This window comes from Acomys russatus, chromosome 25 (genome assembly GCF_903995435.1).
Source record: "Acomys russatus chromosome 25, mAcoRus1.1, whole genome shotgun sequence".
NCBI classification, from domain to species: Eukaryota; Metazoa; Chordata; class Mammalia; order Rodentia; family Muridae; genus Acomys; species Acomys russatus.
In genome coordinates, this window is record NC_067161.1 from 43,502,571 (window position 1) to 43,569,812 (window position 67,242).

Below are 67,242 nucleotides of genomic sequence, written 5' to 3' on the forward strand. Positions count from 1 at the left end.
TTGGGAGGCAGAGGCAGGCGGATCGCTGTGAGTTCGAGTCCAGCCTGGTCTACAAAGTGAGTCCAGGATGGCCAAGGCTACACAGAGAAACCCTGTCTCGAAAAACAAACAAACAAACAAACAAAAAAGAGAAGAAAAAAAAAAAAAAAGAGCTGCATGCAGAACGAAGTAAAGAAGCCTGGCCATGAGCCAGAAGCCACGGCTCATCAAGCTCAGGCCCCACGCAGCAGTTTTATGGCCCTCATCAAAGATACCTCGGTGCACCAAGGATCAAGCCACATCCACCCACACATGCCATTGAATTGCAGCCCAGCCATGTATTTCTGTTGCGAAGTCACAACTTACAAAGTTGGTCTACTTGTGTGCTCCCTGAGTGACAAAGCTTCCTCTGCCTGACCTTGCTTTCTCTTCTGTTTTGTCGATAGCAGGAGGGTGATCGCAGTGTGACACCAACATGATGCGGAGCTCTTTTCCTCCTTCCCTTCAGCAGCGTGGCCCAGACCGTGCCTATTTATGTACCTTCTTAGACTCATGACTGACACATCATCTCAACAGCAGCTGGCTGGCCCCACTTTACGTTGACGCCTGATCCCTTTGGGTTGCACTACTTCGTGGGAGCCTCCATGGCTTCCTTGCACTTTTGTTCAGTGTGCACACATTTCCTTTGAGCTTTTAGCTCAGGGTGGGACCCGTGGGTTTGGGAGGGGGCCTTTTATTTTGTTTTTTTGTGTGTGTGTCATTGTTGTTTTCCCAAGTTGGAACGAATACAAGATACCAAAAAGCAGAAGTCCCAGTGTGTTGAGGGGCAACAGGGCTACTGGCCATTTCAGTAGACACAGAGACAAGAAGTATGTCTGATGTTTGGTTGTAGGGTGGGAGATATTTGCTTGGTGGGCTCTGGTTGGTTGCTTTAGGAATTGGAGTTTTTGAGACAGGATTTCATTTTAGCACAGGCTGGCTTCAAACTGGCTATGTAAGCAAGGATGACTTTGATCTCCTGACCAGACTACTCTGACTCCCAACTCCTGTGGATACAGGTGCAAGCCACCACACCCACAGAAGGTATGCATTTTTGAACCTACTGTTTTGTCTCTTAAAAGTTTGAGTTTGTATTGATATTTCCAGTTCTAGCAATCTGTGTCCCTACTCAAATTCTTGATTCTCCAATTGGAGTTCCTTTTCTCTTACAACAATTAAGTTAGACTCCTAAAAAGTAAGCATAGTTCCCCTACGTCACCATCTGGAGGGGAGGTCATTCCAAAGGAAAGCTGAAGTCCTGTCTAACAAACCATCCAGTTACCGAGAAAAGCTCAGTCTTCCTAATACTGTTGTCATCGCTCTTGTTGCTGGGCCACATTCTACTATGGATCTGGGCCAGTGTCACTGCTGTAGAGTCACCTCATCGCTAATTCCCTGGCCCCAAGAATCTGCCCAGTATGGAAAGTTGGCTCAAGTTGGCTCATCTATTTTACTTACTTTCAGTGTGAAGGCCCTGGTATCAGAACAGCTGGCCAAGCAAAGGTCTTGGAAAGTCGAAGTTCTGCCACAAGTGTACTTTCACATACACGTGCGCGTACACACGCACACACACAGAGAAGGGTGTCAGTTACTAGGGAAGAGAGAGCATTTTCCCTCTGTAGGATAGTGGAGAATCCTTCACCAGACAGTGATCAAAACTTACCCTGTGATGGGGCAGTGACTAGACATTACATGCTAGCTAATAAAAACCCCAGTATGGGAATGCATATCTCTTCCTGAGTTGTTGATCAATGGAGTCCCAAACATTACAGACTGTTGCCATTTGCCCCTGGTCACCTTCCAGAACTTTGCATTAAGACCCTATTGCTGAAGACACACATACCCACAGAACATGACAAATCAAGCTGGCACTGACCTGGAAGCTTCATTCATACCTTCTGATTGGCTCTCGTAATGCTGGACAGTTGGTAATCGTCACTCTCACCCAACTATGAATCCTGTGAGCTACAATAATGACTGGTGTGACAAGATACGCCCACTGGTGTGATAGTGGCATGAATGTTATGGGGTGACCAACCACTTTCAGATTGGCTCTAACACTTGCCCCATGACATGGAACCGATACATGCTAACAGGGCCAAGAGCCTACGGATTATAGGTCATAGGCCTTAGGCAGGAGCCTGATTCTATTACTCTGCTAAATGTATTAAAGTGACTCCTGGTGACTTATTGCTACACTCATAGATCAGCCCATCTCTCGTTCCTCTTCAGATAACCTTCTTCCTGCCATAGATGGAAATTAACAGAAATCACAACTGCTCTCTATGCAGAAACTAAGAAACTGGAGAGTACTCAGCCCTAAATGTAGTATAGGTGTCATACTCCTTCTCCCAAGGCTCAGGGATCTGTGAGGAAGAGGAAGGAGTAAGAGCTAGAGAGAGTAGATGATTTCAAGGAAACTGTTTCCTACACACGGCAGGGCAGCTGCACATATAAACATTAAGGCATTAAAACATAGAAACATGTAATAGCCAGAACATGGAAACAGCCTAAGTGTCCCTCAGTAGAAGAATGGATAAAGAAACTGTGGTACCTTTACACTATGGAATACTACTCAGCTATTAAAAACAAGGAATTCCCGAAATTTGTGGATAAATGGATTGAACTAGAAATGATCATAATGAGTGAGTTAACCCAGAAGCAGAAAGAGTCAAATGGTATATACTCACTTATATCTGCATACTAACCCAAGGGGCATGTCCCATGAAAGTCTTCACTAACCAGGAAACCGGGAAAGAGGGGAGGACATCCTATTGGGACTCTAGATGAGAGAAGCATGGGAGAATGACAAAGTTGAAGGATCCAGAGGATCCTAGAAACCTACAAGTAGAACATTATGATAGGCAGATTTGGGCCCAGGGGTCCTACTCAAACTATGGCACCAGCTAAGGACAATACAGGCCGTAAACTTCAAACTCCTACCCAGATCTAGCCAATGGACAGGACATTCTCCACAGTTGAGTGGAGAGTGGGGTCTGACCTTCACACGTACTCTGGTGCCTCATATTTGACCACGTCCCCTGAATGGGGAGACCTGGTGGCACTCAGAGGAAGGATAGCAGGCTACCAAGAAGAGACTTGATACCCTATGAGCATATACAGGGGGAGGAGGTCCCCCTCAGTCACAGTCATAGGGGAGGGGAGTAAGGGTAAAATGGGAGGGAGGGAGGAATGGGAGGATACAAGGGATGGGATAACCATTGAGATGTAATAAGAATAAATTAATAAAATAAAATTTAAAAAAGGAGACATGAGTTGTGCATTAGTACCCAGATCTTGTTTCTAAAAAGCTACTTATAAAAAGGAGACACGAGTTTCCTTAGAGCTGTTTCCACCCAAGTTTGGGGCAATGGAAGTATGGGATGAAGTTGAGATATCCCATAATAGAAGGCAATAAAGCACTGAAGAGGCAACGCCAGAGGGTTCACAGGAACAGTGACTGGAAAGGACTAACAGACTCATCTGTCCTCAGTGTCAACAACAGAAAACTCCAAAACTACCTCGTTAGTGGGAAAGAGCTAAGCATAACCTTGCTTCTAATGCATTTTCAGCTAATGAAGGAAAATTCATCGTTGCAGAATATTGCTCAATAAATGTGGGAAGAGCAATAGAAAGTGACTTGTTTTGTAGACCGCAATGAAGAGACTGACTCAGGCAAGGACTACTGCTAGGTAACAGTATGATTAGGTACAGAACTGTTGGTGGAGAGGACAGCCACACTGCCCAAGCGTCAGTCCACAGACAGTTAACCACAACAGGAAGAATTACACTGGGACAATTTCGTGGTTATCACCTCAATAGTCAACTGTCACATCATCAACAGTGTGTTGACCTGACAGTGTTTTGGTGATGTGGGAGAAAATGCAACTATGAAATGCTATGGTTAAAGATGTTTGACCTGAGCTCACTTAAGCCTTTGGCCTCAACTTCTATTTATAGAAGTTTTGGGACATGTACTGTATCACGCACAACGTATCTATAAACTATCAGCTAAATCCTGAGTGTGACAACCAACACCCCCTGAAAACGAGAGAAAACCAGACGGGCTGTTGTAGGTAGAGAACACCGATACAATTAAGGGTGTGCTGGAACAGCCTGGCTCAACAGCAGAAATCAGAAAACAGCCTGGGTGTTAGGTGTTAGAAAGGACTGCCCATTTTCTCTGAGGTACTACAGTTATGGGAATGACCTAGTTTTATGAGATGTACTTAGAGGTGAAATGTCTTTACTTTTCAATATGGAAAATATTAACTTTAAAGTGGTGGGTATGGTTAATTTTATGATTTCTAAACTCTTAAATCTTTAGCAATGTTCCTAATAAAAAGTTGTAGGAAATACTTGCTAAAAACCTCTTGAATTACTTATGGGCAAGACAACTTTAATATGGGGAAAACACATCAAGACAGGATTTTGCACTAGTATTCTATTTTTTCTTACAAGAGCCTTACTTGCCTCTGTGTACCAGTGGAAGACTTCATAAATGCATTATTTACATAAAACACACAAAGGCAGGAAGCACCAAGTACTGCCCTGCGGCCTGGACCACGCCACACTCACACCAGTGGGTTATGCCAGGCAGGAAGCAACATCAAAGTTGTCTAGTAAACACACTTGTTATTCTTAACATAACTGTGGAGTAAGCATCATCTGAGAATTTTTTTAACCAGTATCTTGTGACTACTATGAAGTCAAGGGTAACTAACGTCAGGAAAAGAGGAAGTGGGAAGTGACAGTTTCATTAAGAAAACACTTCCACAAAGACCGCCTTAGGATGCCAGCACTCAGCCTTCCTTCAACTCCTGTTGTGGTGTCTAGTAATGCTCTATTGTCCATGTAAGCTTAGGGACTGCTGGTCCAGAATTTTGTTTCCTGTCATTTAGTTCAGGGAACTTCCACTAGGCAGTGATGCCCCTCAACTGCTGGCTCTCCATTGTCAAGCCGTCAGTGCACAGGGAACAGCATTTGTTAAGCGAGTGATACATGGACACAAAACTTATCTTCAGTCCCCAACTTTCTCCCCATGCTGGCGATTCTACCTCACTATTCAACTCTGATTTATATAATTCACTCATCAATTCAACCAACATACATTGATCATATGCAAGGCACTGGAGAACTAAGAGCGAGCAAGATGAAGCTCAGCTGTCTATTCTGAGAACAGGACACCATGAGTAGGAAATACAACAGGAAACTTAGCAAACAGTTGGTTCCTGCCAGTCTTCCTTTTATGCTGTTTAAGACCCATGAACTCAGTTATTGTTTATTGATCACTGATGGCTTTTCCAATGAAACGTTTTTCTAACACAGCAGGTGTCATTTCTATTTCACGTCTTAGTTGGTTTTTCAAGACAGGCTTTCTCTGTGTAGCCCTGGTTGTCCTGGACTTGCTTTGTAGACCAGGCTGGCTGAGAACTCACAGAGGTCTGCCTGCCTTTGCTTCCTGAGTGCTGGGATTAAAGGCTGGGCTTACATCTTATTTGCATCCCTCCCTCCTGACTCCTTTTCACCCTGGCTTCTCCTGCCGCCTCTGCACTGGCCTCAGACCAATTTTCCCATTACTTGTTCCACATTAGCTACATAGCCGTGCTCACTGCTCACGCGACTTGGCTTTTAGGGTAGCATCTGGCAGCCCATTTAGGTAGGACTGTGCTTGTTCCATGGCAAAACAGTTAAGAGCATGTCCTTGACCTTTCTTTGTTAATGGAAAGGGTTCAATCAAGAAGTCTGTGTCCTGAGCACAGTAGGCTCTCAAGAAATGTTTCAATGGGAAAAAACAAAAAAACAAAAAAACCGGCTTTGCTACAGTAAGAGCCACGGGTAAAGTTGTGAATTTAAAAGCCAGACGGGGGAAAAAAAATGGGAACACAGTGCCTGTCTTTCCTCCTTCAGAGTGATACTGGATGTCAAAAGCAAGCGAAACTAAAAATATTATCGTACTAAAGATGACTTTAGGCTTGGGGTGTCCAATCTGTGTCTGTCAGAGTTGTACATGGCCAGGGTTTGAACACACTGACCCTCTATCCTGTCAGACTGCCTTCTCTTCCTGGAGGAAGTGGCTAATAGTGGTCATGCAGATCTTTTAGCATTCTCTTAGGTCTTTCTTCTCCTCAAGCTTACTGGCCTCACATGGGAATTGCAGTGGGGAAAGAGGGAGCAAAAAAATGGGGTGGGAGACCTTTTACTTGTTTTAAGGCTTCAAAGCTAGGATGAAGCAAAGGCCCCAAGCATCTGTCTTCTTTCCTATGATATCAGGGCTGCTCTCTAGTGTGAGATCTACTTGATGAACGCTTTCCCAAGTTATAGTCATAAGGCCTCAATAAAACATACTTGAAATATACGAGTTGATGAGTCACAGGTTTTAAAATACCCTCTCATAGTATTTCTTTCTGGAGTGAGTTCAAGTGATATCAGATAAAAGCTAAACAGTTGATGGAGTTTTAAGTTCCACACTAACTCTAAATAGATGAGAGCCATTTTACTAATTCTGGTGCTTCCGATGATACTGCGAGATCCAGCACACTGCACTGCTTCAGATTTCTTTTGGGTGTTTCGGCACAGCACACAATGAAATTTAAGCAATCAAGTTTTAAAGCGTAAACCAAGTCTCCCGTGTGCGCTAATTGCGATGTCTGGCACCTGTGTGAACGCGCTGATGTTGGATGAGGTTTGTACTCTGTGTGAAGCTTTTGCCACATATGCGGCACGCGTAGGGCTTCTCCCCGGTGTGAATCCTCTGGTGCTGAATAAGGCATGTTCTCTGGCTAAAGTCTTTGTTACAATGGCTGCATTTATAGGGCCTCTCTCCGGTGTGAGTTCTTCGATGTTGATTAAGTGACGAAGAATAAATAAAAGCTTTCCCACACTGGTTACACTTATAGGGTTTCTCCCCAGTGTGAATCCTTTGATGCTGAGTGAGGTTTGCACCTTGTCTGTAGGCTTTCCCACAGACGCTGCATTTAAAGGGCTTCTCTCCGTTGTGAATCCTCTGGTGCTGTGTAAGGTGCACACTCTGGCTGAAGGCTTTCCCACACACACTACATTTATATGGTTTCTCTCCAGTGTGTGTTCTGTGGTGCTGAGTGAGGTTAGCGCTCTGGCTGAAGGCTTTGCCGCACACCTTACAGACATAGGATTTCTCTCCGGTGTGAGTGGTCTGATGCTGCACAAGAGTTGAAGAGTGGGCAAAGGCCTTCCCGCACTCGCTGCATTTATAGCACTTCTCCCCAGAGTGGATTCTCTGATGTCGGATAAGGTAAGTGCTTTGACTAAACACTTTCCAACACTCGTTGCACTTATATGGTTTTTTCCCAGTATGAATTTTCTGGTGTTGGAGGAGGTGTGTACTCTGACTGAAAGTTTTCCCACACTCATTGCATATGTACGGCTTCTCTCCAGTATGAACTCTTTGATGATTAATCAGTGATGAGCTATGGCTAAAGGTTTTACTGCATTCCAAGCATTTGTATGGTTTCTCTCCCGTATGTGTCCTTTGATGTATGGTAAGATGGGCACGCTGACTGAAGTCTTTTCCACAATCATCACACTTGTAGGGTTTTTCTCCAGTATGAATCCTCTGATGTATAGTGAGGTGTGCGCGCTGGCTGAAGGCTTTACCACACTGGTGGCATTCGTATGGTTTTTCTCCAGTGTGCATTCTCTGATGTGCGATGAGGGATGAGACATGCTTAAATTCTTTGCCACACTCTTCACATTCATACGGCTTCTCTTTGGCATGGTTATTTCGGTGTGCCAGGAGTGATGGGTATTTCCTAAATTTTTTTCCACAGCGATTACATGAATAAGGCTTATCTCCAGGAAGTATTTTCCCGTGTACAACACCACCAGATGAGACATGACTGAACGTTGGCTTGCTTTCATTATACAGAGAAGTTTTATTATCTGATTGGGTGTCAAACGGTAAAATTAGGTTTGTGTGCTTTTCAAAGTTATTTCTATATATATCGTATTTACTAAGATATTCTTCTGTAGGGTCTTCTTGTGAAAGCTCTGACTTCAAACTGAAGTCTCTGTGATCCACATGAATCTTCCTGAAGTCATACACTGGCTGACTCTCAAAGCTGTCATCATAGTCATCAAATTCTTCCATTTTGACGGTCTGGGTTCCACTCTGTTTGAGTTTAGGAAGTTCATTTAATGGATTATGTGCTTGAACTTTAGTTTCCCATTCTGAAATAAAAACAAAGATTAAAACTTTCACTCTGTTTTTATAAAAGGAAACAAAATAATATACATGAATAAAATAATATATCAAGATTATGGTCCTGGTAATTTCACTTTATGGTCTTTACAGTTTAGGAAAGGGAAAATGAATGCTTAAAAAAGGAGGAGAAAAATCACTAAAAACAGGCTACTTTCTAGTCAACATAGTATAAAGGACACAGAGGAGGCAGGGGACAGTGGTATGAGAAACTTGGGATTCATGGAGTAATTTATACATACAATGGTCTCATAAAGTCAGTATGCTGCTTTCTTATTTTCTCTTCCAATCTATCTATATGCACAATACCTAATAATAATAACAACAATAATAACAATAATAATAATAAATAAAATAAGTTTTTTTTTTAGTCAGGGTCTATGTAGCTTTGGTTGTCCTGGAACTTACTCTGTAGACCAGGCTGTCCTCGGATTCACACAGATCCACCTGCATAAGCCTACTGACTCCTGGGATTATTATAGGCATTTGCTACTATGCCAGGCTATTACATAATATATTTTTTAAATTTTTGGTTGAGATGGGGTTTCTCTGTGTAGCATTGGCTGTCCTGGACTTGCTTGTAGACCAGGCTGGGCTTGGAACTCACAGAGATCCAGCTGCCTCTGCCTCCCGACTGCTAGGATTAAAGGCGTGCGCCACCATGCCTGGCTTCACATATTCCTAAAGCAACCCCATGGAGTGCCTCTACTCTCAATTATTCAGCAGCCTTAGACAACAGTCCTTGACTCCAGTATCTCCAGACTAGCCGTGTAAGTTTCACTGTCACCTTGGACATGAGTTGAAATAATTGGGTCCCCCCAGACATACTTGAGAGCCTTTGGCAGTGAGGCTGAATGCTGGGTTGTTAGAAAGCACTGAAGCTGTTTTGTTCCACTGCAGAATGGGAGGACAAGCAGCCTAAAGACTAAGAAGGCCCCTCCCCACTTTACACCTCATATTAAAGTTCAAAGCTACGCCCACAGTCTAGATGCCATGCTAACCCCAGCCTGTCTGCTCCTAAGACGCTTTCTACCTATTGAAAGAGATGCTTGTACTTCACTCTGTTTTCTTCACAGTGTTCCTTCCTGCAGTCTAAACCCAGAGGAGATGAATGAAAGCTTAAATCATCTTCAAGGCCAAATGGCTGAATATCAGCAATTTCAGTATAGTGCAACTTATTTAATGCTAGAACTTGGTCTTATATAATTATTTCACAACTTTGTGTATTTTCTATATTTTCAACTTGGATGTAAACTCTGAAAATAGTTTATGTCTTTTTTTTTTAACCTTTCCTTCAGAGAACGGTCCAAGACTTTAGATTTGGTGGCCAGCCAACTGAACTCGGAAGAGTGATAACGACTTGTAATGGTAATAATTTGTTTACACAAAATACAAACAAAAATAATCTCTACCCAAAACCTGGCTGCAAGGCACCAAAGTGTGCATTTATTGATACCTGCTGCTGTATTTCCAATATGATGATTTAAAACAAGTTTTATATTACACCCTGCTGCAGATATGAGGATAAGTGGTAGAGGCTTTGCTTGACAAAGTTCCAGAGACCTCTGACTGTCTAGCATGATCTCCAGATCATCCAGAGCAGCTGTCGAGGCTTTGCTTGGCAAAGTTCCAAATATCTCTGGCTGATCACCACTGCACTTAAATATTATGTATGGTCCAGGTGTAATGTTGTTTAGAAATCTGCTATTTCTCCTAAATCTGTTTTTTCTCTTTATTTCTCAGCCCTAAGGAAAATCATACAGGGAAAACTTTTTCCCACACAGAATGTTGAAAGAGGGCATCTGACCAAAGGCTTGAGACAAGGAGAGAGTTTTTCACTCTGACTGTGAGCACCCAAGCAGAATCTGCAAGAAAGAAAGTTAAGACCTGGACATAAGGGTGCCGGGCTAGATACTGTTACCTGTAGAAACATTTCTTTAGAATCTGCTTTGAGATCACTAGAAGGTGGGCTTGGAACATCACGCTTTACAGATATTTTACAATAGGGGACCCCTTGGCAGTTAGCCTAGGCTTGGCTAGCACACCTGTTGGTCTAGGAAGTAGGTCAAGTTTTTTCTTTAGAGAATATTTAGCTCAAGCTATATTGCTATGATCCATCTTGTAAACATATTGGCTTTAGCCCGGGGAAATTTGTGGTTAATTTTTCCTGTGTATTGCTTAAAAAATAATGGTGAGGTTATGCTGACCATTGCTTGAAAATGGATTGATCTTTGTTGTGTGCTTTGTTGTGGGTTACAGAACTTTTTGTATTTCCTTCTACTCTGTTGATTTTTGATTGCCCTAGTGACTGTAAAAGATGGAAAAAAAATCATGATGTCATCTGTAATGAAAAAATTGAACGTCATTTCAATAAAATACTGGGTTGGCTCAAGGAGAGGGCAAGCAAGTAACAGACATGAGAGTGTAAGCCAGAGTGAGATGGGGAACAGCAAGTAAGAGAGACAGAAAGATGGGGGCCAACGAGCAAGCAGGGGTGCAAGCAAGCAGACAGACAGCAAGCAAGGCAGAGATGGAGACAGATGGAGAACCAGAAAATAAATTCTCCTGGGCTTTAAGACCTTTAGCTGGCACCGCATATGCCTGAGTCTCCGAGTATTTCCTTTTCCTCCATTCCTCAACCTTTCCTCAATAATACTCCTACGATACCAAGTGGGAAATATGTAACTTAAGTCTTGGGTATATAATATGATGAATAATTTATAATATAGAAAAAGATACTGGATGGCTCAGAAACTAAATGAAACTCAAGGATAATAACTTTACAAATCTGTCAATTTAATAGGACAGTATTTGCCCACTGGAAATGAAAATGCTGCATCTATGAGCAAGGGGCTGGGTGGAGCAGGGCGTGCGTGGAATAGTGGTGACTGGTAAAATCAGGGAGGCCTAGGAACATGGAGGAAAGACTGTGCAGAGCAAGCAAGTGTAAAACTGCACATGGCGGGATGGAGAGCCATGCCACATGTATCACACACACAAATGTTGAGGTCCTGGCAATCACTGAGGGGAGAAACCACATATTTAATTTGCTTCCCTATACTGCTTGAATGTACAAACCATCTTCATTACTTTTATTCAAATATAAAAACCACAGTTGAGAGCAGACCATGTCTAGAGATAATGTGGAACAAGGAGTGCTGGCATGACTGGCTAGAAGAGGAGGTGGGAAAACAGTTTCCTTTTTCTAATTTTTAATAAACTGGCTGTTACTTTTACTGCTATTTAGTGCTAGAAGTGTAGTTACACTGATTTTTTATAGGTGAAAAAATTTAAAAGATAACTCTCAAATCAGGACGTTGTCCTGCCCCAAAAGAACGAAACAAGAATGGATTTAACAAGTAGGTAAACAAAGAGAACCAGCTGGTCCTAGAAGCTCAGTTAACGTCTGTGTAATCAGGCTGCAGTATCTAGCCACTGAGAAAGGAAGTACTCAGAATATACAGACACACACACATGCCCATGCACACAGACACACAGACATAGAGACACACACACAGACACACACACACAGAGACACACACACACAGAGACACACACAGACACACAGACATAGAGACACACACACACACAGACACACACACACACACACACACACACACACACACACTCTGAATCCAGGCCCACATGCATTCTAGATAAGTGCTCTACCTCTGAATTACACCACAAATTATAACAAGCTAAAAGCAAAAGCTCACAGGTACTATTTTAATACAAATACACTTAAGCAAGTCAGTCTATTATGAACTGAGACCATGAATCAAGGCTGAACTATGTGTACATAACTAGCCAGAATGGTTGCTTAGAAGGGCTGTCTTATTGGCTAATAAGGTCCAACAGTAGTCTAGCATTTCCAATAAGGGAATCAATGTTGATTCAGTAGGTAACAGAAACCACAGTGGAGTTGGTGGATCCGAATAGAGCGTCACAGCGTGGCTAGGTCCTGTACAAACATAACTACAGGAGTTCTGACCAGGGGCTGGAGAGCTGGCTCGGCAGTTAAGGGCCCTTCCCCTTGCAGAGGTTCTCAGCACCCACATGATGGCTAACAACCATCCTTAACTCCCATTCCAGGGGATCTGGCCCCCTCTTCTGACCTCCACAGATACCACAGACACATAGTACACATACATACATGTAGCCAAAAAAATCTTACGCATTAAAAAAAAGTGGTTTTGAGCAGGACAGGACAGCACACACCTTTAATCCCAGCGCTTAGGAGGTGGAGACAGGTGAATCTATGTGAGTTTGAGGCCAGCCTTGTGTATCGATTGAGTCCAGGACAGCCAAGGCTACAGAGAGAAACTCTGTCTCAAAAAACAAAACAAAACAGTTATGACACAGTAACGGCCACTAAAGGCCTAAACTATTATTTACAAAATATCCATGTTTCAAGTTCCCTTATCCACTCTTTTAGACGGGTCTCTCTGTAGCCCTGGCTGCCTAAACTGGCTACATGGACCAGGCTGGCGATGAACTTACGTAGCTCTGCCTGCCTCTGCCTCCCAAGTGCTGCCATGAAAGAGGCGTGACATCACACCTGGCTCTTTTCTTGAGTAGAACAGATGAGATATCCTAATCAAAGGTTCAACAAACTGCTCATATGTGAGCTGGCAAGACAGCAAAATCCTCAGCATTCGCAGATGAGAGTGCAAGCAGCCCAGGGGCATAGGACAAAGCTAGACTCAACTGGAAGGGAGTGACGGGAGCCATTTGCAGAGGACATTAGGCACTGGGTAAGGGCTGGCTAGACACAGAAAACTTAAAAGAACTTGGCCTTTCCCAGTTTCTGTGCTTATCAAAATCTCTCACACATAACTGCAAACAGCCCCCCTTCACTTTGTAGCCTAACCTGAGCCCCTAGATGGTGTAACGCCTATGTTATGAGGTTCACTCAAATGGCTCTACTAGCAGTACCTCCCAGAGAGCATCCTGCCCAGCTGAGGTCATCTCACTACTCCACATGACTGCTCCTGTGTGCCAATGAAATTGCCAAAAATTCTGCCAGTTAAACGCCATGATTATGGAAAAGAATTAGCTTTTCCAGTAGTAATCCTTAGAATATGTAATAAACAAGTGAACTTTTTTTTTTTTTTAAAATATGGAACGCTTCACGAATTTGCGTGTCATCCTTGCACAGGAGCCATGCTAATCTTCTCTGTATCGTTCCAATTTTAGTATCTGTGCTGCCGAAGCGAGCACACAAGTGAACTTTTAAAAAAAGAGAAACCACACAGAACTTTGTCATTATTGTTTAAGTCATTGTTAATTCTGTATTAGTGGATATTCAAGTTGGTGTCTTAAGTAGTAATAATAGCAAAATGCAAGAGTAGCACAAAATGTTCTTTGTATTTAAAATGTTAATTTTCTTTTTTTTTTACAAAAGGAAACACAAGAAAGAGAACTCAGAAACAAATTAATAGAGAGATTATCTACAGGGAGCAGAAAGCATCAGAGTTTATATCTTTTTATATAGTTCTAATTTCTGAACTATGTTAGTGTTTTGATATAATCAAATATGTAAAACAGAAAAGCAAGACTATATCCCTAATCAGATATGGTATAAAGACAAAATAAAAAAGGCTCCAATGAAATTGTAAGATTTCTAATAGTTTGTTACTGGTAGCAACACTGATGTATAATAATTCTTTTTTTTTTCCGAGACAAGGTTTCTCTGTGTAGCCTTGACCGTGCTAGACTTGCTTTGCAGACCAGGCTACAGAGATCTACCTGCCTCTGCCTCCCAAGTGCTGGCATCAAAGGCATACGCCACCACTGCCTCCCAAGTGCTGGCATCAAAGGCGAACGCCACCACTGCCCGGCTAATAATTCTAAAAGTATCTGTGGAATATATAACAGAGCAAAGAAGTAAACATACTGAGGTGTGAACCAGATTAGGTATTATATAGGATTAAAAAATACAAAATGGGATGAGAACACTTATGGTACCTGATTTTAATGAGATCTATCAGTATGAACTCATGACTTTAAAAAGCAGAAAGCTGCCAGGCATGGTGGTGCACACCTTTTACCTCAGGAGAGAGAGGCAGGCAGATCGCTGAGTTTGAGGCAGAGTGAGAGCCTATCTCAGACAAACAGTTAAATAAACAACAAACAGATGAGATGGAATCTATTCATGAGGAAGCAGAGAAATTAGGATCGCTCCGTAAACAAGACTATCTTGGACTCTTAAAAAATATTATCATGAAAGACTTAAAAAAAAAAAAAAGGAAAAAGAAAAAAGTCTATGCATAAGGAAATCAGTATGGAGATTTCTCAAAAAACTAACAGATCTGTCATATGACCCAGCTTAGCAGTCCTGAGCACATACCCAAAGGACTCTACATCCTGCCAGAGTGACACCTGCTCATCCACAGTCACTGCTCCTCTTTTTACACAAGTAAGGACATGGATTCAGCCTAGATGCCGACAGATGAACTCATAACGATGACGTGATATGATAGAATTCTATCAATTTGTAGGAAAGTGGATGGATCTGGAAAACATACTAAGTGAGGTAAGCCAGGCTCAGAAAGACACGTTTCTGAAATAGTTTTCTCTCATACTTGGCTCCTAGCTTCTAATTCTTTTCATTTGTTAGAAAATAATCTATGTGTACATGCATGCATGATGGCATGTATGGGTATGTGTGCCAAAGCCACGGGTCAGAGAACAATTTTGTGGTGTCTGTTATCTTCTTCTACCTTTGTATGGGTTGCAAGGATCAACTCGGGTCGCCAGGCTTGTGTGGGAAGCATCTAAATTACCCATGGAGCCACTTCCCTGGCCCATTAGCCTCCAGTTGTTAAACAGGCACCGCGTATAAATGGGAGTGATGGCCACGAGATTAGAAAGGGGCCCACGAGGTGGGGAGAGTCATAGACACAAGAGCTACGGAAGGGAAACAAGGCGCACTGAGGGCGGAAGGGCACGGCGGAGAGACCCCCCCACAACCAAGTCAACAAGGCGCACTGAGGGCGGAAGGGCACTGCGGAGAGACCCCTCCACAACCAAGTCAACAAGGCGCACTGAGGGCGGAAGGGCACGGCGGAGAGACCCCCCCACAACCAAGTCAACAAGGCGCACTGAGGGCGGAAGGGCACGGCGGAGAGACCCCCCACAACCAAGTCAACAAGGGGCACTGAGGGCGGAAGAGCACGGCGGAGAGACCCCCCACAAGCAAGTCAACAAGGCGCACTGAGGGCGGAAGGGCACGGCGGAGAGACCCCCCACAACCAAGTCAACAAGGGGCACTGAGGGCGGAAGAGCACGGCGGAGAGACCCCCCACAACCAAGTCAACAAGGCGCACTGAGGGCGGAAGGGCACGGCGGAGAGACCCCCCCACAACCAAGTCAACAAGGCGCACTGAGGGCGGAAGGGCACGGCGGAGACCCCCCCCACAACCAAGTCAACAAGGCGCACTGAGGGCGGAAGGGCACGGCGGAGAGACCCCCCCCACAACCAAGTCAACAAGGGGCACTGAGGGCGGAAGGGCACGGCGGAGAGATCCCCCACAACCAAGCGTGTGTGGAAGCACAATAAGGGAACCTGATCCTTCGAAAGCTAAACAGACAGAAAGAAAAAAGTGACAGCACAGATCAGTCAATAGGAGAAATGAGCTGGGCACAGTGGCTCAAGCCTGTAATCCCAGCACTCCAGGAGGCAGAGGCAGGCAGATCTCTGAATTTGAGGGTAGCCTGGTCTACAAAGGGAGTCTAGGATAGCCAGGGCTACACAGAGAAACCCTGCCTTGAAAAACCAAAAGCCAACTTCCAGAGAGAGAGAGAGAGAGAGAGAGAGAGAGAGAGAGAGAGAGAGAGAGAGAGAGAGAGAGAGAGAGAGAGAGAGAGAGAAGGGGGGGGGAAGTGAGCAAGCGCAGGGGACAACTTTACATTAAAAGGGACTAATGACAAGAGCCAGCAGGTGGCAGGACAGAAGCTCTGGATGGGAGCAGAACTGGGAAGAAAACATCTTGAGCAGTTCAAATGAGCAATAGCAATTCACGACTCCAGGTTAACTGATGTTCCATGCATTACGGTTCCAACTTTTCTACAGGTTTGCAGTCTTTCAAAATCAAGTTACTGCAAAGGAGATAAGAATGGGAGGAAAGAAAAAAAAGAATGAAACAGCTTTTTATGCACTTGTTTTTTTTGTTTGGTATTTCAAGACAGGGCTTCTCTGTGTATCCTTGGCTGTCCTGCAAACTGTAGACCAGGCTGGCCTTGAACCCGGAGATCCACCAGCCTCTGCCTCCCAAGTGCTGAGGAACACTTAAAAAACATTTTTGATGGGCTGGAGAGATGGCTCAGTGGTTAACAGTGCTGCCTGCTCTTCCAAAGGTCCTGAGTTCAATTCCCAGCAACCACATGGTGGTTCACAACCATCTGTAATGTAATCTGATGCCTCTTCTGGCCTGCAGGTGTACATGTAGGCAGAACACTGTATACATATAATAAATAAGTAAATCTTTAAAAAACCATTTTTGAAGGTGGGGTGTGGTGGCGTACACCTTTGATCCCAGTGGCAGGGTGTCACTGTTCACCTGGGCTGGCTATGAGCAATTCGATACTCGCTGGGATTATGGGTGTGTGCCACCACGCCCAGCTTAGATGTTTTCTGAAAAAAGCCACAATCCTTTTTATTCTTTTTCACTGCTGGGATCAAGCTCCGGCCCCTGTGCATGCTGGGAGGTACTCCTCAGTGAGTCACATGCCCAGTTCTTGAAAAGATTTTTATCCTGACTTTATATGAAAAACCCTCCCCCCCTGTGAGCAAACACAACGCCAGGGACAAGGGTCTCCAGGGTCAAACCAGAATCTTATTTTGAAAATACAAACAATTACTTAAAAAATCCAGGTTTTGTCCTGGAGACCAGCAAGTTGCTCAAGGTTTAGACCAACTTCTGCTTATCTTACAGATTTGTACACAACAGTGGACCATGGGCAGAATCAACAGTCAGTGCTTCTGGGGACTCAGAGGGACTGAGTGTTTCGTGCAGGCGAGATACTATGCCTGCACACAAAGCGGTTTGTTAGTGAACAGAGGAAAATAAACTAAAATGCCAAGGGAGTCTGAGATGTAGGTTTTTGTGGCTGTCTACACTTGTCTACCACGACGCTCATCTTGGTTGTCAGCTTACTACGTCACCAGTCAAGGACACTAAGGCAGCCAGGGTGGCGGGTGGGGGAAGACTCACCCTAAATCTGAGCCACACCCTCTGGCAGCAACCCACAGAAAAAGATTCTGAGGAGGGATGCCTGCTTTCCCGCTCTCACTGTCAAGTTCACCTGTCCAGGTGCTGAGGCACTCCTTGGCTGGTGTCAGAGGCAAACTCTTCAGGATCCAATACAGACTGGAGGCAGCAGCTCTCCAGTAACTCTCTGGAATTCCAATACCACATTGGGGTGCAGAGACATCTAGTGACAGGGGCTGAACAACTGACTACTGGATTCTTTGGCCTTTCTGTCAGGAGACAGCCATTGTTGGACTACTTGGGCCATAGCCTGTAAGCCACTCTAATAAATCATTCATATATATATATATATCCCATGTTTATTATATACAGGATTTATTATATACTATAGATACATATATAGATATATAATTCAGTCAGCTCTGTTCCTTTAGAGAACCCTGACTCATCCTTACATATGGGGTAGGGGTGAGGAACGGCACAATGAGACCCCAGCGATGGAGTCTAGGGATCCTTGAGGCTAAACTGTGCAGACCCTGAAGAAGCCACAAAAGTGCTCAGCACCTTTTCCTGAAGAGTTCCTGTGAGGCAGCAGTGCCGACAGCTCCGAGATCTGGGCCAGCGGGGCGCCTCTGCAGAGTCACCTTGCCATGCTATAAACCGACCATCAACAAACTGAGGACACCGATTCGTAAGTGTCAAGTCACGTGCTGGCTTTTCTGCTTACCTGGACTAGGGCCTTCTACAATTTCTTTTATCACCATCCACGGCTCTTCCAAAATGGGAATGACAGTCGGCCTGTACACAGTCAGCCCTGTTCAGGAGGAACAGAGGCAGTTTATCCTGAGATAAGGAGCTGTGCGATTGCATTACCTAATCTCTACCTGGGTGTCTGTGGAGAGACAATGGCTCACGGATGTGACCTAATAGGAGAACAGCCAGTGGCAGTGCAGCACTGCTATGCATCGTGACGCACACTGACCCACCCAGCAAGCCTTTCTTTTGGGGGAACAGTAGCACATGACCATTTTTGTGCCTGAAAGAGACTTCTCACCTTTAAGTTGTGTTTTCAGCTCCTCCTGGGCTCTAAACTTAATGTTTAGTAAGGAGGGGCAGGACCATCCTGTGCCCAGCCCTTGGGGACAAGAGTGTGGGCCTTACCTAGAGAGACCATGTTCCAATAGTTTTGTAAAGTCACGGTCTTATACAGTTCCTTCTGAACAGGGTGCATAAGTTCCCAGTCCTCCTGAGTGATGTCCACAGCCACGTCTTGGAATGTCATCGATTCCTAAAATATGAAACAGAACTTAGCTTGACGGAAGAACTAGTGAGAAAGGAGACAGTGGTGACTCTGGGTGTGTCTCATCCTGCTGGCCGTGGTGGCTGACACTTGTAATCCCAGCATTCAACAAGTTGGGATAGGAGAGCCTAAGTTCCAGCCTGAGCTAGCTACACTGTGAGACGTTGCCTTAACCTTAACCAATCTATCAACCAACTGACCAAAGTCCAAAAACGCTCATCCAATGTATGGCTGACTCCATAGTGTCCTTCAAAGGTCCTTAAAGGAACATTTGAAAATAAGGTAGAATGTATTGTTTTCAGCTGGTACTAGCACATGCATTTGGTGGCTCCATCTTAAAGAAGAAAAGGGCTCAGTGGAAGGACTAGTAGAGTTTAGACTTAGATCTTACCCCTAGCACTGAAAAAAAGAAAAGAAAACGATGTTACTTATATGTGTGTGCCTGTGCATAAGAAAGTGTGTGTGTGTGTGTGTGTGTATTTGAATCATGCCTATATCATGGTGTGTGTGTAGATTGTGTGCAGATTGTTGGAAGACACTCTCGGGTGTCAGTCAGCCATTACTTCACTTCTAGCTTACTTGAGACACGGTCTCCTGTTTGCTAGCTGACCTGTGAACTTCCAAGAATCCTCCTGTGCCTGCCTCCTGCCTTGCTTAGGCGCTCTGACGGAATGGGCATGCATCGCCACATCTAGCTTTGTGTGGCTTCTGCAGATCCAGACTAAGGCCGTGTCTCTGTGGTGTGCGTTTTGCCTACTGAGCCACCTCCCAAGAACAGAAGGCTGAAAACAGGATGAGAGGGCTGATTCTGCCTCAAGAGTAAATTCAGCATGCTATAATTAAAACGTTACCTGCTCTACAATGAAAGAGAGAGTCCACTCTTTTTATCCCTATTCTTTCTTATTTCTGATCAACTCCTGCATTTGTGGACACGTTTACTGGAAAGTTTACTGTCTCTTTTTGTTCTTGTTTTTAAAAATGTTTTAAGGTAGGGTCTCACTACGTGGCTCTGCCTGGCCTAGAACTCACTGTGTAGACCAGGCTGGCCACTCAAACTCAGAGTGATCCACCTGCCTCTGGTCCCCTAGTGCTGGGATCACAGGTGTGCACCACTAGGCTCTTCATTACTCTGGCAAGCTCCCTTTTTCAGTTGTAACTTTAAAAAAATTACCTGTTTTTGAGTCAAGGTCTTAGGGTGTAGCCTATGAACTCAGGACACTATGCCTCAGTCCTGCCCAGCTGAAAAATAACTGAAGAGTAAAACTTTTACTTCATGTGTATTGGTGTTTTGCCTGCATGTATGTCTCTGTGAGGATGTCAGATCCCTTGGAGCTGTGAGCTGTCATGTAGGTGCTGGGAATTGAACCTAGGACCTCTGAAAAAGAAGCCAGTGCTCCTAACTACAGGGCCATCTCTCTAGTCTCCTTTTATTTTGGTTTAGCATATGATCTTTGTATAACATGGATACATTTTTGCATGTTATTTTCTATAGAAGTCTGCTTCTAAATTTCTAACACATTTCCCCTAGATTTTCTGATTTTCCAAGTATCATCTATTTAAAAAATAATGGTTTGACACTCGGGAGGCAGAGGCAGGCGATCGCTGTGAGTTTGAGGCCAGCCTGGTCTACAAAGTGAGACTAGGACAGCCAGGGCTACACAGAGAAAACCCTGTCTTGAAAAACCAAACCAACCAACCAACCAACCAAACCACCTCAGGCTACAGGCCCGCAGGAAATCATCCTCTTAATCTTGCCTGAGTTGTTATTTTTTTCTTTTTCTTTCTGAGTTGTTATTCTTAAAACCAATCAAACAGCTGATCACAGAATATATAACCTTTACTTTTTGATGAAGGAAAATAAGAGCACCCGCACTACAATCTAGGATAACCCAGAATCCCCAGTCAGTGTGTACAGTTTCCTTCCTGGCACCTAGGAACTTAGGCCAGAGTGCTGAAGATCCCGTGTCAAGTTACAGACTCAAAACTGGCACCAAGAGCCCCAACCTACATCCCATCTCCCTGCGGGGCCAGTCTCTCAGCCTTCACTCAGTACTGCTGATGAAAGTCAGAGTGAGGAAGATGAGAGAGGCATGTGGGTTTACTCAGGGAAACTGAGGCCGCTGAGGTTCTGGATGGGGCTTTTGAGGGCTTAGTAGGGATAGGTCTGGGACAAAATGTCCTCATGCACTAAGAAGCAACTTTAAAGTCACAAAAGAAAAGTCAGACTCACTTTGGTCACCAAGTCATTGAGCCACCCTGCCTGGAAAGCATGTCTGGGGTCCTCCTCTGGGGCTTCTTGGGGGAGGGCAGAATTCTGAGGAGCTGAGGAAGACAATAGTGATTAGTCTGTTTGCATGGTCTGGGACACACATCACCGGGCAGAAGTGTACACTCTTAATGTGAGAGGGCAAATGACACTGAGAACCTCACTAACCCTCAGTCAGAGAAAAGGCCAATGACTTGCCCTAACCCATCAATGCAGACTTCAAAAACAAGCCTGCTTTGGCACTAAGAATAGGCAGAGAAAGTGTGCTTTTCTATTATTTCTTTGTTATTCATTGGTGGTGCTGGGATTAAAGCTCAGACCTCGTGTGTGTGAGGCAAGCACTCCAACACCAGGCTACATGCATCTCCTGTTCTCTAAATCTCTGATACAAAGTTGTGAGTTGGAAGCATATTTTTGTAAAAACCCAATTCATAAAACTAATGGTTTATTAGCACAATGGTGCAAACTTCTGCAAGACACGGCAGTCTCAAGTGCTCTGGACGGGACCCGACGCAGGACAGACCTCATGTTAAAGCTCAGCACTCACTGACCTTTATTCTCCCCAATTTCACTCAGGGTGTGTGTGGGGGGGGGGTGGGGGGTCGGTGCTGCTCTCAGAGGTGTCTTCTCTAACTGCGCAATGGATTCTACCCCTCCCTGTTGTACATGCTCACCTTCTTCTTCTAGGATCTGCGTCAGATCCTCCACCAGAGCCACCACCTCCTCGGTGCTCTCTGGGTACTGAGAATTTACCCAAGTCCTAACCTCCCCAGGCAGGATGGTCAGGAATTGCTCCAGCACTAGCAACTCCACGATTTGTTCCTTGGAGTGAACCTCAGGTCTCAGCCACTTCAGGCAGAGCTCTCGGAGCCGACTCAACGCTTTCCGAGGACCGGCCACATCTGGGTATGGAAAGTTCCTAAAATTCTGTCGACAGGTTTCAGTGTCACGCAAGAGTCTTGAAGTGAGTATTTGCTTCTCCATGCTGTAGGGTCCATTTTGAACCTTGTCTGGCTTCCACATTAGAAGGGCAGGTGAGCGTGAAGAACTGGCCATCTTCTTCTTCCTTGAGGCTAACATTGCTACAGACAGGAGAACCAATCTGGCCGTATCCTTTATTTTTCCAGTACTGAGCCAACTGCTTGATGTCTCATGCTACAGTCACAATAATTTCTCCCCTCAGGGGCTGCTGCAGCCAGGTCCTGAATAGAGCCACGGTAAAGTTAGAAGCTTGTAACAAATTCTGAGTCCAGAACTTTCAAGGATGAGCAAGACTCTGAAACACAAGAATTGTCTTAGGGTTACTATTGCTGTGATGAAACACCATGACCCAAAAGCAAGGTGGTTTTTTTGTTTTTGTTTTTGTTTTTTGTGACTTAGGCTTTCACATCACTGTTCATTATCAAAGGAAGTCAGGACAGGAACTCAAATAGGATATGAACCTGGAGTCAGGAGCTGATGCCAGGGCCATGGAAGAGTGCTGCTTACCGGCTTGCTCTCTATAGCTTGCTCAGCCTGCTTTCCTATAGAACCTAGGACAACCAGCTCAATGGTGGCCCCACCTACAGTGGCTGGGTCCTCCCACATCAATTACAAATTAAGAAAGTGCTCAGTAGACAGGTTTGCCTAAGGCTCAGTCTTATAGAGGCATTTACTCAACTGAGGTTCCCTCCTCTGAGATGGCTATAGCTTGTGTCAAGCTGATGTAAAACTAGCCAGCACAACTGACCTCTTGTTAGTTTGACACAAAACCACGTCCCTGTTAAGCCACAACCTCTCCTTTCTTATTCATCCCCAAGACCACACATTAATATCGACATCACAACACAAAACATTTTCAAACTTAAAAGGTTCCACAAGTGTTACAAAAGAAAACATTTACAATTTTAGTCTCCTTTAAAGTCCAAAGTCTTTCAACTGCGGTCTCCTATAAGATTAAAAAAAAAAAAAAAGTGACTTTCTTATTTCAGGATGAAAGAACCAGGGCACAGTCACAGTCGAAGCAAAGCAAAACCAAACTCCAGATGTGTAAATAACTCAATGTCCAGTGTCTGGAATCCACTCATGATCTTCCGGGCTCCTCCAAAAGGCTTGAGTCACTTTTCCGGCTCCACTCTCTGCAGCACACACAGCTTGTCTCCCAGCTCTGGCGGGCTCCACGCCACTGCTGCTGCTGTTCTTGGTGTTCATTCCATGGTACTGGCATCTCCAAAATGCTGGGGTCTCTTGCTGCAACTGGGCTGTGTTTTCACCAATAGCCTCTGTGCTGGCTAGTCTTATGTCAGCTGGACACACAAACTAGAGTTATCTGAAAGGACGCAACCTCTGTTGAGAAAATGCTCCCATAAGATCCAGCTGTAAAACATTTTCTTAACTGGTGACTGATGGGAGAGGGCCCAGCCCATTGTGGGTGGTTCCATCCCTGGGCTGGTGGTCCTGGGTTCTGTAGGTTGAAAAAGCCGTGAGGAACAAGCCAGAAAGCAGCACCTCTCCACAGCCTTCGCAATCAGCTCCTGCCTCCAGGGTCCTGCCCTGACTTCCTTTGATGATGAACAGCAATATGGAATTGTAAGCCAAATAAACCCTTTCCTTTCCAACTTGCTTTTTGGTCAGATGTTTCATTATAGCAACGGAAACCCTGACTCTAAGACAGACTCTCCTGGGCTCTCTCCAGGGACCCCAGCCATGTCCACAGTGCCAAGTCTCAGCTGCTCTCCATGACCCTTTCATGCCACCAAAACCAGTACCACCTGACTGACTCTTACTCTACCAACAATGGCAGCCAGAATGAGGTATAATCTTGGCTGCCTCTGAAACATAGCTTCTGTGTGCTGACCCTGAGGAAACACTTCCCAGAAGACTTCACCTTAGTGATGCTAGCTTCTTCTTAATCATAGCCGATTATTTGGTTCCATCTGACCAGACACCAGTGATTTTTCACACAAAAGGCCACGTTTGCTTCCCTCTGAAACCTCACTGGCCAGGCCTCCGCCATATGTCCTACTCCTAACGTTCTCATCCTGCAAGCTCCAACAGAACAGCTCACCAGGCTTTCAACACTCAATGACTTTTCTCGCCTAACGTTCCCACATCCTTCCACAATCTTCCCCAGAACAGCACGGTCAGGTCTGTGATGGCAACACCCCCACTTCTGGTTCCAATTTGTTTTAGTTAGGGTTACTGTTGGTGCGATGAAACAAACATGACCAAAAAGCAACTTGTGGAGGAAGAAGTTTCTCTGGCACTTGCTTCCACATCACTGCCCATCATCAAAGGAAGTCAGGGACAGGAACTCAATCAGGGCAGGGTTCTGGAGGCAGGAAGCAGCTGAGCCTTATAAAACAGGCATTTCCTCAGTTGAGGTTCCCTCCTCTCAGATGGCTATAGCTTGTGTCAAGGTGACATCAAACTAGCCAGGATGGACCATAAGCTCCAGAATTCCCGGTGTACTGTGCTACTCGTCAAGAACACAGAAGCAGACTCAGTGCACGCACACACACACAGGGCTCAGCCTGCTCTTCCTTCTCTCTATCCTTAGACTTAGACGTCATCCTTGAAGTGTGTGTATCGATGTTGGTGCTAGAATAACTCAAAAGAATTATGAGCAGAATGGCCAATTTCTAACCTGTTAAAAACTAATCATCTTACAAAAAAGAAATGTGTCACTGTTTTAGTCAGTGACGTTCCGGATGTTCTCAGCAACAGAGCAAATCTGAGATTATTGGGACAAACTGGAGCTTTCCAAAAACAACCTCATAGGGGTGGGGCCAAGGCGAACTATTTATCTGCCTTGTACTCTCAGAGCTGGGAAGACAAGCCCGTCGGGCCGTGATTGGAGGCCGCCTCAGAAGCCTCCTCAAGTACAAATCAGAAAGCACGATCCCCAAAAGCCAACCTCATAAGTATCCCGACGCGGAGAAGAACCCACACGCACTTGTCCGGGGCTCCAACACCCAGTCACCCGCAGTCATGCCCCGGTGGATGCGCCGCCGGAGGTGATGCGCTGGCCTCGCCTCCAGCCTTCTCCTCATCCCAGCCTCGCTCCGACCCGGCCTCCCCGTGGACACTCAGAAATCAGTACCTGTGGCTCGGGGGGCGAGGAGGGAGGCGTCGGCGCAGCCCGGGCAACAATGGCGGCGGCGTGGAGGGCGCCTGCGTGGCGGGCTCGACCCCAAGCTGCACCAGGGGCTCAGCTTCACCGCCTCCCTCCCCAGGAGGAGCCGAGAGGTGTCAGGGCCCGCCAGTCCCGAGCTTGGTCCCCAGAGGCTCCGGCCGGAACCCCCAGCGCCAGGGATTCTCAGCGACCTCGCCTCGGCGCCACTGCGCATGTGCTACTGGCGAACGCTGCGCGTCCGTAGAGCCAATGGGAAGCCGGACCCGAGCCTTCCCATCCCGAGCCCCTGGCCCTGGACCTGTCTCCATGGCAACCTCCTCCACCCAGCACCGTGACTTGCTTGTTATTAGCTGCAAGGTTTTGACAGGAACTTTAGGGTTTCCCAGGGCAGAGAGTGGCCTGTCAGATTTCTTGGACGTCGGGGCTGTAGCAGCAGCTGGGAAAGCGCTTGGAGAGTAAAGCCCAGTTCTTTAACTACCCAGAGATGGACAGGCGTCGATAATGTGGCTTGCAGGGAGGAAAACTCACAGCGCTCTTTCAAGGTACACTGTAGTGCATAAACACTTAATGGCCCTAATTGTGTCTTCAAGAATCCTACACTGAGACCTCCAGATTCAACAAATAGAAGAATTCTCTGTTTTTAGCATTTCTCTCAGCTCCATCTATTCTGTGAGTTTTTTGGTTTGGCCTTTTGGTTGCATCCCAGACTTCTTGGACATTGTAACACTCCCTTTTGGATTTAGATACACCAGTCAACCTTGTTCCCCCCATTCCTTGATGTTTTTTCCTCTGATTGGCTGAATCTGTTGGTGGTGTTTCCACCTTTTCTGTTCGATTCACTGGGTTTTTAATTTTCAGCATTTCTGTGTGGGCTTCCCCCAAATCGTCAATTTCTCTCCTTACTCATTTCATGCAAGCAAAATAAATGAAACTCATTCGGTCACCAAGACCAGACACAAAATTAGGAGAGAGGTGCTTCTCTGTAAGTTTGAGACCAGCCTGGTCTATACAAACAGTTCAAGGGTAGCATGGGAGAGAAGGAGAGAAGGGGGGGGGAGAGAGAGAGAGAGAGAGAGAGAGAGAGAGAGAGAGAGAGAGAGAGAGAGAGAGAGAGAGAGAGAGAGAAAGAAGAAGAAGAAGGAGGAGGAGGGGGAGGGGGAGGGGAAGGAGGGAGGCTCAGTAGTTAAGGGTGTTTATTATTCTTTCAGAAGACCCGGTTATAGTTCCCAGCACCCAGATGATGACTCAAAGTTGTCTGTAACTCCAGCTCCAGGGGATCCAGTGCCTCTTTTGATCTTCAAAGGCTCCTGTGTGTGTGTGATGCACATACACAATACACAGGCACACACGTATGCAACTAAGTAAACATTAATAAAAATAAATAACGTTATAATGTACCTTAGGGCTTTGAAAACAAGAACAAAACACCAACCAGCCAGTAGATGGAGAAAAGAAATTAAGATCAGGGCAGTAATTAATTTCCTTGTGTTTGTGAAAAGAGTTACACTGAACACAGATGCACGAGTGTCTGCATATAAAATGGAGCTTCCTTTAGGTTAAGCATTTGCATTTCCATGTGAATTTTATGATCTCCCTTCACCCGAATTCCAACAATATTAATTCTGCTGATCTATGAGGATGAGAGACCTCCTAAGGAAAACTATGGTAGCTTTCATAATTGTTGTGCCAATTTATACTCTCACTGTCTTACTTAGGATTAATATTGCTGCCATGAAACACAATGACCAAAAGGCAAGTTGAGGAGGAAAGAGTTTATTCAGCCTATGCTTCTATATTGCTGTTCATCATCAAAGGAAGTCAGGAGAGGAGCTCAAACAGGGCAGGAACCTGATGCAGAGGCCATAGGAGAGTGCTGCTAACTGGCCTATTCCCCCTGGCTTGCTCAGCCTGCTTTTTTGTTTTTTTGTTTTTTAATAGAACCCAGGACCACCAAGCCAAGGCTAGAACCTCCCACAATGAACTGCACCCTCCTCGATTAATCACTAATTAAGAAAATGACTTAGAGCCGGATCTTATGGAGACGTTTTCTCAATAGAGGTGCCCTCCTTTCAGATGACTCTAGTTTGTGTGTCAAGTTGACAGAAGACTAGCCAGCACAACAGTAATACTCCTCTCTATCGACAGCCTCACTTTTTTTTTTTTTGTCTTTTGTTTCCATTGATTATGGCCATTCTGATTGGAGTAAGCTAGAAGCCCAGAATATCTATAATTTACATTTCTGTAACAATTAAGGATCTGAACACTTTTCAAGATATTTGTGAGCAATTTGTATTTCTTCTTTTGGAAAAAAAAAAATCTCTGTTCAATTCTGTAGTTAATTTTCTGATTAGGTTGGTTGCTCTCTTGGTGTTTAGTTTCTTGAGTTCCTTGTATATTTTCTTTTTTAAAAATATTTTTATTTAATTTTAATTTTAATTTATGTGCGTTGGTGTGAGGGTGTCAGATCTTGGAGTTACAGACAGTTATGAGCTGCCATGTGGGTGCTGGGAATTGAACCCGGGTCCTTTGGAAGAGCAGGCAGTGCTCTTAACCACTGAGCCATCTCTCCAGCCCCCTTGTATATTTTCTATACTAATCCTTTATCAGATGTTGAAGATTTTCTCCTACCCTTTTCATTCAACGAACAGTATCCTTTGCTGTACAGAAGTCTTTTAATTCGGAAGGTTCCCATCTGTTGATTGTTGGCCTACTTGCGTGTGCACGTGGAGTCCTATGCATAATTCTGAATGGCATACTAACTACTTTTCCTATATCTACAGACGAGCATAGTTCTCACCCCTTATCAAAGAAGCTTCTATTTGGAATAGATGAATCATTACAGAGAACCATAACTGATCAATGTGCATAGAACAATGGATACATCTACAACTCCTGGCCCCAAGGCCCAGGCAACACTGCAGGAAGAGGAGGTGGAGAGACTGTAAGAGGGGATTTTAAACAGGAAGGAAAAGTGTGGACACCCTTGCCTTGTTCTTGATTTTAGTGGGAATGCTTCCAGCTTTTCTGCCTATAGAGCTGTCATGAACAGCCTCTAGGGTGTTTAGATATATTCCTTCCATCACCAGTGTCTTCAGATTTTTTTTTAAATGGTGAAGGGATGTTGGAGTTTGTCAAAGGCCTTTTCTGCATTTGTTGAAATGATTGTGTGACTTTCATCTTTGAGTCTATATTTATGTTATTTATTATAGTTACTGATTAGTTGGACCATCCTTGCATGCCTGGAATGAAGCCAAATTGATTGTGGTGGATGCTCTTTTTGATGTGTTCTTGAATTCAGCTTATATTTTATTGGGGGCAGTTTTACATCTCTGCTCATAGTGGACATTGGTCTGTAGTTTTCTTTTTACTGTGTTTTCATCTGGCTTTGATATCAGGATGATGCTGCCCACAAGAGCAAAGTTTGGAAGCAGTTCTTTCCTTTTCTATTTCATGAGACAATTTGAGAAGTGCTAGTGCTGTTTTTTTGTTTTTTGTTTTTTTGTTTTGTTTTAAGAGTGTGGTGGAATTTTGCAGTGAATCTATCTGGGTCTAGACTTTCTTTACAGTGTGTGTGTGTGTGTGTGTGTGTGTGTGTGTGTGTGTGTGTGTTCTGGAGGTAAATATTGGATGTCTTCTATTGCTCTTCATTTGTTTGAGATAGGGTCTCTCATTGAATATGGACCCTACTGGTTGGCAAAATTGGCAAGCCATGAGCCCCAAAGATCTGTCTTTGCTCTCCAGAGCTGGGGTCACTGGTGTATGCCTCTCTGCTCAACCTCTGTATTTTTGTGGACCTGCCTTTAATGCTGAGCCATCTCCCCATCCCTGAGCTTGACTTTTATGTGGGCTCTGGGTATCCAAACTTAACTCCTCATGCTTGCACAGGTAGGTACATTACCAACTGAGCCACCTCCCCGGGGCCCAGCATTTCTTCAGAATTAATAATGAATAAGTAAAACATTCTAAGTGAAACTCTAAGGCAGCCATTAAGAAGATGCTGCAGGACCTGAGATGACCAGGTGCTAAGCAAGTGCGACAGGTGGGTCCAGGCGGACCTCGTGTTTTTTGGTACTACCATCTACCATTCAGCGTCTCCAGTTGTAAAATGAAAGCGTCACGCTAGAAGCCTATTTCTGAGGTCTCTTAAGTTCTTCAGTGTGTCTACGGGTCTGTCAGTTCAAAGGACAGGAGGCCCAGAGAGCCTCCCTATATTTATCCTGGAAGAGAACTTGTTGGGTAAGCTATCAGTGAGCTCAGCCAGGAAGACATGTGTCATAGTGATGGGAAAATCCGTGGGGGCACTGAGGTGTTAGCCAGGCAGTGTCAGAAATAGTCAAGGACGAAGCAAGAAGATGGAAGCTTGTGGGAAAAAAAAAGTGTGTGGAAGCCTGAACTGCTGAGCTACCATAAGGTCTGGCCTGGCGGTGTTAGTGACTCTGAGAGCCACAAGGAAATGTTCTCTCCAGATCTCTACCAAGAAAGTTCAGGGAGTGACAGAAGATGGTAAAAGCCAGAGGTGACATAGGATTCCAAGGAAACAGTGGCTTCAAGACGCAACAGGATCGATGCACAAGTGAACTCACGGAGAGACCGTGCAGCACACACAGGGCCTGCACAGGTTCAAGCCAGACCGGGCCCTAGCACTGAGGGGGGAAGCAGACAGGACTCACGTTCGCAGCAAGGAAGTTCTCTGTAATTGCTACCTACTGGCAATGGGAAAACCAGCATTCAAAGTGGAGTGTCACTGGGTGTACCAAGCACACTCCAGGGCAGGCACCATGCCCAGGAGTAATTAATTGGCGGACACAAAATAAACTCAGTAGTAGAGTGTGTGTGTGTGTGTGTGTGTGTGTGTGTGTGTGTGTGTGTGTGTGTGTGTGTGTGAGTTTTGGTCTAATTTTGCTTTGTTTTGGGATTAAAAAAAAAAGATTTATTTATTATTTATACAGTGTTCTGCCTGCATGTTAGCTCACACACCAGAAAAGGGCACCAGATCTCAGTATAGGTGGTTGTGAGCCACCATGTGGTTGCTGGGAATTGAACTCAGGACCTTTGGAAGATCAGATAGGGCTCTTAACCACTGAGCCATCTCTCCAGCCCTGTTTTGGGATTTTTTTTTTTTTTTTTTTGGTCTTATTGGTCTTTTGCTTGTTTATTTTGACTTTTCATTTTTGTGGGGCTTTTGCTAGAAAAACAGAACAGTGGAGTGTAGCCTCCTGTTAGCAGGTACAGGCTGGCTCAGGGGAATACCAGGCCAAAATGGAAAGAGATAAGCAAAGTGTACCATGCAGGTGTAACCACACACGGCTGCGGTGCAAACCAGGTGGTCTCAACAGTTTCCCCATCAGGCCTTGCTAATCATGCGGGGCAGTTTTGACTCTAGTTCTCATAAATTCACTCTGATAAGACTTTCAAAGCAGCCCCCCCCCCCCAATCAGAGTGTGACGTGGAAAAACAGCGGCTTCTTCTGGAAGGCATTTCTAAGATATTGAATCTTACAGCTTTGCATGAGATACACCTGCAGGCTAGTGAAGACATCCTGGCCTGCTTGTGATCTCCACTTATTAAAACCACCGGCAGGCCCGGGTTCATGTCATTTTCCTACGTAGCCACCAGAGGACAGTGCCAGACTGCAAGTCGGCCCTCAACAGAGTCTGTCTTAAACCTTAAGAGAATTTTACTTCGAAACATTGATTTCCTCCCTTCAATATAATCTGGAAGCTAGAAATCCTTTCTAACAAAGAAACATAAGGCTAACCACTAACTGGACACCCGCTGAGGAGGCTGCCCTGGCTGAGAGACAGGTTCCTGCTCAGTGCATTTCTTCTTCTGCTTGGTGTTTGGAGGGACCGAACCTCAGGAAAGGCAGTCTTGAGATCCAACCAGTCTCTGGAGACAGGAGATTGTCGTACAAGCCTTGGGATTGTTATGAGAGAAGCGAGGGGCTGGAGAGATGGCTTAGAGGTTGAGAGCACTGTCTGTTCTTCCGAAAGTCCTGAGTTCAAATCCCAGCAACCACGTTTGTTCACCACCATCTATAATGCGATCTGGGCCCTCTTCTGTTATGCATTTATACAGTACATACTGTATAAATAATAAATCTTTAAAAAAGAGAGAGAGAGAAGCAAGCCTGTCTCTCTCGCTCCCCGACACGATCCTGCTGCAGGTCTTGGAACCTTAATCAGAGCTCTCACTGTGCTGTTTGGATTTTCAGTCTCAATGGCTGGGAGTTAATACATTTATTTTTCTTTATGAAGTGAATCCCTTTTTTTTTTTTGGTTTTTCGAGACAGGGTTTCTCTGTGTAGCCTTGGCCATCCTGGACTCACTTTGTAGACCAGGTTGGCCTTGAACTCACAGCGATCCGCCTGCCTCTGCCTCCCGAGTGCTGGGATTAAAGGCGTGCGCCACCACGCCCGGCTTGTTAATCCCTTTTTATAGTGATGAACTGACTAAAGTGTGTCAGTGCGCACGCAGACACACATAAGAAATTAAAGTTTTCTTTCTCTTGTCCCTACTTTTTCTTTCTTCAGAAAAATACTTTTGCCTAGGTTTTTAATAAAATGTCTGATTATTTTGATCTTTGTATAACGGGCAAACAAATTCTTGCTAATTTTAAATAAGATGAGTTGATGTTTAAAATTCATTACTGAAAAATCTGTATACACACACATACACACAAATCCCCAGTAGAATTTGCTTTTGTAATAAGAAGGATATTACAAGGATAGAATATTATCTAACATCCAGATCGTTTAAAATCTCATTCATTCATATGGGAAGGGGATTTTATAAAAATCAATTCACAACCTTAAACATTAGACATTTAAAATGTTTTCACAAATTCTTAGGCTATAACGCTAAAAAAAAAAAAAAAAGAGAGAGAGAGATTCTTTGACTATAAAAATTTGAAAGGTTAGAGCCAGGCATGGTAGCACACACCTTTAATCCTAGCACTCAGGAGGCAGAAGCAGGTGTACCTCTGTGAATTTGAGGCCAGCCTGGTCTACAAAGAGAGTTTCAGACAGCCAGGGTTATTACACAGAGAAATCCTGTCTGGAAAAACAAAACAAAACAAAAATAAAGTAAAAAAAAAAAAAAAAAAAGAAAGAAAGAAAGAAAGAAAGAAAGGAAAAACAAAATTGAAAGGTTGAAGAGTCTAATGAGTTTAGAGTTTGTGTTCTGCAGTGAATTAAACAAGAATTATAGGAGTTGTGAAGGAAGCAAAAGTGTTTCCTGTCTTACTTAGGCAGATGAAGACTTAGAAACCATTTAAAACCTACTAGTTTGGATGTGTTGACTGGAAACAGCGGCATTAGGAGTATCCCAGAAAACTTTTCTAAAGCAGCCAAGGGAAATTTTCTTTTATAATAAATTTAATTCCTCTCATTCCTGGATTTTAAGTCTCTGCTGTCCTCCACAGCTTGAAGTGTGTGAGCAAAGGACTTGGGGGGCGGGGATTTTTTTCGGTCACCCCAACCTCAGCTTAAAAATGAGCAGCCAACCAAACAAAACTCTGAGAGTTTAAGATTTAAAATTTCATTCTGTTGTTTTTCTTTATATAGTTTACAAGCAGTTTCATCGTTTTCCCCCCCACAGCAATGAGGGAGGTAGTGGCCAAACTTCATGCCTGCATAGGGAAAGGGCAGCGCTTACTGAACCAGAAATACTTAGGGGAAAACAGACATTTATGACCCCGACGTGATTTGAACACGCAACCTTCTGATCTGGAGTCAGACGCGCTACCATTGCGCCACGAGGTCACTGACACAAGATGGTTTTTTTTGATCCTCTAAGGCTCTAGCATCCAGGAGGCTTTCTGTGCAATTCTTCTTCCTCCCGGACTTGCACGCAGAGTCCCTGAGGCGGCGCCAAACCTCCCAGGCAGGTCCTGTCCCCAGGGCGGGGAAGGGAGGAAAACCGACCCCGCAGGTCACACACACTTAACGGAATGCTCTGAGTTGTGTCATTCCCCCCAACCCCCTTCCCTCTCTAGCTATAAAACTTAAACGTATTGAAAACTGGGCCTCATCTTAAAAATTAGCAACCACACCCGCCGCTGTAAGCATCCCGAAGCCCCGGCCAGATGAAGGGGCGGAGCCAGCCCTGCTGTCAGTCACAGGCGCAGCCTCCTCATGGCCTGTGGCTTACTGGCATAGGTGCACCCATCAACACTGCGGTTTTGTCTGATGCTCAGCTCACTTTTAATCTACGGGAGGTTTACCATCCATCTTCTTTTCCTGTCACGCTCCCATTCTCATCCCTTAAGGGAAAGGCATGCTGTTTTCAGCGTCCTCCATCCCAGGGGTGGGGTGTGGGGGGCAGGTGGTGCCTGCACTTAGTAGGGCTTATTGCACAGATCACGTGGCCGGATGAGTTTCTCCCATTGTAAAGTTCCCTTTCTCCTTTCTGAAATAATAAATATCCAAGGCTGTGGTTTGTGAGCTCCCGTGTCTCAGGATGCCCTTCCATTGGGATACCTTCTCCCCTCAGAGCTCTGTCTTTCTCTGTCTCTCTCTCTCTTTCTGTGTCTCTCTCTGTCTCTGTCTCTCTCTTTGAGCCAGGGACATCAGTGTTTAAGAATTGGAGTGAAGGGGGAATGTGGGAGGGAGTGAAAAGCGTCAAGTGACAATGAGAAGGTAAGTCCTTCTGTGGGGTTAGTGAAATGAAACGCAGCAGAGAATTGTGTATCAGCCTTGGGGAGGACAAGCAGCCTTTTCTAGCAAAGACACAAGTTAAATATTTAAAGTGCAAAAACATACATACTAAGAAAAGAATGAAAGTTTTAAAAAGGTACCGAAACTAAAAATGAAAAATATAGCTATCTGAAGGCAGGTGCTGTGGTGCCTGCTTTTGATCACATCCCAGAACTCAGGAGTCAGAGGCAGATGGATCTCTGGGAGTTCAAGGCCAGCCCAGCCAGAGCTGCATAGTGAGGCACTGTCCTAAAGCAATTATATACCTCTGCGTGTACACAAATGGAGTAGAAGAGACCATGTTTGTAGTCAGTGCTTCTTCATCATTGAGGGAAGAGTTCATGCCAAGTTGTCCTTAGTTTTGTTTGCCAGGGTTCTGTATGAAGTTCTGTCACAGACGTCCGATGACCCGTGTGGTACCTTCCTGCTGTGGCCAGAGTGACAGATGATGAGCCGTTCTTAGCTTGACTCCTTCCGCACACCTGTGCCGCGGACCTCCAGGGCGTCCTTGCCAGGGTCACTGTGGAGGTGGCCTTTGAGGTCTTCTGTACGCAGGCGACTCCCAGTGTGGATCACAGTCTCCTTCTGCTGCCTGTGGATCAAGACATAGAACTCACAGCTCCTTCTCCAGCCCCGTGTCTGCTCACACGCAGCCCCCATGCTTCCCATGCTTCCCGCCATGACGATAAAGCACGAAACCTCTGAAACTGTCAGGCAGCTCCATAAAACCATACCTAAAGCAGACATGGCAGTAAAATGCTTATGGGCAGGCTGAGAGAATGGAAGGGAAGCGAGGCACGTGAACCGTATGCATAGTCAGCATAATTTTTCCTTTACAAAAAACTTTCACACAATATATTTGCATCATATTCCTTTTCCTTTCCTAGTCCCTTTCAGATCTTCCTCACTCAACCTCACATGTTTTCTCTCTCTCCCTCAAGCACCTCCCTCATAAGAAGGAGCATCAAAAAAAAAAAAAAAAAAAAAAAAAAAGACAAAAATACGAAAACAAAGCAAAAATCCAAACAAAATAAGACCACCACCACCACCACCACCACAACAACAACAACCAAAACAACCACAGAGTCAGTTTTGTTCTGGGCAGCTGCTCCTGAGCATGGGGCCTGCCGTGGAGTGTGGTTGACATACCCAGTGACACCCAGTGACATTACCAATTTCTCCTTTCCCAGGAGGTATCAGTTGCAATTAGCTTTTTGTTTTGGGGTGGGAATTTGTGACGGCTTCCTTTCTTCCTGTTGGGACTTTATCTGGCTTGAACTTGTACAGGTCTCATGTGCGCTGTCACACTCTCTGTGAGTTCATATGTTCGTCAGTCCTGTTGTTTCTGGAACACACTGTTGCCTTGGGGTCTCTGGCTTTCACACTCTGTTTCCTCTTTTGCACAAATCCCTGAGCCCTGAGCTGGGGTGAGGGTGTGTTAATGAAGACATTCCTTTAGGACCTGTTGCTCCACAGTGTCTCTCTCTCTCTCTCTGCACATTGTCTAGTTGTGGAGCTTTCTCTCTCTTTTTAAATTAATTACTAATTTACTTTACATCCTGATCACGGGCGTCCCTGTTGGAGGATGGTTTTGTACACTGTGTATTCAAATGCTGATTTCTGTACCCAGAGATCTGGCTACAGTCTAGACTTTGGCATTGCCATTATTATGAAGTGTCTTCTGTCTAGGTGTGTTGTAAACACTGTTTTCCATCACATTCTGATTGGTCAAAGGCAGGACTTCTGAGCCTAGGGAGAGGGTCTCAGTTGAGGACCAGAGGAGCCGCCACTGGGACATGGATGGAGAAGGCACAGCCAGGGTGAGATTAAGGCTACAGGAAACAGACCATGTGGCTGGGAAGTATGCCTGGCCAGGGTTAGCTCCAATGAAATGTTTTCTTTTATAATAGTTGCTTTGGTTATGGTGTCTCTTCACAGCCATAAAACCATACCTAAAGCAGACATGGCAGTAAAATGCTTATGGGCAGGCTGAGAGAATGGACATGTCTTTAGCAGAGTAACAGCAGCAGATTTTCTTCTAAGGGCCATGACTTACCTAGCCTCAAGTTCAGTGTCAGGTATGGGTTCCATTTCATGGAGTGGTTGGTTACTCATAACATTCTTGCCACTCTTACACTAATATGTCTGGTAGGCGAGTCACTGCTAAAGGTCACAGAGTTTGCAGCTGAGTGACATTGATGATAACGTTTTCCTCCTGTGGCATGCAAAGTACCTTCGAGCACCATGAATATCAGTCAGTAGGGGTAAATCTTCTAATTGGGTATCAATTTCTTCAAGTTCAAGGACATACGCTATGTCTTCAGCGATAAAGCCTTGCCATCAGGTTGTGGAGAATAAGCAATAGTATTGACAACAGCCTGTGGTGTTTGAGTGTGTCTATAGAATCCCTCTGGCCAATGACTCAAGATGCAGCCTAGCCAGTCCCAGCCCTGGAGGTTTTACTTGGTGGCATTAGCTGTCTAGCTGAAGCCTGTAGCCTCATTATATAGTGACTCCATTTAATTTCTTTTATATATGAATATATTTTTTGGAGACTTCCACAGAGTAAGCTTCCACATGGCTTTTCAGAGGCCTTTAGCGTTAGTTGTCCCTCCCTGTACTCCCTCTTTTACTCTGCCTTCCTATCCCTCCCCCCTTTTTATCCTATTAATTTGCCCTTTATCTCTTTTTAACACTGTATTTTATTTCCTCTTCCTCAGAAGATACCCCTCTCCCCCTGGCCCTTATTATCTACCTAAGCTCTGCGGTTATTTTGACTGAAACACAGTTATCTAAAGCTTAAAAGCTAATAGCCACATATAACAGAAAACATGCGTTATTTGTTTTTTTTTTTCTTTTTGATTACCTCACTCAGGATGATTGGTTTTACCTCCATCCACTTACCCTGAAAATTAATAATTTCATTTTTCTTAACTGCTGAATAATAATCCACTGTAAAAATGTACCACGTTTTCATTGTCTATTCATTAGCTGGTGCACATGTAAGCTGTTTCCAATTTCTGGCTATTATGAATAAAGAGTCCTTTGGGTATTTGCCCAAGAGTGACACAGTTGGGCCTTGCGGTGGATCAGTTTTCAGCTTTTTGAGGAACCTCCTCACTTATTTTCACAGTAGCTGTACCAGTTTGCACTCCCACAAAAGCAATGAATGTTCTCCTTTCCCCACACACTCACCAGCAGGTGCTGTCATATGTTTTATTGATTTTGGCCATTCTGCCCGGGGCCAGATGAAATCTCAAAGTGGTTGTAATTTGCATTTCCCTGATTTCTAAGGCCATGAAAATGTTTAAAGTGTTTCACAATACATTAGTTACTTTTTCTTTTTTTAAAAAAATTACTGTAATAAGACACCATGACCAAGGCAACTTTATAAAACAAAGTATTTAGTTTGGGCTTACAGTTTCAGGGGTTGGAGTCCATGATGATAGAGCAAAGGGAGAGTGGCAGGAACAGCTGGGAGCTCACATGTAATCCACAGTAGGAGGCAGAGGGGAGCGAGTACTGAGAATCTCGCAATCTCAAAGCCCAATCTAAGGACACACCTCCAATAAGGCCGCGCCTCCTAATCATTCCCAGTTTCATCCACTGGTGACCAAGTATTCAAATATATGAGCCATTATATATGTGGGCCATTCTCATTCAAGTTGTCACACTCAGTCACTCGTGTTTCAGTCTTTGAGAATTGCTTAGCTTTATACCCTATTTTAAAGTCTGCTTGAGTTTCTTCTCTTCTTTTAGTTCTTTATATCGTCTCAATACTAACCCTCTACCAGATGTATAGTTGGTTGAGTTTTCCCCCACTCTGCAGGCTGCCACTTTGTTCCCATGATTGTGTTCTTTGCTGTGTTTTGAGCTTTATGAGATCCTGCTAGTGACTGTGTTATCGGTATCCCGGTCAGAAATTCCCTGCTCCGCCAGTTAGTTGTAGCCCGTCCCCCACGTCTCTCCTGTCAGATTCTGGGTAATCGGTGTTATATTGTTGCGCGGTTCTTGATCTCTTTGGAGTTCAGTTTTGTGCAGAGTAACAGATATGGATCTGTTTGAATCCTGCTTCGTGCGCGTATGCAGGGTTTTCATTTTCATTCAATTCTAAAATGTTTGAAATGTTGTTTATTTCTGTCTTGGTTCAGTCTTCCTCCCATACTGAGTTGTTCAGCTACTGTTAAGTTTGTGTGCTTTCCATCGGTTTTGTTGTTGACAACAATTTCTAATCTGTAGTGGACAGATGTGATGCAGGAGGCTATTTGAGTTTTCTCATATCTGTTACGCCCAGCTTTGTGTCTCAATTTGTGGTCAGTTTTAGAGAAAGTTCCATGAGCTGATCAGAAGAACATATATTTAGTGTTTCAGACTCTATTAGGCCAATTTGATTTATGACATTATTTAACTCTGGCGTTTCTTTGTTTAGGTTTTTGTCTAGATGACCTACATGTTGGCAAGAGTGGGGGTATGGCGACGTCATCGAGTGTCACCACATTAGCATCTTATGTGATTGTAGCTGTAGTAGTTTCTTTTATGGACTCGGATGCTCTTATGTTTGGTATATAAATGTTTAGAATTGTACTATTCTCTGAATTTTTCCTTTGGTGAGTATGTAGTCTCTTTTGATTAACTTTGGAGTCTATTTTGCCAGATATTAAAAAAGAGCTATGTTGATGGGCAGTGGTGCTGCACACCTTTAATCTCAGCACTTGGGAGGCAGAGGCTGGTAGATCGCTGTGAGTTCGAGGCCAGCCTGGTCTACAAAGTGAGTCCAGTGCAGCCAGGGTTACACAGAGAAACCCTGTCTCAAAAAATAAATAAATAAATAAAAAAATAAAAAATAAAAATAAAAATAAAAAAATAAAAAGGGGCTGGAAAGATGGCTCAGAGTTTAAGAGCACTGTTTGTCCTTCCAAAGGTCCTTAGTTCAATTCCCATCAACCACATGGTGACTCACAGCCATTTATAGTGAGATCTGGTGCCATCTTCTGGTGTGCAGGCACACATACAGGCAGAATACTGTATAAATAATAAATAAATCTTAAAAAAAAAAAAAAAAAAGAAAAGCCGTGTCTGCTTGCGTCTTGGTTCCATTTGCTGGGAATACTCTTTTCTATCCATTTATCCTATTTGTTCCTGGTGGGGAGGGGTATTTTTTGGATGAAGCAGAAAGGTAGGTTACATTTTTAAATCCATTCTGTTGGTCTGTGGCTTTTTATTGTGTAGTTGAGATCACTAATAGAGTTATTAATAAGCAGTGTTTACTTCTGTAATTTTGATGTTTATGTCTTCCCTTTTGATTATTTATTCCTAGTTTCCTCTTGGATATAGTTAACCTTTTCAGACTGAAGTCTTCCTTCTACTGCTTTGTATAAAGCTGGTCTGGTGGATAGAAATTGGTTAAAAAAATTTTTTTTTCAAGACAGGATTTCTCTGTGTAGCCTTAGCTGTCCTAGACTGATTTCGTTGATAAGGCTGGCCTTGAACTCACAGCAATCTGCCTGCCTCTGTCTCCTGAGTGCTGGTGTTAAAGGTGCTGTGGGCCACCACACCTGACCCTTTTTTTTTCAAGACAGTGTTTCTCTGTGTAGCCTTGGCTGTCCTAGAGCTCACTCTGTAGACCAGGCTGGCCTCAAGCTCAGAGATCTGTCTGCCTCTGCCTCCTGGGATTAAAGGTGTGTGCCACAGCTTGGCCCTTTCTTTACATTTTAAAATATACTCAAGTCATAATTTAAAAGCATTGTACTCATGCTTCTGACAACACATATAGAAATAACGTCTTTATTGACAGGCCGTGAGAACAGGCAGATTCAGTTTATAAGTATCAAGTCATTCAAAACAAAATAATTAAGACTTCCAAGCTTCATATGTATATACAAACATGTAGTTACGTTGACTATAAGACATAAAAGGGAAAACACTGAAACACAAAGGGCTGGGGTTCCCCAAGGAACTAACTTAGAGCAAATGCCTTAGAGTGATTTAAGCTGCAAACTCTAGACTGCAGCCATAAGATGGATCCAGGTGAGGATGGAAGCAAATCTGGAGTTACTGAAGCATCGCTGTGAGATGGACCAGAGGACAGCGCTGTACATCTAAAGTCCATAAGCCAAGGGTGGTCAGTTACTTAAGTGGTCCATTCTGACTAATGTGCAGGTTCTTCATTTAAAAAAAAAAATATATATATATATATATATAATAAGTACTATTCATGTAAATAAAGATTTAAAGTGCTTGAGAGCACACATGAGCAAGTAGGAGGACATGGGTGGTTGGTTGTCTGTATCATTACTTAATGTGTGTGAGGTCTTTTATAGGTATTGCCATCTTACTATTATGCAATGTAGTCTTTTGAGAACACATATTTGCTAAGTGGGAATGCAAGAAATTGTTCAACTGTGAACAGCTCACATTGGTCCTATTTCATTAGATTTTTTTTTTTTTTGCCTCCAGTTGAACTGTTTCATCTAGGCTTTGAAGGTTCTGAAAAGGTCTTAATAACTGAAGAACTTCTCTTAAGACATACAAAGTTACATCCTAAGGTTAGGACTACTTCAACGTGTCATTTCTCATCTCTTTATTTTCCCACTCTAAATATCCTGTATTCTTACACATCCCCTAGACTGAGAGGACTCCCGAGTCCCCAGCAGCTGCAGTGGGTGTGTACATCTTCTCCACTCTGCTTTTCAGCCTAAGAGGGTACGCAGAATGGCTCCACTCTCCAGCGCAGGGCAAGCTCACCATCATTACAACTTTCCTACTCCACCTGACTTCTTACTGGTTTTAACCGCACCCCCGACTCCTTGACATGGGTGATCCAGCTCAGGGCCAATCAGCAAATACTACACGATTTTAGGACATGATCTGCTATGGACCAAATATGTCCTTCCAAAATTCAAGTGTTGGGACTTTGTCACCGGGGTGATGGTATTAAGTGGGACCCTTTGAGCAGTGATTAGATTGTGCCAGTAGAGTTCTCATGAAGGGGGGCAGTGTGTTTAAAGCATCCGAGGAGACTACAGTTCTCACAGCCTGTGAGGATGAGGGACCTTCTGTGAACAAGGCAGTGGCCACTCACCAGACTCAAACTTGCTGGTGCCTTGATCTCTAAAACAAAGTTTCAAGCCTGAGTTTGAATTTCTCTTGGAACATGAAGTACAGATCGGTCGCCTACAAGCTATTTGTGTTTATGAGACTGGTCACAGCAGACACAACCTCTGATGCTGCTGAACACAAAAGCAGTTAGACACCATGTAAACACTGAGTGTAGTTGAGATCCAATACAATTTGTAGAAATAGGTGGTGGCCAGACTTGCTCAAGAATCCCAAACCTGGTTTGCTAAGTCCTACTCTTGAGGATGTTATACTGGCCAAAGTCATGACAGAGTTGAGCACCTTTCCTTGGGTCAGCCATTCTTCTAGTTGGGCTTCAGACCCTGAACTGTCTAGTTTTGTCAACTTGACACAAGCTAGAGTTATCTGAAAGGAGAGAGCCTCAGTTGAGAAAATGCTTCCATGAGATCCAGCTGCAGGGCATTTTCCGGGGGATGGGTGGGAGGGCCCACTCCATTGTGGGTGAGGCCATGCCTGGGCAGGTGGTCCTGTGGTCTCTAGAGAAAGCAGGCTGAGTAAGCCACGGCAAATAAGACACTAAGCAGCAACACCCGCCTCCATGGCCTCTGCATCAGCTCCTGCCTTCAGCATCCTGCCGTTTTGAGTTCCTGTCCTGACTTCCTTCAGTGATGGACTTTGATGCGGAAGTGTGAGCTAAACAAGCCCTTTCCTCCCCGACTTGCTTTTGGTCATGGTCTTTCACCACAGCAACAGAAACCCTAATTAAGGCAGACCTTACGCCTTTCCACCCAACTTAGCCTCCTTAAGTGAGTTTCTGTTCATTCCAAAATGTCTTTATGAAGAGTCCCTTTCCCCTCAGTTCCTATGAATTCCATCACTACTGAATTTATATTTCCTTCACCAACCAGGCAGTATCTCTCATTGCCATCACTTCTTCAAACTAACTTGCTTTAGTCATATAATGAACCATGGGGGGCAGCTACTTTCATTCAGACCAGCTTTCTGTGACTTTTAGAAAACTCTCCAGCTGTACTGCAATTTGAATGTCTCCAAAAAGCTCTTAGGGGTCAATGTGTTCTTTTATTTAGGGTACCAGTCATGAAGAATGTGAGGCACCATGGCATGCTTTCCTGTGAGGCATAGAAAAAGCTCACAGGACAGCCCTAAAGTGACATCACTGGAAGTATGGGCTTGTTGGAGTGGGTGTGGCCTTGCTGGGAGGAAGTGTATCACTGGGGGGCGGGCTTTGAGATCTCAGAAGCTCAAGCTAGGCCTAATGGCTCACTCTTTCTTCCTGCTGCCTGTGGATCCAGATGTAGAACTCTCAGCTCCCTCTCCAGCACCATGTCTGCCTGCACGCTGCCATGCTTCTCGCCATGATGATAACGGACAAAATCTCTGAACTGTAAGCCAGCCCCAGTTAAATGTTTTCCGTTATAAGAGTCGCTGTGGTCACGGTGCCTCTTCCCAGTACTAGAAACCCTGACTGAGACAGACGGCAAGAGCGAAAACTGGAACGGTGTAAGAAGACAAGAGCTAGAAGCCTGAGATTACTTTTTCCTATAGTTTTTATTCTCACATAACTTGTACTACAGAATAGAATGATAAAAAACTGACATCGTGTATCGCTTTACTAAATACTTACCCGAGCTTTCGTTTTTTTGTGTGTTTCCTGTCCTCTCAATGGTTTTTGGTCACTTCCGTCACTTACACTAATAGATCACAATGATATCATGGCACGTTTAAGAGGTCAGGGATAAAGACCAACTAATGTATGGAAGATAATAAAATAACGTAAATAAACATGAAAGCCAGATAATAGGAGAAAGGAGGATGTTTACCCTCAGGCCAGTCACTTTAGGGCTGTCCTGTGAGCTTTTTCTATGCCTCACAGGAAAGCATGCCATGGCGCCTCACATTCTTCATGACTGGTACCCTAAATAAAAGAACACATTGACCCCTAAGAGCTTTTTGGATACGTTCAAATTGCAGTACAGCTGGAGAGTTTTCTAAAAGTCACAGAAAGCTGGATAACATAGCGGGATGAATTCTCCTTGATGATATGATTATAAAAAATACCAAGGGCTCAATGAATGCCAAAGATGAGAAAAGAGGAAGGACCTTGGCAAACAAAAGCCAAGCGAAGATTCAGATCCATTAAATATTTTAGGGTAGATCCAAGGGAACTAGAGAATTTTCAAAGTAAAAGGATAATGATTCAATTTATGTGAATCAATGACCAATATAGTTCTTGTAAACCTAACTCAGAACCTGTTGTAGATATGTCATCAAGTTAGACAGCACTCTGTGGGGGAATCCTAAGTAGTTTTAACCCCTCTCCTTTACTTTCTAATACAGAAATTACTCTCTAAGGAATCGATTTCAAGTGCCTGTCTACCTTTGAGTTCAGAGTAACAAGTCTCTGTCTTCCCGAGGATAAGGATGCAAGTCTCAAGCCTAATCTGCAAAACGAAAGATCCAGAAGGCCCTGCTGTCACTAAGCATGCGGAAACCAGATTTCACAATGTTCTCATCACTACTGGGTCCCAAACGTTTCTTGAATTTAAAATTGGGTATTTGAAAAATTGGGAGCAAAAATTTTGAGATTTATAGCCAGAGGTTTTCACTATTATCCAGTCACTGGGTGTAAGGGATTTCCTATCTGTTGTTCAAAGTTATACACAGGACAAGTGAGATCATATCCACACACAGACTCTCCCTAGGGCCACATGACAGACCTTCTATTTAAATATTCAAATACTAAAGGCAGCGATAAAGCCGCCTTACACTTGTTAACACTTGTGGGCGTTCAGAGTTGCTCTTCAGTGTGGAGTCGTTGGTGGCGGATGAGGGATGAACTGCACTTAAAGCTTTTCCCACACTCGTTACATCTAAAAGGCTTCTCTTCAGTATGCGTTCGCTGGTGCTGAATAAGAGCTGACGAGTGAATGAAGGCTTTCCCACATTCACCACATTTATAGGGTTTCTTCCCAATATGAATCCTTTGATGCTTAGCAAAATTGGAGCTCCGGCTAAATGTTTTCCCACACTCGCTACATGCATAGGGCTTCTCCCCAGTGTGAATTCTCTGGTGCTGAACAAGGTGTGTGCTCTGACTGAAAGTCTTCCCGCACTCGCTGCACTCGTACGGCTTCTCTCCAGTGTGAACTCTCTGGTGCTTGGTCAGAGACGAGCAGTGGCTGAAGGCTTTGCCACACTCTTGACACTTGTAGGGCTTCTCCCCGGTGTGCGTTCTTTGATGCTTAACGAGCGCCGACGAATGAATGAACGCTTTGTCACACTCGTGACACTCGTAGGGCTTCACTCCAGTGTGAATCAACCGATGCTGGGCGAGATGGGCACTTCGGTTAAAGCCTTTCCCGCACTCGCCGCACTGGTAAGGTCTGTCGCCAACGTGGATTCTCTGATGCATGGCAAGAGACGAGCTTTCTATGAAGGTTTTCTTGCATTCAGTACACTCGAAGAGAATTCTAGTGTGCGTTCTTTGGTGTTTAGTCAAGTTGGCTCTGTGGCTAAAGGACTTGCTACAGTCGCTGCAGCTGTAGGGCTTCTCCCCAGTGTGCACCCGCTGGTGCCGGATGAGGACTGAATGGTAAGTGAAGAGTTCACCGCAGTCTTCACACTTATGGGGCCTTTTCTCTTTGCACGGCCTCTGCTTTTTCATTAAGTTTGACTTCTGCTTCAGTCTTTCCCCAAGCGTATGAAAGTCACGGGATCCTCTGGGAACTCTGTCATCAGTCATAAGGGGAGGTTTCTGACTGAAAAATTTCCGATAAACATCACGCTCGCTGTCTTTTTCCACAGGGAGGGAGTTCTTGTGAGTGAACATTTGTCTTACGTGCCTCTCCTGATTTCTTTGACAATGCTCTAACCAATGCCCACGTTCAAGAGCTGTTTCCAAGCTGCAGTCAGAAGCAGAATTTTGTTTCGGTCTGTCCGCTGTAACCTGGCGGGACTCTTCTTTGGAGCCGCCTCGCACTGAAGTTGAATCCTTGCTCTCAGGTCTAGTTTCCGCGTCTGAAAAGACATTGCAAATGGAAATTTCCTTTGATCTCTGTGACTAACAAAACCAGTTCTATAACTGGTGAGAATGAATGAAGATGAAAGCACGCCTTTGTGGAGTTAGTGGGTCTGACCTTCCTATCGGACGGTTTTGCAAAAAAGAACGGATGCAAATAAGTATGAAAATGAAATGACTCTATCCAGGAGAATCAGATGGAGGAGAAGATGATCAGAAATTCAACAGAAGGAGGGGAAAAGATGAAAAAAAAAAAAAAGTGCCAATGGAGGTCAATTAGGCCTGCATAGGAAAAACCATACTTTATAGCATACCTTCTGTTATAATAAATAGTCAAGAAATCGCTACACAGATGTGTGCAGCGAAGTGTATATATATATATATATATATATATATATATATATATATATATATATATACATTTACTAATAAGTAGTAATAATAGCATAGTATAATACTAGCTATTATAAATACTATTCAGCATAGTAATTAAAGTAGTATGCTACTGGAACACAGACAAATAAACCTAGAAAGAAATTCAAATATGTGTAAGTGAACCAGGTTTACCAAAGGGCAGCATTACAAACCAGTGACAAAAGGTCACTCAGTAAACGGTGCTGGAGTACAGGCTGGAAGCGTGATAAAGGTCCACTTCATTTCGTTTGCAAAAACAAATACCAGCACAACAGAATTTGACTGTTTTATAATAAAATTCAGATTTTACTCCTGACATGAGTAGGACAAAACAATTCACAAAAAGTAAACTTAAATTAGTAAGGGCTAGGCTGGAGAGATTGCTCAGTGGTTCAGGGTATTTTCTGCTGTGCTAGACCCTGAGCCCAGGCTCAGTTCCCAGCACCCACAGGGAGGCTCAGAACACACTGCAGTTTCTGTACTAGGGGATGCAACACTCTCACCAGGCCCACACTCACACACAAAGGAAAAGTAAATGGCTTTTAAAGATTGATTTTAATTGTGTGTGTTTGTGAGTGTGTACGTATGTGTGAGTCAGATGCCCACAGTGGCCAGAGGCCTTGGATCTCCTGGAGCTGGAGTTACTGGCAGTTGTCAGCCGCCTGACACGGGTGCTGAGAATCAAACTTAGGGTCTCGACCAGAACAGTATATCCTCTTAACTTCTGAGCCACCTCTCCAGCCCTCAAAAGACAATCTTATCCTAGAAATCTACAAGTAGAACAATATGATAGGCAGATTTGGGCCCAGGGGTCCCGCTCAAACTAAGGCACCAGCCAAGGACAATACAGGAGGTAAACTTTAAACCCCTTCCCAGATCTAGCCAATGGTCAGAATATTCTCCACAGTTGAGTGGAGAGTGTGATACGACTTTCTCACGTACTCTGGTGCCTCACATTTGACCATGTCCCTTGGAGGGGGAGACCTGGTGGCACTCAGAGGAAGGACAGCAAGTAGCCAAGAAGAGACTTGATACCCTATGAGAATATATAGGGGGACGTAATCCCCCTCAGGAACAGTCATAGGGGAGGGGAATAATGGGAAAATGGGGGGGGGGGAATGGGAGGATACAAGGGATGGGATAAACATTGAGATGTAACAAGAATAAATTAATAAAAATAAATAAATAAATAAATAAAATAACATATGAAAAAAAAAACAAACAAAAAAAACCACAAAAGACAATCTTAAACAAATTAGGAAGAGCTAGGGATGTGACTCAAGGGTGGAGTGCGTGCCTAGCCTATACAAGACTTTGGTTCCAACCCCAGGATTGAAAAATAGCAACCAGTAAATCTGACCTTAAAATCCTAAAGTTTCATATACCAAATTTGGGGCTTATTAAATAGGCTCCAAACTATAAGAACCAATCCCTCCTTATACTGAAATATCACCACTGTCAGGTACTAGAATCTAAAATGCACAAGTGGCTACAACAAGAAACTTGAATAGGCAATAATCACAAATGCTCACACAGTTCATATTTAGCACTCAGAGAAATGCAAATGAAAAACATGCAGTGGCATTGTTTTTCCAAGAATGGACAAGAGCCACTAAGCCAACTGATGGCCAAGATGGAGAAAGGACATTAACAAACGTAATAAAACTAGTATGTGGCACTTTTTTTGTTTTTGTTTTCGAGCTCAGGTTCCTGTGTGTAGCCCTGGCTGCCCTGTTCTCACTCTGTAGATCAGGCTGGCTTTGAACTCATAGAGATCTGCCCGCCCCTGCCTCCCAAGTGCTGGGATTAAAGGCATATGCCAAAGTACATGACACTTTAAGACCCATATATCTTCTTCCAGTCATCTATCTATTTTAAGGTCAAGTCTCAAGATGAACATGAGTAATAAAAGATAGTCATGCAACTTGGCTAATGGTCAAAAAGTAAAAACAAACTGTCCAGTTTACCCACACAATGCACTTCTTTCATATTCCATATTGTTTAAAAGAAAAATATACAGTTCATTACATATTAATATAGACCGATAACAAAATGAAATGGCAGAGAATTATAACAATAAAGCACACATTTTTATGTATATTTGCACATGCATACATACACCTGTTCATGTAAATACAAGATCGAGTCACACCAACTTTAAGACAAAGTGGCTACTTCTAGAGAACAAAAGAATGAGGGAACTTTATCTGAATCTCTAAAACTTTTATTTCTTAAAACGTAAAAGACATCACATACCTATAGCAATGGCTAAAATAAACATGGACAATATTAAGTGTTACTAAGCATGTGGAAAAACTAGAAGTAGCAACTTTTCCCAATGGAAATGTAATTGGAAAGATTTTGTAAACCTCTTTGGCAATATCTACATCGTGTGTGTGTGCGTGTGTGTGGGCGTGCACAGAGAGAGAGAGAAACATGTATTCATCAAAAGACATGTGAAAGACTGTATACAGGAACAATATTCATATCACTCAAATGGCTGTCTGTGGAGGAATGTCTTGAGTGGATGTAAAAACTGTCAGTAAAGCGCTGTTTAGCCAATAAGCTGGGCAAAGGACAGGAAGTGGAAGGCGGGACTTCCTGGAGATGGGGCAGAGCCAAATTTGACAGAGGGGAAGACAGTTGAGAGAGGAGAAGGGGGTAGAGAAATGGCCCAAGGATCACCAGATTGGCAAGTGTTTGGAATATATGTATGTTATGAGGTTTAGAGTAGTTCATGTAGATTTGTATCAGTTTAGATTCTGCCCAGCTTAGTGCTGGCAGCTTTAAATTATGTTTCAGACTCTGTGTCAGTTATTAGCATCTTAGGCCGAACTGATACATTTTACTGTAACAGCTGTCTTTAGAATGGGCAAACTGTGATACTGAAATAATGAAAGGCTACATAACACTGAGAATGAACTAATTTCAGCAACATGCTACAACATGGATGTATCTCACTGTGAAAGCTCAGAGAAGGAAGCCAGACTCAAAGAACATACACTGACTTCACTTAAATAAGGTTCGCCAGCAATCGAAACTAACTCTGGTGTTACAAGTTCAGACAAAGTTACCCTTGGGAGAGAGGTGTGCTTCTTAGGCGACTAGTGTTTTCTTGATCTAGGCAGTTTTGGAGGGTTGGTCTAGTGCTCTGTCTATTCAGATGTTAAATTCAGGGCCTCAAGATCTAGTTGCCGTGTACATGACTGAATTTTCAAGTACACCAGTCTTCGTTGGGTAAACTTTGCTCCCCAATTATCTCTGAGTGGTTAATAAAGACGGCTGGACAGCCTGAAGTTGGGCAGATGAGGAGTGAGCAGTTCTCTTCTGGTGCTGATTACAAGGCCGGGAGAAGGAGAGGAGAAAGGAGGAGGATGGAGAGAGGAGATGTGGCCTGATAGAGCAGATCCAGCTCAGACAGGATGAAGACTGTCAAGTAACTTGGGGAGTGTGGCAGGGAAGTAACAGACTAGCTTAGAAAATCAGTTTAAATTGTACCTGCCCAGTTACTGCGCTAAAGCTCGTTAAATAGATCACTAGGTCTCTACCTTAATCATTTGGGAGCTAGCTGGACCAGCAAAGTCCTCCAGAATTAATACAATTTCTACAACAGACAGCAGTTATATGAGTGTGTTCAACTTGTAAAAAAAAATAATAGAAACATAACGCTGTTATGTATTTTACTGCTGAAAAAAAAAAGAAAGAAAGAAAGAAAGAAAAAAGAAAAAAGGAAAGAAAGGAACAGAGAGTGAAATAAAATTCTTAATTTTGGTGATATATTATTTTGACTTATATGCTTAAAAGCTTCAAATTTTAAAATATTTTGAAAATCAAGGCACATGGGCATTTCTAGCAGTGTCTCTTAAGCTCAGAAAAGAGTTACTTGCTCACTCTCCGGAACATGTCTGAAGCCCCCACCAATCAATCTCACCTACCTGCGTAACTGCATTTGGGAGATTTTTTCTCAAGCTTCAGTAGTTCTTTTCCATCATCCAAATGATAGTTATCGGCTTTGGAAATGGGAAGCCCTGTTCATTAAAAAGAACAAGAAAGGAAGAGAGTAAAATGAACAAAACACGTATCCACGGCGGGCACCAAGATCTCTACTGGAATTTAGGTCCGCGCCCTTCATCTACAAAGAAGACAAGATGTTGCAAGGCCATCTGGGGTGAGGGAGGAAGGACCTCCCAATGGGACTTATAATATCTGCAGTTAAGCTGAGTTTGTAAAGACAGATTTGTCTGTTGTAAAGGAAGACAGAGTCTCTCAGTTTCCTTTTTCTCTGAGGAGATTATAGAACAAACAATACTGTAGATTAATCTCCACTTCAGGAAAGAATATGAACACTATGGGGTTTCAGTAGTATTCCAAAACGGTGACTGTGGACCTACAGTGCTTGTCTTCCAACGATTTTCTTTCTTCTTTTTTCCATTACTAGAATTCCTTTGGAGATTTAATATGATGGTTTGACACTGGCCACCACACAGTCTGTTCCACCCTCAAATAAGCAAGCACGTACACACACACACACACAAACACACACACACACACATGCACGCGCGCGCGCGCGCGCACACACACACACACACACAGACATGCATGCACACACACACTCAAGCAGTGATGCACACAGGATCCCAAAACGGGCCACAAGCACTCCCTCTCTCTGCCCTATAAGGTTTCTCTGGTGGATACAATGCCTATGAGTTGAATTCAACTGCCAGGAAAAGCATCTCCTTTTTTTTGTTCCGCTCTCTAGCTGGAAAAATAACCTAAGTCCAGAGCTGCTGATGGCCACCTCGGCCACAGAAGGGGCCCTGAGTTAATAGTTTAGACAGGGCATAGACAAGCCAATTGACTATAAACAAAAATAAAGTCCCAACGACACTTCTGCTTCCCTAAGTTTCTCCCCTTGATGAGAGTGTAACTAGGTTGTCATTTGAGTTTTGATACACAAGAAGCCTAAACATTTCCCCCAAAGACTGGGAACAGAACAGAATCGGGTGTGTGTGTGTGTGTGTGTGTGTGTGTGTGTGTGTGTGTGTGTGTGTGTGTGTTTGTATACGCTCAGTAGCAGTGCGCATGCTCAGTGTATGCAAGGCTCAGAGGCAATCCCCAGCATCCAGCCAAACAAAACGGTTTCCTCCTCTGGGCCAAGAGGAAACGCTTCCTGACCTCCGAATGAGAAGTAAAGGCTCGTTAGTGCGCCTCCTTCTCAATGACGTAGTGACGGCCCTGGGGGTGGGTCTCAGAGGCATGGGAAGAAGCTGTTCTTACAAAGTGAGACCAGGCTCCGGTAGTTCCCCAGCATCGCCGCCCTGTGTGCAGGGTCCAGGTTCCCCCACTCCTCTGGTGTAAAGTCCATGGCCACGTCCTTGAATGTCACGGTTTCCTAAGACACAAACAGAATTTCTCATCATCTCTCAGCCGATACCTGTGGTGGACGTTCTTGGGTGTCTGCTCGACTTACATGCGGAATTAACTATGAACCCAAGTAGCTGGGCAACCTATGAGGGATTTCTTGGCTAATTGGATCATCTGAGGTAAGAAGCCACACCTTAAATCCTTCTCTCTTCAGGCCAGTGGACCCACCCTAAACCTGGATCACTCTTTCTCGTGGTGGCTGATGTAAAAGACAGGAAACGGGAACTTCTGCTCTCTGCCTACCTGCCCTCGTCTCACTGGCAGGGTGTGTATCCTGCTGCCGAGAGGAGGAGAGCCCCTTCCCTGCAGTCCTTCCTAAAGGAAACACGGCAAAAGGCCGAGATACACCCAACAAAGGAAGTGGCGGGCTTCTGAACAGTGTGCAGATCCCAAACGATCAATGAACTTTCGCTGAGTACCAGGCACACTGTGAGACCGAATGTGACATAGCACTACGTTTGCACTGAGAAAACACCATTTTTCTGTTAAAAAGTAAGATATAGGTAGTGATAAAAAGAAAAGAATGTCTGCACACTTCCCCTACAAGTCCTTAATAAAAACAAACAAAAAACCCAAACAAAAAACAAAACATAACCCAAAAAACAAAAAACCATGACACAGTCTTCAGAAGAATTCTAATACAGAGGTTGCAAACAGAGGTCATAGAATGAAAAATCTGTCAGCGAACAGCAAACCCAGGGAAAGGTGGAATTAATTCAAGGTAAAATTACATTAGAAACTGTGAAAAACTGATTAAGGGAACTTAATGGCATTTATGAGGAAGGATATAAGGCTATATCTTTGTAACCTAAAAAGAGAAGGGGAAAAAGAGACCAAAAAAAAAAAAAAAAAAGGAGGGGGCGAGGGGTGGCTACATATTAATGTTGAACATATGCCTCTGGTATGTAAATCCAGAGAGAATGGGAATAATAGTCCAAGTTTATTGAAACATACATGGAACAAATACATAATTGGACCTAAATTGCTTTCTATTTAAACATCTATGAAGCTTTTTGCAAAAACCAACAGAGTAGATTTTTGTAAATTCCCAGACAGAGATAGAATAAAACTATGGCTGATGAAAATTGCAAAAGTATAGTGAAATATGAAAGTAAAGAAGGGAAATGCAAAACCTAAAACTAAATGGCTAAGAACTTTGGAGTGGTTTTTGTTTTGTTTTGTTTTGTTTTTCAAGACAGGGTTTCTCTGTGTAGCCTTGGCTGTCCTGGACTCGCTTTGTAGACCAGGCTGGCCTCAAACTCACAGTGATCTGCCTGCCTCTGCCTCCCAGGTGCTGGGATTAAAGGCGTGCGCCACCACTGCCCGACTGTGCACAGCAATCTTAAATCCCTTATATTTTAAACACTTTTACTGTGTTTTAGAAATACGTAAACACACGAGAAGAGCACACACAGCATGCTAAAGAGTAAGAACAAACTCAGAAAGAGAACTACAGGACAAAAGGAAAAATGTTATATCCAGAAAAATAAGACAGCTGGGAAACCTGGGAAAGGTCAAAGGTATTGTGCCAATTTTAACTTTCCAACTCCAGAAGTGAGATTAGTGCAAAGCAAAATGCTAACTTCGGGATTTTGGATGAAATGGAGACAAGAGATCTCTGTGTTATTTGTAACATTTCTCATGTCTTAAAGTTTCCTAAAATAATTTGATAATTTAGAAATAAAAGCATCATCTTTGAAAATGAAATAACTGTTCCCCCCCCGCCCCCGCTCCGCAAGTAGCCACCAAAGAGAAAAAAACTTCATTAAAAAAAAAGACCTTGGTCCCAGAATCTGGACACACAGAGCTCAAGTGGTGAAAGTGAAAATAGTTACATGCAAGGTAGGAAAAACTCAGTAGGAGAAAGAAATCATACAGAATAGAATTATGTGCATACTAACTGTGAAGGAGCATTATTGCTTAAAAAAAATCTTCTTTTTCGTCTTCTATTTTTTTTTTTTTAAAGCTCTATCCTATTTACAGAATAGGTTAGCCAAACTACCCCAAGGTTGAATATAGGGAGGGAAATGGAAAGAAATAATACAGTGTAGCACATATCTAGAATTAGCATTATAAATGCAACAAAATACAGAAAAATACACCAGCGATCCTCTGTAGAAAGACATAAGCGCTGACTTGGTGAGGAAAGTTATTACACCTACATATTTTTAATAGTCTGTGTTGCTTATTAAATAAGTAAGAACTAAAATTAATATAGATTTTCTAAATCTAGTACAAAAAAAATTTAAAACCCTAATCAACTCAGACAGATTTGTATGCAAAAGTTCTAGAGTTAGCATTAAGTAAAATCTAATAAAATTAAAGAAGGACAGACTTTTAAATTACCCATAAAAGATTCAACCCACTATGATATTGGAGGCTTCAATCTGGTATCAGGGTATTGCAATGCACCAACAGTGCCTCCCCGCCTGGCATCTGTGCCCTGACGTTTCTGTGTTTCTGTGCTGGTCACTCAAGCCTGTGGAGATCATGTAGAACGATTCGGTCTCGCAGTCATGGGTGGAATGTGTCTACATACGTGTGCGCAGCTGTACTCCACAGTTACTCTCAGCCAACACCAATAATGGTGTTTAAAAAAAAAAAGGGAGGGGCCTTTTCTGTGCTGCTAGAATTAATTCCAGCACTAGGAGAACAGCTGACCTTCAACCTTGAAGATGTAAGCCTACATTTGTTTGATGATGGCACTAAAAGAAAAGTCTGCTTAGGAGCAAAACTCACATAGTGGTAGAGAAAGGTCAACAAAATGGGCGCGCTAGCTAGCTAGCCCTCCATGTTGCTGCTGCCTAAATCCTTTATCTAAGCTAGACAAACCTGGGCTTTCAGTTAGGTTGGTCAATAAAGACCACTGTTTGCACAAGCCAGCTTAAGATGGGTATCTTCAGATGCCATGTAAGCTTCTTGGGTTAATAAAGTCTGCAAGACTCACAGGGCAGTTGAGAAAACAAAAAAGGGCCAGAAGCTATCACGAAGACAGTACAATTAGTACAGCCACCACGCACCCATATCCAATAATTCTCCCTAGACATACTTGCTCTTTGTGGAAGGAACTAGAGCTAATATTTCAAGCTCATCCCGAGGGAGGACTGGGTCCTAACTCTGAGGTTTTTTAACCCTTCACAGGCTTTCCTTTTCCAGGCTCAGTTTTAACAGAGTCTGCATTTTTACTTTAGTCACTTAACCATTTAAGGTGTTTTCCTTTTTTCTTTTTCTTTTGATTTTTTGAGACACAGTTTCTCTGTGTAGCCTTGGCTGTCCTGGACTCACTTGTAGACCAGGCTGGCCTCGAATTCACAAAGATCCACCTGTCTCTGCCTCCCAAGTGCTGAGATTAATGGCATGCGCCACCACACCCGGCTCTTAAGGTGTTTTCTTAAGTTCCTACTTACAGTCTACACACATGCTGCTTTCCTTAGAGAAATGCAAGTTTAAAGAAGTTTGTATAGTATTACCCTTAAAATAGCTTCCTATATTACCAAATACAGAAATTAGCATAGTGGGGTAAAGAAGAAAAATGTGGCTTACCTGCCTGTAGAGAGACAATAAATACTAGATGGAGAAGAGAGGTACTATGGGTAAGTAGAACATATTTCCTACTGAGTCCATTAGTCTCCTAGAATTAGAACTCAGGTCTCTAGATGGGCTCTGTGGACAAAGAAACCCCACATCAAAAAGGGAGTGCGTCTGCGCTCTGAGACACAAGATGGAGTTTGACCTCAATTTCCCATGAAGACTCACCTGGGATCTGGCTGTGAGTCTCAGAGCGGCCCCTTCTCCCTCTGCGCTCTTCTCTTGGGAAAGGAGGGGATCCTGGGAACACAGAGCTAAGGACAAGAGAGCAGTAGTGACAGGGTCTGGACCCATCTTGCTCCTCAGACTATAACGTAAACCCCCTTCATAACACCAAATGTGCTCTCTGGGTTAACAAAGGCTGTGAGGAATCCAAAACAGACTGCTACTTTCCAGTACTGCAAAAATATACCCAGGAGCGTTGCTCCTCTGGCCTTAAATTCAGTGGCTCCACTCCTAATGCATCTCAGAAATCAGAAGACTCTGGTTTACAAACCAGAATAAGTAAGTTTCCATCATAATCTACCTAAAGCAGACTCTACGATTAAAAAAAAAAAAATTCCTCTTAAAAGCTTACTTAAGATGTAGATTGCTAATTATGATTGGTTGAGTTTGAGGTGACACCTAGACACCTGACAAGCACCCTTGGAGGCAATTCTGGCACAGTAGGTCACGGGCCAAAGTTCAAGATACATGGGTCTCATATTGAAGTGAGCCCCTAACTTCTGTGCCCGCTAGACAGGTTGTGAGTATTGGAACAGCACGCCGGCTGTGGACAACGTGGGACGATGTGTGGGAAAATGTTTGTGTCAACTACAAAGCTGAATTCTTGTATCTACAATGGAAACCGCTATGGGATAATGAGCTGGAAGAACTTGTGACTAAATTGTCACACTGTCTTCCCTGGGAGGTCCATTGTGCAGACACTCAAGTGCAACGGAGACCCACCCCCACAGTAAGCCCTGCAACTTCTCAGAACCCACCTATCCTCAAGACAGGGTTGACAAGCTGCCATCCTTTTCAAAGAACCACCTAACCCAAGGCAACGGGGGGGGGGGGGGGGGGGGGGGGTTGTCCATCCAAATGGATGAGTTCCACTCTTCTACGATGCACAGCAACCTATGAGTAATTCTACCTCTTTTCCGGGGCACTTTGGCCAAATGCGTCTCCATGATCACCACCTCTTCTATGTCCCCGAGGTCCCGCTCTTCTCAGGTTCTCGCAGTCAGACGTCCATGGAGCCTCGAAGGGCTTCTTCCCTCTTGGGCTCTTCGGAAAGCGTTGCTCAGATCATGGAGGACCTGGAACCCAGGGAAAGCATCCTGAATCTAGGTCCTCACATGCCTATCGCTGGCGCCTAGAGCTGTCCCTAAGGGACCAAGCGCCTGAGAGATGACACAGGGCACAGATGACCGCGCCTCCCCCTCAGGTCCGCGCCGCTCTTCTGTTTGCCCACGGGTCCCGCGCGGAGCGACCTGGGCCGGCGCGTGGAGCTGGGAGGGGACGAAGCTCAAGAACTACGAACTCCAGTCCCACCTGACGCAGAACCACCACTGGACCACTGCAGAGGTAAACGGAGGACCGCAGCATCTCACCAAGAAACTCACCTCCCATCCCCGGCCTGACAAAGGCTAAGAACTTCTTGGGTTAGCTACGAGTCGCGCATGCGTGACAGTCTGCGGGGGCAAGGCCAGAAACTACGACTCCCAGAAGCTCCTGCGCACTACCAGACCCCCAGTTTCTTGGCCGGTTGGGACCACGAGTAGCTTAGCGGCACAGCGCGGGGGTGGGGGTGGGATCCCTCTCTCACGGGAGAGAAAAGGGTGCACCATCCATGGTTAAATGTCACGGTGCCGGAAGGTGGGACTTTGGGAGACGTGGGCTCTGTGGTTTTCTTTACTGTAGGCATGGCTTTTAGCTATAGTTCTGACGTCCTCAAATTTACCCTTTGTCTTCAAACTACATGAAAGCTGAATTTTAAAAAAATTATTTATGTTTATTTTTATTAATTAAACTCTAAAAAAATTTTAACATGTACATTTATATTATTACACATATATAATAAACTACCTATAACAAGAACAACCATGACATAATCAGGAATTATATAAATGGTACATTCTTAGTCTTTTGGCTATTTATATTTGATAGCCTTGAAGAAAACATCTTTCCTATCTTGGTGCGTCTAAAATTCTGAATGTAAATCAATCTCCATCACATCTTGTCATTATCAACTTAAAACATCTAGACCTAAACACATCTTAACCCCTAAACTAAGTTTCATTGTAAAACTGAGCTACCTGGTCTTCAACTCCATCAGAGACTGGAAGGCTGAAGAAGATCCTTCAACATTATAGAGAGTTTTGGGTGACTATTCAGGTAGCAAACTGTCTCTGTCATCATATCATTTGGAAAGCTATTAACCTGCACTCCTGCCATACTCAGGTAATCAATTTGATTCCTTCTCAAGTCTCTGATGGAGTTGAAAGCTGTATTTTTATATCAGGATCCTGGCAGCACACTGTTGATTCCAATGGTCTTGTATCCAGAGACTATATGCAGTTCTGAAATTTGTTTTTGTTTTGTTTTGGGTTTTCCAAGACAGGTTTTCTCTGTGTAGCCTTAGCTATCCTAGATTCGCTTTGTAGACCAGGCTGGCCTCGAACTCACAGCAATTCCACCTGCCTCTGCCTCCAGAGTGCTGGGATTAAAGGCGTGCGCCACCACACCCAGCCTGCAATTCTGAAAACTCTTATGAGCAGAGCTGAAAATATTGAGCCAGTTTCCACACACTTGAGCAGTGGGTTCTTTTCAAGGAAAAAAAAAAAAGTTCAACATTTGTCCCAAGGAGCTGTGGTTAAAGTTACTCCAATTGTGGAACTAGCCCACCCACTGTCTAAACAGTGCCACCCCAGTATATGAATTCACTGCCAATGCATCCTTTGCATATGCCAGACACAGAATATACTGGACTTTTGATTCTTGCCTTCTAATCACCAGATCCTATTGTTATATTTAACTCCCCAGTTTGTTCATTCCTATTTCTATAATGCTCTGTACCCTCTTCCCGGCTTCTGTTTTTGCTTCTACACTGTCTCTCCCCTGCCCCCCCACACCCTCCTCCCATGCCCCATGGCCATCATGACCCCTTCAGAAGAACACATTCCATTTCTCCCATTTCCTTCACTACCACTGGCCTCCTGTTTGAGGGCTCATTGAGGCCCAGATTCATTAGACCCAGCCTCTGCCTTTCCACTCAAGAAGAGAGACTCAGAGGGCAGCAGTGGCCCTTGCTAATCTACGTCTCCCCCTACTCCCTTTCTCTGAAAAACCCCAACTCTGACTTCTCTCCTCGAGTCTGTCCTCTGTTGCCACTGGCTCACCTGGGATGATTGTCAACAGTTCCTTATGACTCTGTTGACTTCAGTGGACCTCGGAACAAGGGGCTGTGTTGGTGCAGAGGCAAAGGAGGCCTTTTTGTCATTGGCTGCTGGCACAGATGGAAACCTTCCCATTTTTGCAGAAGCCGCTCTATCCAAATGCTCTGATTTGGGACCCCAAATATGTGCACGAGGTCTCAAGACTTGGGCCCTTTTTACTGCTGCTTTATGTCTGGGGTTTGAGGCTTGTCTAAGAGCACCGATGCTCTCCAGGGAGTGGAGGAATCTCCTGTGGGTATTCCTTGAGTGATTACGGGAATGCTTCCAGATTTACCTGCCTTTTGACCCACTAGCTCCTGACAATACTAGGACGTTGAATTTAGCCTTTGAACACAGTCTGCTCCTGACAGGTGCAGAAAGCTACAAAACCTAGCAGGTCTGGCTGGAAGGAGTACCTCCCAGCTTACAGAGGGCCCAAAGGATTGTCAATAGCTGAGATCCCGATACACAAAAATAGGCTGCCATGGCCACTGATCATATCACACACAGACAGACAAAAACACCATGGCTGCTTTCCAGCTCACCCTGAGCCCCAAACTGCTCACACCCAGAGATCACCCAAAACCAAAAATGGGGAGACTGGGGGGAACCTGCCCTGGAAAGGGATCCATGTGCCTATAGTATGGAATGGGGGGGGGGACACTGGAGGAGGGACTGTCTGAGCTGACCACAAGGAAAGTGGACAACAAGTCAGAATGAAGGGGCTGGGGCTCTACTCTCTTAAGCCTCCTCTGAGAGTCCCTGGTCACAGCATCAATAGGAGGCTGCCCAGTTAAGTTCTTGGGAGACATTAGGCCAGAGGCTTCTGTTTTTAAAAAGCTCTTATGGGGCCATTTACAAATAAAAAGAAGCCAGTTTAGGGAGCCACTGGCACAGTTAAGGACTGCCACTTCAGACCCGAGTGTACAGTCTGGGCCACAAACAAGTGACACTTCTTTGTAGTGGTCACAGATTGTCCCTTCCCCTTTGTGGGCAGAGATCTCCTTCAAAAATTAAGAACAACCATCACTTTTACTCCCCAGGAGACTACAGTTTCCTTGGCTCCTCCGACCAGCTTAACCTCCCTCTGTCTGAAGAACATCTCCTAGTCCTTCCAAACTCCACAGCAGAGGCAAACACAGGTCCTGGAAACCTGCTCCAGGACCAGCAGGGAGAGTTTTCTAAGACACGGGCTGAGACAAATCCTCCGGGCACACCACTCACCCACTACTGTGCTTAGTCTCTTGGCCACAGCCGTACTCATGAGGGCCCTGCAATATCCCATGAACCAAAAGACTAGAAATTGTTCATGTCAGGAGGCTGTTGGAAGCAAACATCCCCTCACACCCTTCCTAGTCAGCTTGCAATTTGTCTTTCCAGATCCTTAAGATGGGGACCTCAGGTTATCCGCCAGTCCAGGACCCCTGGAAGGTAAATAAGCAGATGGATGCCAATCATTCCACTATTCCAAACCCGTAAACTTTGCTCAGGCTTCTCCCACCAGGTCACCAGGTCTAATTGGTCCTGGGCCTTAAGGATATTTTCTTTTCCATTCTTCTGGTGCTGGTGAGCCAGCCCATAATTTACCTTTGAACAGACATGCAAAATGTCCAATGAGATAGATCAGCTAACCTGGACACAGCTACCCCAAGGGTTTAAAGTTTTCCCTCATGCTCTTTTGGGAAGCATCACAGAAAGATCTGGTAGGGTCCACTCTCCAGAATGTCGATGATGATCCCTTTCTGGCAACCAACACAACCACTGTTTTGAGAGACGCTTGCTCCAGCTGCTTCAGGCGTCAGGACAGCAAGTCTCTGTGAGGAAGGCCCTGGCTTCGCCAGACAGAAGTCTCCTGTCTAGGGTACAAGCTCGTGTAAAGTAAGCGAACTCTCCTTGCCACACTGAAGGAATCCATACTCCAGCTCACCATAAACCAAATGGAGTAGCAGGTACGGGAGTTTGGGGGGGAGGCAGGACAACAGGATACTGCACGGTATGAATTTCAGGCTTTACCCAAATAGCCTAGCTTCTTTACTCTGTCACAGGAGACCAGCCTTTCAAACTGGACAGGGACAAAGGAGCTGTGTCTTAAAGAACTAAGTCAGGCGCTGACCTAGCCCAATCTTCATCCTAGCTGATTTCACTAAACTGTCTCACCTTCTGGCTCATGAGACTCAGGGCATTGGCGAAGGGTGTTTAAGCTCAGATCCTGGGGCCTCAGTGGAGGCCCACAGCATATCTGGCCCAGTACATGGATCTGATGGCCTCAGATTGGCCATCCTATTTGAAAAGCTAGAACTGGAGCCATCACACTAGTAGGGGAAGTTGACAGGCTCATTTTAGGCCAGGCTCTGACAGTGATAGCCCCTTCCATTGTGGAGAACCTCCTACAGGGGGCAAATGGCCAAAGGATGTTGTCTTACCATACAAAGCAGACAATTCCTCACCCCTTTATGCCCCATTAGCCAGGTTATCTCACTTGGGTAAGCCTCAAGACCCGTGTTTACCAACCCCCCCCGCCCGGGGCTATACTAACTAATTTCACCCCTAATTGTACTCCTACTGTGTCTGACCATCACCTCCTAAAATACATCCAGCCTGTCTGGCCTAAGGTTACTGGATCTGCTTAAAGGCCAGCTTACTACGTCAGGGAGCAGAAAGCCCTGTATCTGTGACCTTCAACTATTCCGCCTGTCCACATACCTAGAAACCATGATTACATTGGGGGATGTGACTGGAAATGCCCCATGTCTTATCACCCCAAGTTACCTTCTAACAAGGTCCCCCTTTCCCTGTCACTTGCATTACTAGTTTCATGGTTTCTTTTGGACCAGAAGAGGCTTATTTTGCTCCCACAGGAGCTTGGATTGCCTGCGTCACTGGCCTCGAGCTGTATGACTTCAGAACACCTTGTATGATGGTCCAGCTTCATGTATGACTGTGCATGTTTTTCTCCAGGTATATGAGTATTCAGGACCAGAAAGAGCCCGTCTTTGCTTCCCCTTCAGACAGCCCTGCTGGAGGCATGCAGGGGCCAGCCCATTTCTTGTCCCAGTATTGCTGGGAATGAGGGTGACAAGAACTCCTGCCTGTGTACTTTGGCCCTAATCAGAGGAGAAGAGGGCCCTGAACAGACGAGTCGTCAGATGGATGCAGACACCAGACAACTCTGGTTTTCTATGGATACACTCTATGCCCAAGCAGAGTCTTGGCAATAGTCCTTCCAAACCGGCAAGAGGCGTGGTAGTGCATGAATGAAAAAAGAAATAAGGAAGGACATGACCGCTTGTAGGAATGGTGGAGGAGAAAGTCTATTGTATATAAAAGGCAGAACATAGCCAGAGGCAGGAACATCTGGGAGAGTCCACAATGAACTGTGCCATGTGAGGAGAGGTGGGAGGAGGAGAGACAGGAGAGCAAAGGGTAGACAAAAAAGGACCAGATAAACAAAGCCTGAATTATATATGGAAAGGCTTCTGGGGAAAGGGTAGCCCAGCCCTGGACTGGAGAAGTTTAGGGTAGGGAGCAGGGTATGCCCACAGGAAGGACCCTGCAACAGGAAGGGACTGAGGGAGGCAGGAAAACCTGGCAGGGAGGGTAGAGGCAGGAAGATCTCTGAGTTTGAGGCCAGCCTGGTCTACATAGTGTATTTAGTGTACATAGTGTATTTCAGGGAAAAACAAAACAAAGCAAAAATCAATCAAGGAAGGTTTAGACTTGATCTTCATGCCCTAGTGTTGGTGGGGGGTGAGGGTGAGGGTGGGTTTCTGTGTGAGTCTTGTTGCTTCTATGCTAACAAAGCAGGAGTTATGAAAAAGACTTTACAAAAGATTAGAGGTAACCTAGATAGAAGACAACAGCACGAGTGCGGCAACTCCTGGCACTACGGGCTGACTGGAACCCGTGGCTCACCACCCCTCTCACTGCTCTGCTGGCCTCACTCTCTTCCTTCTTATGGGACTTGCTGTGAGGCCCAGTGCAATACCTTGCTTTTTTAAAATTTATAAGACAAAGATTGCTTTGATTAAGCTGATCATCCTCAGGACTTAATATTTACTCTTTAGCCAAAACCAAGGGTTTGAAGGTAACTAAAAAGAAATGGAGGAACAAAGTGACAAAAGTAACACCATCCAGTCCTATTCTGTGCCATGACACCATTTTTGTGTCTGCGTCGACAGGTTTCAACACTCCCCCACTCCCCCAGCAGCCCCGTTTTTCTTGGCAACACATTTGGGATGTGACTCTGACTGTGGTTCTGACCTATTAACCCAAATAATTAATGCTTGTATAAGCTAAACATAAGCTAAAATAATTGAAAAGGGTATAAATTAACTGTCATGTCTAAAATGAATATTATGTTCTGCCAATACAAATATTGCAAGGCTACTTTGAGCCTCATTTAAGATTCATCTAATTACGTTGTGTGCTGTTTTGCCTTTAAAACTACAGTAACTTGCCCCCCGCGCCCCAACCCCAGCTTCTGTACCAAGAGTCTTTCTTACTCTTGGTTTCTGGACAAAAATAAAGGGCTCCTTATACTCTTAGCTGGCTTAATAAGCATGGTGGTGTGTAACTTTCTCTGAGCATTACTTCAGTGAGACAGCATTAACGGATGAGGTATACCATGCGGAAAAATGAGTGTTGAGTCATCCCGAGAGCTACCCTAACAGCCCCTAGTACCACATGGAGCAGGGCTGCCACCTCATGAGAGCTCCGCTGGTGGACCATTTCTCTGTCTTTCGGAGTCAGAGTCAAGAGGCCCCCTCTTGAAGTGTTTACTGTCCCACTGACCGGAAGCCCACGTGTTGATACTCATTCTGAAGGGCTGCAGGGCCCGTTACCGGGCACACCAGGGAATGAATGCACCTGAGTTTGGCTCTTCTGTCACAAGACAGCACAGAAGTGGAGAGCCACGTGCTGCCCTCAAAGGCCCTCTCAGTTCCATCCTCTTGTACAAGTGGTGGGAAAGTAATATCTTTCCCTGCTGCGGACTCCACTAACGCCGTCTCTACTTCCTTGGCCACACTCCTGCAGTACCGTCTCTCCTAGCCACATGCATCGGCTGGCGTTGATAAATCCCCTTTCGCCCTTCAATTTCACCACGATGCCTCCACCGCAATACCAGCTGAGGTCCCAGTATGTCAGTTTTTTTTTTTAACCCATTAACTCTAGTGTCATCTACTGGAGCTTGCCAGTCCTCCCCTTCTGCACCACAAAGGATCCTCGAATCTCATCCCCAGGTATGGGTGACGATCGTGATGAAGTGCAGAGGGCGATTATGATGAGAAGTCTGACTCTCGGGACTCAAACGCTGTGCACGTCATCCTGTAGCGTTCCTACAGGTCACAGTGACCAGGTGACTCTTTCTGTCCACATCTGCCGTGTACTCTTTCCTCTTGCGTAACCAAGGGACTATATCCGACATACGACACGTTAGCAATAAAATGTAACTTATTAATTTCTTGTCCTTCACTGGAAAACGTCAAATAGCTGTGCTCCATTGCTCTGTTGCTGAACGCTGCGAAAGACCGACTGCTGCTGCAAATCGTGTCGGGGAAGGCTGGCTGGCTCCGTGGGAGACTGAGTAGGGACCTAAAGTTGAGGGCTTGTCTTATTCCTAAGCTCAAGTAAAGTGAAATAATGATTGAGTGGCGTTTTGGAAAAGAATTCTCCAGGATACATGGAATCTAAAGGAAGTGGTCTGCCTGCCTGTGGACTATGAAGGGGGACGTTATATTCCTATTCTCAAAATCCATCCATTCCAAAGCAACTGAACTTCGGAGCAAAGCGAAGGGCTAAGATGGTTGTCGGAGCTTGCACTGTCTTTAGAGACAAACTTCACTAAGAATTGTTTTTCCCCCGCCACAGGGGCGAATCAAAATCATGATGTTTGCGTGAAGCCAGTTACTGTCGTGAACTGCAGGAACGGCACTGTGAATGAACACAGATTTGAGCCCTGAAGGGCTGTAGAAAAAATAAACTAAGATTATTAAAAACAATGAACAAACCAAAACAACCATCACAATAAAAAAAAATTGATGACGGAAGAATGCGATGTCAGGAGCTTTCTCCCTTGCTGTCTCTGATGAAACGTAGTGATGTTGGGGAGACCCCTATTACAGGGAACTGAAGATGGCACCCTGACAACAGCCAGTAGGAATGTAGTGCCCTCAGTTCCACCACCTACAAGGACCCGAATCCTTTCCATGAGCTTAGAAGTAGATCATTTCTGACAGCCTTCCTGTGAGAAGCCAGGCACACCTGACGCCTCAGCAGCAGGGCACAGAGAACACAGTCAAAAAGTGACCAGACAAACACAGAAGTGGCGAGGGTGGGTTGTTTTAGGCTGGGTGTGGTGGTGCATGCTTTTAATCCCAGCACTTGAGGAGGCAGAGGCAGGTGGATCTCTGTGAGTTCGAGGCCAGACAGAGCTACATGGTGAGACCCTGTCTCAGAAGAAGGAGAAGGAAAAGGAAGAAGGCAAGGAGGAGGGGGAGAGGGAGGGGAATAATAGTTGTAGAGATTTTGGGGGGGAGGGCAGGGAAATACTAAGAATGTGGTTATATTGTTAGCCAAAGAAATCAAAACTACAGTATTCTAACAAACACAATAACTAAAACCATCTAAAAAGACACCATACAGCAGTGTTAAACCTAGCAACATAGAAACAAACAACCCACAGAGGTTCTTTTCCAGAGACAAACACAGATTCCATGCAAATACAAAGAAATCACAATAAAAAGAAACACTATGTATTGCTGCTGTCAAAAATAGTGCCTGGAATTTTTTCTTTAACCTCTCAACAAATAACATATAAACTTGATTTGCCAATAAAAGTACCAACTATAAAAAGAAAGTGTAAGGTTATTTTAAAATTCTAAAATATAATACTTTAAATATAGAATTTTATATTTTGGGGCCTTGGAGATAGATAGGTCAGTTGGTAAGGTGCTCGTCTTACGGACAGGAGGACCCGAGTCCAACCTCCAAACCCATATTAAAAACAAAAAACAAAACAAAACAAAAAAACAACTATCCCAGTGCCATGGAGGTAGAGACAAATGGATCCCTGGAGCTCCCTGGTCAGCCAGCCTGGGGGACCCATCTGTTGAGACACACACACACACACACACACACACACACACACACACACACACTATTTTTTTTTTGCCTGTAAACAGATTAGAAGAGTACCCTAAAAGGCTACCACTATAAAACTCCCACTTTACGATAATTTGCTGTGTGTGTTGGACAGTTTTATGTCAACTTGATACAAGCTTAAGTTATTGGAGAGGACAGAACCTCAATTAAGAAAATGCCTCCATAAAATCAGGTTGTAGGCAGGCAAGTAAGGCGTTTTCTTAACTAGTGATTGATGGGGTGGGGGAGGGCCCAGCCTATGTGGGTGGTTCAATCCCCGGGCTGGTGGTCCTGGGTTCTACAAGAAAGCAGGCTGAGCAAGCCAGAACCAGCACCCCCTCCATGGCCTCTGAAGCCGCTCCTGCCTCTAGGTTCCTTGCCTGTTTTGAGTTTCAGTCCTGACTGCCTTTGATGATGAACAGTGTTATGGAAGTGTAAGCTAAATAAACCAAAAACCAAACCAAGTCAAGCCAATTTGCTTTTTGGTCACAGTGTCTCACGGCCGCAATAGAAACCCTAAGACGGAGTGTCACACGTGGTTTACATAATAAAGATGAACTAGTGCTTATAGGCCTGTTTCCTGCCCATCGTAACATTTTTGCAGTCTCTTGAATGTTTACCCTTCCGGGTACCATAGTGAGGTGTTCAAGGGAACTAAAGGCAAATATGCCGTGGGAATCCTAAGGGGAGAGACAAGAAATCAAGGGCCTCTGGAGTGGGAAGGCATCCTAAGGCACTCCTCACACCCAGTTGCAGAATTCTCAAGAACCTTTGCTGCAGGCATTCTGGGTGAATCTGAACATATCCTGCAAAGCAGAAAGGCTGGTTTGAGCACTGAGCCCTGCTGGGCACACTCATCCTGCATCCAGAACTTGAACCAATCACTCATGTTGTCTCTCCTGGGACCGAGGCTCACACCACTGGGATGCAAGTTCCTGCTATGGGTATCTCTGAAGTCATTTCTTCTGCCCCAGGGACGTAAGGTTCATCTCCTAAGAGACTCTGAAAGGGCCCAAGTCACTAGGTTCAAAGAACAGCTTCCCACACAAATGTTAAATTGCAAATAGATCTCCTGACTTGTGCTCAGAAGAACATCTGACTACCTGTTAAGGCTAAATCCATATCGTCAGGGATAGGACTGTCCACAGAAAAAGAGCAGGAAGAGCAGTTGGGACATTAGGAACTGGAAGGAAACAGTGTAGTCACACATGATGACAGTCAGGAAGTGTGGATCAGAATCAACTATGCATGCTGGGAAGGGCAAACCTCAGTGTCCAGCTCACATTTCCCAGCTTAGGGCCCAGGTGCCCACCGGGCTGCCGACTGCCCATGGCCCTCGTCTAGGCCTCTAGGCCCATGGAGGTGGGGATCCTCGGACTCTGCATCCCATTCTTCCATTTGTTGGTCTCCAAAGGTTGGGGTGAGTCCTGAGGCCCTTGCGTGGAGCAACATACAAAACTCCTAGCCCCGGGACCTTGCAGGCAGCAGAGTCTCAGCCTTTACTATTTTTGGTGCTTCTGTTCCAGATCCAGCCTCTCCCTACAACCGGGAGCCCGTGGTGGGGTAGAGATGAGTCTCTGAGAGAGCACCTTGGATGCCAGCTTACTACTGTCCCTGTCCCTGAACCCTAGCCAGCTGGGCCCCAGGAAAGTTGAGAGGAGGAGAGGAAGGAGGGAAGGAAGTGGAGATGGGCGAGCAGAGTGCTGGCAGCATGAGGAAGTCTGGGGGGTGGGGGAGGTGGTGTTTGGCCAACTTGATTCTTCTGCACAGGTGCTGACATCTTTGGTTAGCATCCTCCATGTGGGCACTGACATCTTTGGCTGGGGCACCTGCCATACTGGGATGTCCTGGGTTGCCACTGAAGTGTGTATGGGTGCACAAGTATGTATAAAATATGTATATCCTCCCAAAGTTACAACAGGGTTGAGGGGGAGGGATCAGGTATTCAGACCTATAAGCGTGCGGGAGCCTTTCTCATTCCAAACACAGTTGGGAGGCCTCTCAGCTTTCCATGCATAGTTGGTGGGGTGCTGGCAGCAAACCATGAGAAATGGGAGGAGGTCACATTGTGGAAGGATTGGGGAAGCCATCAGTTTCATGTTGGGCTGATCAAAGCGACATTTCCCCAGAGCCAGGCAAACAGCATAAGCAGGGTCATTGGAGCGCTGTTCTGATATTCATTATGTGGCCTCACATAGGGAAAAGGCCTTTTTTCCTTTTTGTGTGTCACGTCAGGATACCGTTTGGGACTGTACTTCAGTACGCCTCCAGAGGGAGTAATTGGGACATTTGTTATG

The 67,242-nt window shown here is 44.6% G+C and overlaps 3 protein-coding genes and 2 non-coding genes across 5 annotated transcripts; all 5 read right to left on the reverse strand.

Annotated features, from left to right (window-relative positions):
- Positions 1-6,655: 6,655 nt before the first annotated feature.
- On the reverse strand, positions 6,656-22,361 carry Znf287 (zinc finger protein 287). The gene is made up of 5 exons (XM_051168362.1): positions 21,710-22,361; positions 21,000-21,091; positions 18,631-18,757; positions 18,197-18,283; positions 6,656-8,226 (listed from the first exon to the last, which is right to left on the reverse strand). The coding sequence occupies exons 1-5, from the start codon at positions 22,113-22,115 to the stop codon at positions 6,656-6,658; spliced, it is 2,283 nt and encodes a 760-aa protein (XP_051024319.1). The 5' UTR covers positions 22,116-22,361.
- Positions 13,371-13,477, reverse strand: LOC127208884 (U6 spliceosomal RNA). Its single transcript, XR_007833148.1, has one exon. It is a non-coding gene; the product is annotated as a U6 spliceosomal RNA (small nuclear RNA).
- Positions 22,362-32,839: 10,478 nt separating the features above from the next.
- Positions 32,840-32,911, reverse strand: Trnaw-cca (transfer RNA tryptophan (anticodon CCA)). The gene has a single exon. It is a non-coding gene; the product is annotated as a tRNA-Trp (tRNA).
- A 10,819-nt stretch (positions 32,912-43,730) lies between these two features.
- LOC127207939 (zinc finger protein 286A-like) lies at positions 43,731-49,277 on the reverse strand. Its single transcript, XM_051167287.1, has 2 exons — positions 49,266-49,277; positions 43,731-45,002 (listed from the first exon to the last, which is right to left on the reverse strand). The coding sequence occupies exons 1-2, from the start codon at positions 49,275-49,277 to the stop codon at positions 43,731-43,733; spliced, it is 1,284 nt and encodes a 427-aa protein (XP_051023244.1).
- LOC127208782 (zinc finger protein 286A-like) lies at positions 49,161-55,585 on the reverse strand. Its single transcript, XM_051168364.1, has 4 exons — positions 55,522-55,585; positions 54,555-54,640; positions 50,652-50,766; positions 49,161-49,402 (listed from the first exon to the last, which is right to left on the reverse strand). The coding sequence occupies exons 1-4, from the start codon at positions 55,556-55,558 to the stop codon at positions 49,302-49,304; spliced, it is 339 nt and encodes a 112-aa protein (XP_051024321.1). The 5' UTR covers positions 55,559-55,585; the 3' UTR covers positions 49,161-49,301.
- Between the last annotated feature and the right edge of the window lie 11,657 nt (positions 55,586-67,242).

Coding starts and splice junctions, on each gene's coding strand:
- Znf287 (XM_051168362.1), bottom strand. CDS start 22,115: ATGTTAGCCTCAAGGAAGAAGAAGATGGCCAGTTCTTCACGCTCACCT. Junction 18,758..20,999: donor TCAATGACTTGGTGACCAAA/GTGAGTCTGACT, acceptor TTCATATTTTAG/GAATCGATGACATTCCAAGA. Junction 18,284..18,630: donor TTGGAACATGGTCTCTCTAG/GTAAGGCCCACA, acceptor CCTCCTGAACAG/GGCTGACTGTGTACAGGCCG.
- LOC127208782 (XM_051168364.1), bottom strand. CDS start 55,558: ATGGAGACGCATTTGGCCAAAGTGCCCCGGAAAAGAG. Junction 54,641..55,521: donor CAAAGTGCCCCGGAAAAGAG/GTAGAATTACTC, acceptor TCTTGTCCTTAG/CTCTGTGTTCCCAGGATCCC. Junction 50,767..54,554: donor GACTCACAGCCAGATCCCAG/GTGAGTCTTCAT, acceptor TTTGTGTCTTAG/GAAACCGTGACATTCAAGGA.